The sequence below is a fragment of the Myxocyprinus asiaticus genome, chromosome 32 (assembly GCF_019703515.2).
Source record: "Myxocyprinus asiaticus isolate MX2 ecotype Aquarium Trade chromosome 32, UBuf_Myxa_2, whole genome shotgun sequence".
NCBI classification, from domain to species: Eukaryota; Metazoa; Chordata; class Actinopteri; order Cypriniformes; family Catostomidae; genus Myxocyprinus; species Myxocyprinus asiaticus.
In genome coordinates, this window is record NC_059375.1 from 31242713 (window position 1) to 31303916 (window position 61204).

Sequence of the window (61204 nt, forward strand, 5' to 3'; positions counted from 1 at the left end):
TTTTTTTTTTTTTTTTTTTTTATGCTATAAGATTGATGCATGTTTTCTCATAATCTTTTGCCATGCATTTGCTACTTGAAAGGCTTTTATTCTACACTTGGTTGGTGATTCAAACTCAAGCCCTTCTTAATTAGAAATGAATTTGTATCCAAGTGCTCACTGGCAAGCTGCTAAAGTGTAGTCTCAATCATACCAGGGACCTATGGCATGGCAACCTAGGGGATGTTAATTTGATGCTATGTTATAAGCCAAGGCACTCTGCTGGGGCTGTCACCTTGGAAGGACAAAAAGATGATAAACAATGCAGGATTTATTCAAGCAGTCATACCTTAGCATTTGGACAGTAATACACTGACATTGCATTTGTGTGTCATAATTTGAGAGTTTTTGTATTAACAAATTCTATCCATTTGTGAAATGAAAATTCTGTTCATGTTGTTCCAAATATGTTTGACTTTCTTTCTTCTCTAGAACACAAAAGGAGATTTTAGACTGAAATTTTGCCTCAGTCACCATTCACTTTCAGTGTACAGGAAAAAAAGAGCAGCTTCAGCATTCTTTAAAATTTCTCCACTTGTGTGGTTTAAGGAAAAAAGAAAATCATGGGTTTGAACATTAGGGTGAGTAAATGTCAAAATAATTTTGTTTTTTGGATGAATCATCCCTTTAATTACTAAAATGACTAACTAATGTTACACAATGCTGCAATAATGTGTAAAATGTGCAGTGTTTCAGGAAAATAAGAACGTTTCAGATATTGCTTTTCATACATATGTTGAATGCATTGTCTGGAGGACAGAATACAAGTATATCCATTTCTTACATCCTATATTGGCTTCATTCTCTGTGGCCCATAGAAACAATGATCTATTGCTTATATATGGCCCCTGTATCTAGCCTGGGTGCTCCTGACACAAGGTGAAATTGGTCCTCGGCAACACATTTTGAACTCCATCCAAAGATAGGACCTCTGGCAATTTCAGCATGGTTACAAGCAGAGGAAATGAAAATACAATTGAATCATTTTACACAACTTTCACCGCTATCAATAGTCTCATTTTAAGCCATTCTTTCATATGTGCCTTGTGCAACATGGTTCTGATCTGTATGTACACTTTAGATGTTTCTTTGTGTTGAATTATCATTTCCATAATACTAAAAATTCAATTAGTAAATAGCTTAGCCACATTATCTTCAATCATCCCTCGGTGTCCTTACACTAAAGCTTACCAACCTGGGAAGCAGGCTGTCAGCATCAGCCTGTCTACCCTGTTGAAAAAAAGGTGGTTTGCAGATCTTTTGTGCCGGATTTACCTGATTTAGGTGGTCTTCCAGCCTGGCCAAGCTGGTGTTTTGTTGGTTTAACTGGTCGGCCATGCAAGTCTCCCAGTATGTCCAGCTGAAAGACCATCCAATGTAGACTGGTTTAAGTTTTTTTTTTTCTTTTTTCTTTTTTTTTTTTTTTTTCCAGCATGGTAATTAGTGAGAGAGCTACTGGTTTCCTCACTGTTCACGTGACAAAGATAAGCAGCTTCTGATGACAAGAACATACCCTTATTATCAAAGAGCTGTCATTCAAACACTAGGCCATGAGTGGTTTTAAATAATTAGCCAGTGGAGCCTGCCTTTGATTCCACAGAGCTGTGTCAAAAGCACAGTTATCCAAAGCTAATAACCCCACAACCTCTCTTGTGAGCTTGTTTGAAGGCTTGGCAGGATTCAGGTGAAAGGTGCAGTGAATCAGTCAGTTATAAATGAGTGTTTGGCATGAAGGTAAAAAAGTAGCACAACTCGAGAGCTTGTAATTTTGTAAGAAGAAGGTGAACATAACACTCACAGACCCGATGGGAAAACTTGTAATATAAAAATCTGGGGCCATAAGTATAAAGCCGCTTAGAGTAGAATTTTAGTCTTAAGAGTGTCAAAATTCTAAGAATGATGTAATTTTGCTCTTATTACTAGACTTAAAGGGATAGTTCACTCAAAAATGAAAATTCAGTCATTGTTTACTCACCTCTGTGTTGTTATAACCTCATATGAGTTTTTTCTTTTTATTAATGCAAAGGGAGAAATTGTGAAAAAATGTTGTGCTAAGTGCTGTTATACAATGACAGTTTATGGTGACAACCTCTTCAAGCTTCAAAAGGATGCAAAATAAATTCAGAAGTCTAATAAATGATTGTATGTGCCTCATGCCTTGTACTAAAGGCATACGATAAGGTTTGGTGAGAAACAAACCGAAATCTAATGTATGGTTTAATACAAGCATGGTTAATTGCATTAAAACTTGTTTTCGGCAAAATAAATATGATTACTACAATATAGTAAACCATGGTTAATTTTACATTTCTTTTTAGTCAATTTTTGCTAGAAATTCTTCTCCCTGCCTAGTAGATGGCGATATGCATGAAGAATGTGAACCACCAAAAACAAAAGAAGAAAGTGAAAGTTAAAGTGGAGATTGACTGAGCAGCGAGGAGAATTTATAGTAAAAATTGACTTAAATATTGATCTGTTTCTCACCCAACCTATCATATCTCTTCTGAAGACATGGATTTAATCACTGGAGTCACATGCATTAGGCTACTTTTATGCTGACTTATGTGATTTTTGGAGCGTCACAATTTTGGCACCCATTCACTTGCATTGTATGGACCAAAAGAGCTGAGATATTCTTCTATAAATCTTAATTTGTGTTCTGCTGAAGAAAGAAAGTCATACACATCCGGGATGGTATAAGGGTGACTAAATGATGAGAGAATTTTAATTTTTGTGTGAATTATTCCTTTAAAGCCCAATGTGGCCCATGTACCAAACAACTGCTGTACTGCCTCTATTGTGCGGGACATGACGTGCCAAGTGACCCTTTTTAGTGTTTTTTTTTTTTTTTTTGTTGCATTCCTTGCATTGTTTTGAACATGTTTTATGCGCAACAATAACTCTCTCATTAAGGAAAGTTTAGACCTTACACATAAACTGATTTTAATGTAATTGTTTCATACTTTACGATATTGAAAATTACTTTTTCATCTTTTCATTTCTGTAATCATGCCGCCCTTTTATTTATAATTTTACATCAGATTCATGTAGTTTTTACATTATCATAGATAAGTGATGTATTTTAAAAGTTGTCAGTCACAAACACCTATAAAATACCTATATTTTTTATTCTTTCTGGCAAACAGCCATAGAAGGGAATGTAAATTACGGTATGTGTGCTACATTTTTAAATTGCAGCATTGAGTTTTTATTATAAAGGGGAATAGATTTTGCAGCTCAGTACTCAATACTCACTACTCATGAGTACTTTTAAATGAGCTACTTTTTTACTCTTGAGTAGTTTTTAGGACAACTTTTACTCTAATTTTTTTAAGAAATAACAGTACTTTTAATTGACAGTACTCTTTCCACCCCTGACTGTGACCAAAGTAATGAGAGGCAATAAACTAAAATACGTGATTTTAACATAAGTAAAAGCGAGTGATGGTGACGTAGTGGGCTAAAGCACATAACTGGTAATCAGAAGGTTGCTGGTTCCGTTTCCACAGCCATCACCATTGTGTCCTTGAGCAAGGCACTTAACTCCAGGTTGCTCCAGGGGGATTGTGCCTGTAATAAGTGCACTGTAAGTCGCTTTGGATAAAAACGTCTGCCAAATGCATAAAAGTAAAATGTAAATGTAAAATGTTTCCACCTATTTGATTGCAAATAGCTGCGCTGTATGGCAGGTGCTATTTACACCTAGTGCAAATAGTGACTCAAGGGTACACATATGTATACAGCCATTCTGGGTAGACATCACTGTAGTTCTTAACAAATTTACATTTTGTCAAATAGCAAGACACTTTTATTCAAAGCGACTGCTTCACAACACTTAAATGTCACCTCAGTCAGCACTTAAGAATCAGGCTTAGACTTTGCTGAAAGTTACTTTTAGCTTCTTTATAAAGAGATGACTCTATGAGTATATAACATTAAGAAAACAAAACTTAGAGCTGGATCCAATTAAAATGGACCAGTATACACCTCTACAAGACAGCGCAATAAAATGCAACCATTTCAAACATTAAAGTCAACATGAAATCATAATTGATAAAAAGTATTTTCTTAATGCATGTTCCTAGTCTTATTTTGATCAATTCATTAGTGCATATTATTTCAAAGATAAAAATAGTTTTTACTTTTTTAATCTTTAATCAAAATGTAATTTATTCTGTAATAACTTTCCTTTTCCGCTGCTGTCACTTACTGTACAGTGTTGGATTGGTTACTCAAAAAAGTAATCTGCTACAAACTACTAATTACTAATTAAAAATGTAATCAAATTACTGATTTGACTGATTACTTAATTTGGAAAAGTAATCACATGACTAATTACTTTTACATTACTTTCTAAAACACTTTTCACAGAAGTTTTTTTTCCCGTTTAAAATCTGTTTATGCTTTTCCAAATTTAAAATGATGTCCATATAAATCATATACTCAGAACCACGTGTTTCACCCTTACAATGACAATGGGCTCATCCGCTTCAACTTTCATAGAAAGGCAAACAGGCATACTGTACACATGAATATAATGCATATGTTAAATGTATTCTATAAATAACATTATTTTAGAAATATGTGTAACCCATGTAATGTCCTTAAAAGTAATGTTGTAACTATAATCTGATCACAAGAACTTAAAATGTAATACTTTTGTACTAAAAGTAATTAAATTACAAAAACAAATTACTTCGTTATCAGATTAAACCTAACACCAGTCACTTAGGCAGCACAGATAATGTTAACCAATAACACTGTTTTATCATACTCACACTCGAACTGGGTCCACTCTGGTATGTAACTCCTACTTATTACAATCCAACCAATTCCAGAATTGATAAAATATTTGTCCCATCCTACATTATTTCTCATTTAATATTCTTTGTCACTCTTAAATACTGCATGTCACATTATGGAAGTAAAATGGGTTGAAACAATGCCTGGCTGCCACAGAACAAAACTGTTGATAAATTCCACAGCTTGACTAGTGAATACTACCCAAAACCCATTTCCAAAAGGTGATTAAAATTAAGTAATAACAATAAAATCTTTTGATTAATTTTCTTTAATTTGCACGTAATACTCATAGGTTAATTAATATTGTGTTAGCAACTTGATAAGACCATCTCATTTCAATGCACATCTGTGAAACACTTTTTTTCTTACGTAATGTTACGCCTGCAGATCACAGAGTATAAAAATATGTATGTTATTTTACCTTGGCAGGTAATAATTGTTCTTTCCTTGGATGTTCAGTGAGCTAATGTGTTGCATTTATTAGCCTATTTGTTAATTGATAGAATTTCATACTGCCAACCTCTCTGTGGCGTCTTTCTCTGTTACACTTTCCCCCTCTCTCGGCAGGCTCTGAAGCCCTTGGCTCAAGGTGACCAACAACATCTGGGACAATTAACAGCCGCTGAACTGATGCTTCTGAGAAATGCAGTGATATGAATATGAGGCACAGGGTAAGTATGAGTAATAGTTTTATTGTGTATGTCTATTATATTATAGGATAGTAGATAGACTGCATACTGTGATATATATATAGTTTACACTTTCTTTCATTCTTTCTTTCTTGTATATATAAAGAATATTTATATATGTAAATGTTTGTCTACGAACTTTTGTATAATAAAAAAATAATGTCCAAACAATACAATGAAGAAAATGTTATTACAGAATCCATGTTTTTTGAGGTTTGCACACCGTTTGCGGTGGTTCACATCAAAGTGAATGCATCAAGCATAAACAAGGCATAAGTCGCACACAGTTGAGTGCTAGACACTAAGATCAGAAACATTATGCAAGTATGCTTAATGTGCATTCTCTCCTTATGGTAGTGGTAACAAACCTCAGTATTCAAGGAGGCGATAGAGTTACCTTCTAAAGTCTGTGTAATTATTGGGGTACGTTTCCCAAAAGCATCGTTAGCCAACTATGGTCGCAAGCTCCATTGTTACCAACATAGTTCAACAATTTGGTGTTTCCCGAAACCGTAGCTGTAGTTCCAACCACGCAACTTTGCAATGCTGTTTGCGAATGTTCATTGGAACTACAGCTCTCCACCTGTGTTTAGAAGCATAGTTTCTTGTTAGTTTGCTGTGTGGACAACATTTGACTTAGCTGAGGCTTCTATATCTTTCATTCTGTCAAGACTTTGACAACGTTTGCATGCACTTAAGAAAACAGCTTATTCCGGGGTTTGGCAGAAAGTGGCCTTTAAACGTCATCTAAACGCGGATGCAGCCATTTAAGGGTTTTAAGGCTGTTAAGAGAAAGTGCTTTAACACACATGGTTTTCTGTCTGAGAACACAGCTTATGTGTCCATGTTAATGTATAAGTGCCATTCTTATTGAAGAGTGCGCATGTGCATATGTGCTCAAGTGTGTCGGGGGAACCCCGAAGTCTAAAGTAAAGGGAAACCGTATTGCAGCGTGAAATGTATCTGTCACATTTACACAATGCACACAGCTTTCGTGTCTTCAGCAGCTTTTGCACATTAAACAGCTTTCTGGAGTATGTGTAAATGACCTATTTTAATTTGATATCTACAAAAGTTACTACTCCATCCCATGCGTAATGTAATTAATGACAGCTCTGTTCTGTAGAACCAACGTTGTTTGAACGATGGATGTGCAACATAGTTACTACAGTTTCGGGAAACAGTTGTGACTAGTTAATTAATTTCTCAAATGATGCATCGTACTATGGTTGTTAAGCAGTGAGTTACATAGTTGTACGGGAAACGCATCCCAGGTAAGTTGCTATAAATATATTGACTTCAACTTACTTGCTCAGCAACATTGTGTTATGAATTGTGCTCTGACAATTTTGAGACCCAACAATGCACAAAATTGAGCTTGCGTAGCTATAAGTGTCTGCGTTCACGTACTTTTGTAGAGTAATGTATGCTTTGGCCTTAACTATTAATGCAATTTTTAAAGGGAACCAAAAGCCTTTCATTTCACAAATGAATACATGAAATATATTATACTTATATTATGCTAAAAGTCACTATAAATATTTGTAGGGATTATTCAATACTGTCCTTTCCCAAATCTATGCCCATAGGTTTATCAAAAATCTTTAAAAGACCATCCTTATTACCATGTGAGTGGAAATAAGATGCCTAGACTAATCCAAAGGGCTGCACCCCAAGCAAGTAGGCTACTTAAAATGAACCAACACATTCAAATAAACATGTAAATTATTAATGTTTTGAAAACACATATCTGCCACATCATTCCACTGCATCTTTCTCATTGCTGTTTGAGACAAAGCCCCCTTGACTTTTTAATGCATTTCATTTTTCACCATAGCTACCTGTGGCGTTGATATATTGCTGCTTATTTCTTCCAGAGGACGACCCCCAGCCTCCCTTGATGCTTTTATATGCATGTATTGAATCATTTATCAACTTGCAAGATCATTCAATAATACACTTTTCAGGAACACAGAGAAATAAGACTTTGCTGGAATGATGATGGCTTTAGCCCACCTCTCCTTGTGCCTGTGTTTTTATGAAAATGAAATGTGTATCATTCTGCATCAGCCTTCTACTTTGATGTCACAGAACTGGCAGAAACATTAAGAAAAAAGTACAATTATTCCATGGTACGTAAATCTAGCAGTGAACGCTGGCAGTATTGAAGATTAAATCACTGTAGCTGTGCTATGAACTGTATTACAGCAATAACAAAGAAAACAGCTCAGGATGAAAAAATTTACATTTCTCAATGTTTGGATTCTCAAATGCTCCTCACTCGCTGCTTGAAAAGAGGGCTCCTTATCAGGAGATAACAAAAGCCTTACAGCATAATTACCCCAGCCTAAGTCACCTTGGGTGTCACAAGTACATCGTGCAGTGGAGACAGCCGACATAATGAAATCCTGGAGTAAAGGACACTTTTTGGTTACACATCCTCCTGTATAATTACTCCACAGAGTTGCTTTAATGAGACTCTTATGACAATCTCAAAAGCCACATGAGCTCATAAACATTCAGATATTGTAGTTTAAATCCCAGCTGAAGGAAGTGTGGTTTCTCATTTCCTTGTGGTTTCTTTGCCTTTCTCTCTTTCCCAATACATTGCCCCATCCTTCTCTCTCTCTTTCACACTCTGGAGCATCACAAGTTTATTTTGGGCACAGACAGACACAGATTTCCTTGTGAGTATGTGAGGTTCAGTATGCAGGTCAAACAAGCTTATTGGTTCCAGAAAAACCAGAACCAGAAAACCAGAAACCTAAACCTGATCTTATGGTCATAAATAAAATTGTCATGTTTTTGGATATTATCTTAGCTTTAGTTAAATATCATTAGATTTAGTTAAGGAATAGTTCACCACATAATGAAAATTCTGTCATTTACTCACCCAAAGGCATATGATTTTCTTCCTTCCTTCCATAGAACACAAAGGTGCATCTTTGAAGCATAACCTCTGCAAACTTTTTTATCATATAAAGTTAATGTGGAATCTAGCTGTCAATCTTCTAAATGACAAAAAAAGCACCATGAAAATATAATAGAAGTGGACCATGTGACTTGTATATTCTAAATCTTCTGAAGTCATATAATAACTTTGTGTGAGGAACAGACCAACAGTTAAAGTGATAGTTCACCCAAAAATTATCATTCTCTCATCATTTACTCACCCTGTTATCTCAAACTCGTATGATTTTCTTTCTTCTGTGGAACACAAATGAAGATATTTTGATGGGAGATATTTGTGAATATGTACATTCAATGCAAGTGGGATGGATTACCTTTATGCTGCCTTTATGTCCTTTTTGGAACCCATTGACTTACATTGTATGAATATATTCACATACTGTATCTTCCTAAAAATATCTTTGTTTGTATTCTGTAGAAGAACGAAAGTTTTTGAGAGAGTTTGAGATGGCATAAGGGCGAGTAAATAATAATAAAATAATTATTTTGGGGTGAAATATTCCTTTATATAGTTATTTAAGGATAATTGTCCTTTTTAGTGGGCTGTTATCCAATGCAACTGAATCACTGAGTCAGTGATTTTAACTCCATAACCGGATCAGTCTGATTAGTGAACAAATCATTTAAAAAGGTTTTTCTGAACTGGTTAAATGCTTCAATGAAAAGATCCGGTTAAAAATAATTATTCACAAATCAGACTTTAACTAAATTCTTAGTTCTCTCATGAATGTTCATGAATGCACCTAGGATGTCAAGATTTTCAGAGAATAACAACTTAAATGTCATCTGTTTCTCACATAGAGCTATCATATGGCTTCAGAATACTTGGAATATAGTCCTTTTATGACACTTTCATGGTGTTTTTTTTGTCCATTTGAGCATGACAGCCCCAGTCCTAATTCACGTTCTTTATATATATATATATATATATATATAAAAAAGACTAAGTCTTCAAAAGTCACATTTTGTGTTGCATGGAAGAGAGAATGTCATATAGGTTTGGAACATGAGGTCATAAAGTCATATAGGTTTGGAACATACTGTAAATAGACCTTATTTACAGTAGTGCTACATTTGATTTTTTTATGCAAATTAAAACGAGGCTGTGAGAGAGACTTTTTTGTCTACTGATTTTTTTATATTATTTTATATAATAGGAGTTTTTTGTCTACTGATTTTTTTATTTTATTTTTTGGAAAGATTATTATTATTATAATTTTTTATTTTTTTAAACAATCCAAAACTATTTAATCAACAGTACAACACATTTTAGAGACTGTAACTCTATCCTTCACAGCCTTGTTCTCATCCCAATAAAGAATTAAAGATGGAACTACTGTGAATAAGGTCCAGTGTCAGAATGGCAGAATTCCATTTTTGGGTGAACTATCCCTTAAAAGTAATAGTATTATTCATTCCATTTGTGTCTCAATTGCAAACAGCCAATCCCCTTAAAAATCTGTCTTTACAACATCTGAAATATGCCGTGGCTCTGCATATAAAAAGCAATGTTCAAAGAGTTATATCCATCAGCCATCTAAAGACAGCAGTTACAAAGGACTAACTGATGGTCCTTTGTGGTTTATTAAAGTGTGAAGTTCCTTGATGATGCTAATATTAGAGTACCATTCAATTTGCTCTTCTTCAAAAGTCCACTCACAGCACAGAGAAAGAGAGAGAGCGAGAGAGAGAGAGAGAGAGAGAGAGAGAGAGAGAGAGATTGAACGAGATATAGAGAAAGATCGTTATAGAGTCGGAAAAATCCACTCATGTAGCCCTGCTAATTAAAAAACATACTGAACAATATGTCTTAAGTGTTTACAAAATTCAGTACCATAGAGAATTACTTAGTGTTTAATACCAAATATACGTCAACATTAAAAGAACACTTCATATTGTTTAGTGTTGGACTTATCTACTACAATCTTAAAAAAATTATGTCACCCAGTCCAATACATATATCAATATATCACATTTTGTGAACTGGACAGATAAGAAATATCAATCATTTACAGCTCTACATGTTCATTCATTCATTCAAAGTTTAAGCCGGCATTTTAATATTTCTTCTATAAATTATAACATTATTGCACTTTGAAAAATAAATGAATTCATTATAAAACAAATCAAAACAAAAGAAAACCAGCAAAAACCAATACCTGTTTTTGCTTGTGATAGTTCACCCATAAATTATTCTATCATCATTTACTCACCCTCATGCCTTTACACACCCGTATGACTTACTTTCTTCTGCGGAGCTCAAACGAATGCGTAAAGTGTTTTTTCCATACAATGTTAATGGGTATTACAACTAAGGTTGCATAAAAGTAATCCATCTGATTCGAGTAGTATATTCCACATCTTCTGAATCGATACGATAGCTTTGGGTGAGAAACAGACCAAAATTTTTGTCTTTACAGACTATACAATTTGACATGCTCTATTCCCTTCTAAAGATGCGGTCACATTTACCTTTGCACAGTGAAATTCTAAGGCGTGGGCGGATGTTAAGCGTGTGTGAAACCAGCAAACAACTAATTGCCAAGCAGCTTCTTTTTAATGCTGCACTTTATACTCTGAGAGAGTTAAATTATAAAGAAACTCGCTGCTAAAATGATATCCTTGTCCAATGTGAGTATTCAGTGTAGCTGTATATGAAGCACCGTCCACACAGGAGGTCACTGCCAAACCAAGCAACTTCTTATTGGTCAACGTGGCGAATTTGCCTGTAAAAGTTCACCAAACTTGAACTAAACGAGAAATCCGCAAAGGGGAAATTCTTTGCCACACGAATTCCATCATGCAAATTTAACAATCACACAGATTGCCATTGAGATGACTGTATTTCGGCTGTGGAACTTTGCAGTGCAAAGGTGACCGTGCCTTAAAGGAATAGTTCACCCAAAAACAAAAAACAAAAAAAAAACTCATGCCATCCCAGATGTGTATGACTTTCTTTCTGCTGCAGAACACAAATTAAGATTATTAGAAGAATATTTATGCTCTGTAGGTCCATACAAAGTGAATGGGTACGAAAATGTTGACGCTCCAAAAAGCACATAAAGACAGCATAAAAGTAATCCATAAGACTCCAGTAGTTAAATCCATATCTTTAGAAGCGATATGGTAGGTGTGGTTGAGAAACAGATCAATATTTAAGTCCATTTTTGCTAGAAATTCTTCTCCCTGCCCAGTAGAATGTGAATCACCAAAAACACAAGAAGAAGAATGTGAAAGTGAAAGTTGAAGTGGAGATTGACTGAGCAGGGAGGAGAATTTATAATAAAAATGTACTTAAATATTAATCTGTTTCTCACCCACACCTATTATATCGATTCTGAAGATGTTGATTTAACTACTGGAGTCGTATGGATTACTTTTATGCTGACTTATGTGATTTTTGGAGCTTCAACATTTTGGCACCCATTCACTTGCATTGTATGGACCAAAACAGCTGAGAAATTCTTCAAAAAATCTTTGTTTTTGTTCTGCTGAAGAAAGAAAGTCATACACATCTGGGAAGGCATAAGGGTGACTAAATGATGAGAGAATTTTCATTTTTGAACTATTCCTTTAAGAGTTTACCTTCCACCAGTGGCGAATTCTCAGGGCCAGCAAAGCCTTCTCTGCTGGCCTAACATGCCAAATAAATAAATATCTTTCATCCTTTCATTCTCAATCACCTTTTTGCCTATGTATTTTGAATCGCTTTCCACTCTTAATTAATTTACAAACAAATGGAGAAAAATGAAAAGTTTATCCAGTCAGAATTCATTCCTTGATGCTCACAAGCAAAGTGTGACAGCTGTTTCACAAATAGCATGCCCGAAGCCGAACTTGTTAGCCGAAGCAGCTCTACCCCCTCAGGCCTTCAGAATTTCCACAGAATCCCTCAACAGTGCAAATGAATGAGCAACTAAAGTCAGATTGTCAGATTCATCAGCCAATCAGATTGGTTTATTTGTTCTTGGTGGGTGTGATCTTTAGGATATGTCCCGGTTGAGGCCTTCTAACTGGCCTTGAGTGATGCAATCATGCTTTAAGTGATGTATGTAATTTGAAAGCGAAGAGTGCGAGATCGTCATCATTGCCGCTATCGCCATTGAGAAAGAGATCCTTATGGATTTAAAAACATGAGATGTTCTGCATGACTGTATGACTGCTTAATTTATTAAACAGGAAAGGACTGATTTTCACTTCAAGTAAACTGGTAAGTGCTTTTTGCATTGTTATAGCAACATCGGGAGTTTTCTAAGTGTGAATTAGGCTGCTTGAGCATTCAGTGTCGGATCAAGCTTTGAAAAGTAGTGCTGCATTCCATTCAACTCAGAAAGTCGGATTTTACAACTTCCTACTAGGAATAGTGCAATGGAATGCATCTTGAAGTCAGAATTACAACTTGTAGGCTTGTGCAGAAATTCTCAACTCCGATTTTGCCGAGATGCAGGGGCATGATATCACACAAACATGTCGACTCTCAGGGAAAACAAAGTAAGCTATAAACATTCACTTTATTAAGTAATATCGATAAATGAGTTAGTTTCCACATTGCATGATATTAAAGTTTGTTTAACAAACGCATGCAGAAACAGGTGTATAAAACATTATAATCTCTTTTGATAATCGTACACCTGAAGCACAAATGCTAGCGCTGCAGCATTGTTTATCAGTTAGGTTGCTAGGAGACATCTCTAATGAGAGTCAAACCCCTGCTAAGCTAACGGGAGCATTGCAGTTCCGAATATCGTGGAATGGAATTTATTTATGGTCGGAGATATCAAGTAGGAATATCCCACATCCAACTTGAATGGAACTCAGCATAACCATGCACCCTGACGAAATGAAATTTATTGCAAGCAACATTTAAATCGCAAATATTATTAGATAGATTTTTCCAGGTATTATAGACCTCCTTGGTAGATTCATATGAAAAATTCTGATTCATTTCACAAAACAGTCATGCTGCAGTTAAAATTAGGCTTGCTTGAGCATTAAGTTTCATTTCAAGTTCTGGCTTTTGTGCGTGGACGTGTTTTTAAAATGTCAGTTGTTATTACTAGTTGACTGCCATGTATGTATGATAGGCATACGGCGTCTTATTCATTGTGAAACTGTGTTTTCTTAATGGCATGAATCACACTGAAGGCCAAGACTTAAAATGCACGGCCCGCGGCTGCCTTCCACAGTGAGAGCTTCGGATGGCTGAAAGTTGTGGGGCTCAAAAATAATTTGTCATCATTCATAACTCACTTTTTAAGTCATTTTTATTTGAAATTCTGTTTGGAATGACTCTACAGCATGACTACAGCTTGGGTGTAAAAACCGTGAACCTGCCAGCACTGTGTCTGGTTTGTGAACACCACACATGGTTAAAGTGCAAGGAAGTGTGCTGTGAACGAGCTTCTCTCAAGGAGAGTGCGATGCCAAGATTTTTTTGAATAAGGATTTAAATATTTATCTGTTTTTGATGTTTTGGATTACTTTTATGCCACCTTTACAGTTTTTGTAGCTTGAAAGTTTTGATCCCCATTGACTTGCACTGTATGAAAAATAACAGCTCATACGATCTTCAAAAAATCTTTGTTTGTGCTCCACAGAAGGCAGAAAGTTATCCAGATTTGCAGTATGAGGATGAGTAAATGATGAGAGAATGATAATTTTTGGTTGAACTATTCCTTTAAAGGCCAAGTCATTTTATTGGTCAGTAGAAACTTGTTGGCCATCGAGCTGAAAACACGGTTTGGCACATGGAAGGCTTAGTTCACACCTCTGACTCCAGGCTGGAAATTCTGCCCCATGTCATGGGCACAATGGGGCTGCTGTGAACCATCCTGCTGCCTAGGACAGGCACTAGATGGTCATCCTGTAGGTGTGTGGATGCCCTGTGCCCTTCATATACATTGTTACTGGGATGTCCCATACAGGGGAAGATGTTGCACAATTCAGCTGGTCCATATGGCAGTGGGCTCTGGTAGACTGGCAGCTCAGGGTAGGAGTACGGTCTGTGCACCATGCTGGAGGCCCTCCTAACAGCTGCTGAAGTGTGGTAAATCGCCTCCTTGTAGGAGGGAAGCCTGGTCGACTGTGTGTGTCTCAGCTTCTGACCTTTTCTTGAGGGTCGCCGGAAGGGGTAAAGGTAGTTGTGATCCATTGGTTGGGTGCAACATTGGGCATTTCTCACCCGTCCGTGTACATCCACGCAAGGGAACAGATCAGGTATAGTTCCTCGTGAGGAGGCTGTGGCTGAAGGCCTTTCACCTGGGAACCGGACTCTGTCGGGGCCCCAAGTGGCTTTCAGGAACGATGGTCTACGATGAAGCTTCCTTTTCCCTATCAAAGGTATGTCATCCAGTGTTGGGTCAATGTAAGTTTTGACACAGGAATTGCATACCATGTCAGCTGATATGAAAGGATTGTCCCTGAAGGAGGATGACAGGTGTTTTTCTGCAAAATTATTTGCATCTGCATGACACGTTCTTTGGTCTTTATAATCGTGAAGCCCCCTTAGATCCATGGACTCCATGATGAAACTATGTGGTCTCTTCTTCCGCCTGACACCATTGGAGAAATCATGACAAGACTTGTGGTGCTCAGTGTAGATGTCTGGCACTTGTAGGTCTCTATATGGAATAAAGGAAGAACCAGGATGGTCCAGATCAGAATGAGGATCATGCATGGCTATATGAGGAGTGCTTAGACTGGATACCGGGAGCATACCATCATACAAACCCCTGGTTCTGGTGGGCAGAGTGTACCGGAGAGGAGTGGGGCGTGTTAGGACTCTGTGGTTTCCCATTGGTGGTGCTGGTGAGCTTGTGGTTTTGCTGTGTTGTTGTGTGAAAGGAGCAGTTATGGAATGCTGCATATGAGGTATCTCTGTAACGTTTGTAATGTAAGAGAAGTGACCGGGAAGTTTTTCAGTCGTGATCACCTGTGGAATACGTGCTGGCAGGGTGCCGCTGTGTCGGTTCCAGTTCTCAATGGTCTTTGTGGCATTATCCAAAGTGTTCTCCACCTTGGCAGATGAGACGATATCCTTGGCTGTTTGCAGCATTTTCAGCATGTTGGCCTGTGCATAATTGGCGGTAATGTCTGGATTCTGTATGCTGGCAGCTCTGCCAATATCTTCAACACCATTAAAGCAGCTGTATATGCCCTGAAAGATAAAGCATTATAATGAATTTAATTGGATTCATTTGTGTCACAGCTATAATTCTGTCCATTATAATGATTAATATACCAAATGATGTTTAGTAAGAGAGAAGGATAGGTTCATTGTTTCCTGTCATAGTTTAATGTGCTCCCTTATGGTCAATTATTTGATCATGTTTACCAAAATAATGTGCTAACAAAAGGTTTATATTTATAAAAGCCTTATTTATATAATACATTTTTTTTCTCCTGAACAAACTTGCACCCTTTGTGAAGGAAGCCTGCATTTATACCAGTGTCAGAAATAAACCTTGTTTATTTTTTTTACCTTTGAAGGAATCATTTTGTCTAAACATTTAAAACAAAGTGTGTCTCATCCATTGACTTTGATTGATACATTGATTTTTTTATCAATTCATTAATAAAAATGTTCAAGATTGAGAATTTATTCCCTCTTACCCTAAGAATTAAATCACATTAACTCATATTTATGCCATAATATGTATAACTAGGACTATAATAGAATATTAAGAACTTTATCACATGTAAGAAATGAATAATAGAAAAATTCTTTACAAGGGCATATTTTGCCCCCACATTTTGAATTTCGGGGGCCTTTTTTGTCATTTTTGGTGGCATTTTTGCAGATGGTTGTCAACTTTCAGGTGCACAACACACAAGTAGGTAAACCAGTCATCAATGCTCTCCAACTAGCTGAGTTCTACTAGGTCAAGATAGATAGTAGAATACCTTAGCAGAACAAAAATGTCATTGCATTTTGTCATTATTTTTAGGAGGACTAATAGAATCCTTTTTTGCCCAATGAGTATACACTCACTGAGCACTTTATTTATTAAGAACCTACTTATTCATGCAATTATATAATCAGCCAATTGTGTGGCAGCAGTGCAATGCATAAAATCATTCAGATACAGGTCATAAGCTTCAGTTAATGTTCCCATTAACCATCACATTGGGGAAAAAATTTGATCTCAGTGATTTGATTGTTGGTACCAGTCGGGCTGGTTTGAGTATTTCTGTGACTGCTGATCTCCTGGGATTTTCAGTCTCTACAGTTTACTCAAAATGGTGTTAGAAACAAAAAACATCCAGTGAGCGGCAGTTCTGCAGACGGAAATGCCTTGTTGATGAGAGAGGTCAACGGTGAAAGGCCAGACTGGTTTGAGCTGACAGAAAGGCTACGGTAACTACGAATAGCATCTCAGAATGCACAACATATCGAACCTTGAGGTGGATGGGCTACAACAGCAGAAGACAATGGCGGGCACTTTATTAGGACCATAGTGTTTCTAATAAAGTGCTCAGTGAGTGTAGATTAACCTAAAAGAAATATTCCAGGTTCAATGCAAGTTTAACTCAGTCAACAGCATTTGTGGCACAATGTCGATTTCCACAAAAATGAATTTAGACTCGTTTCTCCTTTTCTTTAGAAAAAGCAAAAATCGAGGTTACAGTAAGGCACTTACAATGGAAGTCAATGGGGAAAAGTTTTGGAGAGTTTAAACAAAGAAATGTGAAGCTTATAATTTTATAAAAGCACTTACGTACATTAATTCTTCTGTTAAAACTCATGTGTTATTTGAGCTGTAAAGTTGTTAAAATTGTCATTTTTGTGGTCATTTTAGGGTTTACAGTGTTAGGTCGTCATGGCAACTGAGTTATTCAGTTGGATATAACTCTTCACAGAAAAGGTTAGCAAGCGATTTTATCACACTAAAATCATGTTAACACACATTGTTTACATTTTGTGGCAATATTTTTTAAACAGTAATTATTTTACGGATTGGTCCCCTCACTTCCATTGTAAGTGCTTCACTGTACCCCAGATTTTTGCTTTTTTTTTTTTTTTTTTTTTTTTTTTAAGAAAATGAGGGATGAGTCAAAATACATTTTTGTGGTAATCAACATTATGCCACACATACTGTCGATTGAAATTAGCTTGTATTGAACCCGGAATATTCCTTTAAGTATTATACAGTGTATTTGTTACGAGGAGGAGGGCGAGGGCGGGGCCGGGTCTTGAGTGCACACGGCCGGCCCCCAATCGGGCTAATCAGCCAAAGAGAGAGATAAAGCCGAGCCGGATGTAGCAGTTCAAGAGAGAGAGCCACACGCAGCTGCCGTGTGTGTTTATATTTATGTCTTTTTAAGTTTTCATTAAACATTATTTTGACTGTTCAGCCGGTTCCTGCCTCCTCCTTGCCCATTTTACCCAGTTACAGTATTATAATAAACACATTGTCTGAACAAAAGGATTTAAAACATAAAGGACTGCTTTGGAATGTAATTTAGCAATGCTGTCTTACCCTGCTAATGGCCAGCAGAAAGTCTAAGTGGTCAGACTTGTGGACAGAGTGCCTGAGTTTCCAGTAGAGTAGATGTTCCCAAGCAAAGACCAGCAGGCTGAGGCCCATGGCCACTAGCAACATGTAGAAAACACCTGCCATGTTGTCTATGTCCAGTTTGGAGCTCATGACCTCATTTTTCTCATTCTGGCATATTCCAGACAGCCATACTGTCTCCAGTCTCTGTGTGTCCCCTGCATGAAAGGAAATGGGGTCAGGAATAGTGCCAGAAACAGCGGCTGCCACAGGCTATTCAATGATGACAGAAACAAGTGGATATTTTAAGAAACACATACATACAGTAACCTAGTCATCTGCCTGCCTAGACAGCATTACAAGCCATCATACTGTAGGTGCACTACCGATGAAAATTTGTATACTTTACATTTTTATAAAGTACACAGATATTACAAAGCCTCCGATTATAAATATACTTAACGGTATTAATAAAAATAGTTTAATCAAATTAAAAATGGGCTATTTGTATTTTCATCCTTAAGAGTACATGTTTTTAAATTAACAAAATGTTAAATTCAAACTCAATTGGATTCGAGTCTCCAATTCAGAATGCTGTGGATTCTTTTCACAGGCTGTGTTCACATATTTCCATCTTAATTTAGTAGGGTAAATCTAACAACTTTTTAATATTTATATTATTATTTTTAATGTTTTATATTTTAATTACCCTAGCATTCACTTAAAAAAAAAAACTAGTCAACACTGCTACGATGGGGTTTCAAATACATTTTCTCTTCTGACTGCCGTAATCCATCTCTCTTTTGCTGTTGGAGCAAATGGAAACGCAAAAATAATAATTGCTATGGTCTCCCATGTACCTCTATATAAGTTTACCCCACTATAGTTTACTTTCACAATCCAAACACGGAAACGTGAAAACCGTCAATTTGGGGAGTTGCTGTCTACGTACAGCGTTCCAAAATCAGTCACCTTTGAGGTCTTGACATCTTAATTAGGATGCTGTCTACGTAGCAAGGAGCCAGTGTCTACTGCAGAGGTTTTCTGATGTCTGTAGATTGCATTGACATAACCTCTCAATTCTCAACACATTAAGTAATAAGGCTTAATGTGATAGCTTCCATGCTGGGGTAGAGGATATTAAGTGTGGACAAGTTCCAGCCCCCTAACAGCGATTTACCGTCTCCCAGGAACTGGAGTAGAGCCAGGTCTATGGGGCGCTTCCAACAGGAGTCCTTCTGCAGAGCAATGCCGTAGCCCGTTGTAGCGAACACCTTCCCACTACCAATGGTGACCAGCTTGCAGCCCTCGTCCTTGCCAGCCATATAATTAAGAACTGCTGCATCATATATGAAGGCGTCCAGCTTCCTACACAGAGAAGAGAAATGAGTCCAAGGCAAATGGTTTAATAATTACACATAATTATGTCAAGTAAATAATTAGCCTTTTGTTAATTACTACTCCTTCTTTTTCCTTTGTTGGATGGTGAAAAATACATTATTTATGCTTGGCTGTTTCTCTGCCAGTTTCACTGACCTTCAGACCAAATGTTTGACAAAATAGTTTCTAAATGATGCCTAATGACCAATCACAAACAATACAGTATCAAGGTACATTTATATTGTTGTTGTTTTTTTCACATTGCATCATGGTAATCCTTACCATGGTACAAATTCTTTAAAGTACCTTGGAGTACCATGTAGAAGCATTCAGTACCATGGCATGTATTGAAGCACAGATGGAACCATTTGATACAATCCCTGTACCATTGGTAGCACCACAGTCCATTTTGGTAAGGGTTCAGAGCTCTTACACACATAAACACGCACTTAGCTATTCAAATGTGGACATACTATAGACTTCCATTGTTGTAATATAAAGTGAATTATAATTATTACAGACTAACCCTAATCCACGCCCTATCCCCACTACTCAAAGAAAACTTTGCATATCTAAAATGTAAAAAACTGTATTTGCTTTATTTATGAATCGATTTTACAATTAAGGATGTCCAAAAGTGTTCCAAAAAGGCAGGGTTTGCCAGTTGTATCAAACTCCTTTTTCAAAATATAGCTAAGAGCGTATACACACACAGACAAAAAGTTGTTGAAGCCCACCCTGTTTTAAGGCTGTTGAGTGCTTCCTCCACTCCCTTCTGGTTGTATTTTATCATGTGGGTGTGCATGTCGGGATAATTGCTTCGAATGTTCCTCTCGGTGCTGCCGTTTGGGACCGTACCGAAGCGAAAAGGAGGATAATGTTCCTGTGGTTTTTGAAACTGAAACAAAAGGAATAAATTGCATTTCATTTGTTTGGCTGAGCCAGGTTGCGGATTAACCTTAATAATACAGCTGTACATCAACACAGATTACATAGTCACCTATTGCCTGGGAGGTAGTGACCTTCAAAAAGAAAATTAAAAAAGCTTTATAAAATTACATGGACCAACTTTATGTTAGGTGTCTTTAACTACTATGTATTTAAGCATTTGCTACAATGTATTTATTATGTACATACATTTAAAGTACCTGCATTTAATGTTGATGTTTTGATTAGTAATTAATTAATAGTTATTTTAAATTAGCCATAGTTATTTGATAGTTCTCAATGAGGAAAATTAAATTCAGTAATTACTGATTAACTAACAGTGAACTACCTCAGTCATCAGTTCGCTATTACTTACTGATTGGTTTAATCATGTTTCCATATTAGTTAATAATAGTGACTAAAGTGTTAATGTAGAGCTACTAATTTGGCCTGCATTAATTCCTGCATAGTTACCTATTAATGACGGACCATTATTATAAAGTGTTACCTATTTCCTTAATCAGTACTGTTGTCTTGTTTTCCACTAAAAATACCTAAATACCCATAAAATAAGATACATTTACTTAAGAAGCAAGATGTTGTGAATTTTATGCTTAAAATAAGAAAAAAAATATATAATTTCCAATGGGGTAAGAAAAATATACTTGTTTTCTCTTTAAATTAAGTTGATTATTCTTAACCCATTGGCAGATAGTGTTTTCTTGTTTTGACCAGATATCTCACTAAAAGTTATTAGATTTCTCTGAAAACAAGACTTTATATCTTATGTAATTTTGCTCAGCATGTAAATGCATCTTGTTGGTATTTTTAATATAAATAAGACAAAAATACTGAGGAAGAATCTTTTTAATATAATAAAGTTTTTTGCAGTGTAATGTGTAGTTATTGTGTATTTACATTACATATTTATTATCTATTATGTTTAATCAAAGCAATAAGGCACTTGAAGGGAATGCTATATTGTGAATGCTGCGCGTCATGCCAAACACTGCCCTTTGGATGTGACTATATTCACAGTATAGCACAGCCTCTCGTACCTTATTGCTGCTATTAAAAAGCAAACCTATTAGTCTGGCTCCAAGCGCTTATTGTTTTGTTTTTTGTATTATCTATGAGTGATTAATCTATTGTTGTTGCTCCCTCAGGTAAAGTTAATTTCAAATTTGCATAATTTGCTAATGGAGTTCTGTTGCTTATGGTTTTCTTAAGAAAAATAATGAACATAAATATCACTCATCGTGAGACATTAGTGACAGTTAACTCTGAAAGGTGCCAGTTCACTAATATTGCTATGAAATTTCTGCTGAATTGACTTTGCCTTCTAAAAAAGTTTAGATACCTGTATGAACTACTTGAAAAATAAATAAAGATTGTATAGCTTCTGAATAAAACGTTTTCAGATCATCATGGTATGATATTTCAGACTTGGTGTGTCTCATAGAAACTGTTTCATTTTAAAATTGTTTTGTGAATGTTTATCAAGCCAAAAATTACTACTTGATGTGGCAAGGACTTTACTGTCATCTGTTACACATCTCATTTACAATTACACACATTTGTCTCACCTTTTTGTCACTAAGTCCAGACACAGTGTCAATGTACTGCTCTTGGATCATGAAGGCAGCTAAATTGGCAGTGTAGCTAGCGAGAAAGATGACAGCAAAGAAAGCCCAGACCAGGACCATAATTTTGCTGGTTGTGCCTTTGGGGTTTTCAATTGGAACAGAGTTGTTGAAAACAATTCCCCACAGGAGCCAGACAGACTTCCCGATGGTGAAGGTGGGACCTCCAGGGGCTATAAAAGTTTGAGTGAGAAAGAATATGAGAGACCATACATTATATTGATAAAATGAAAATGTAAAGTTCATTATGTGTGATGAATATATTAAGCTAAGCAGTTGTGGTTAATGCTGACAATACCAAGCACAACAAATGTGCACCCTATATAACAGATATTCTGTTGGACATTGCAATTTAATTAGTCACAAATAAGGACACGTGCGAAATTATTAAATGCTGCGAACAATTGGTAGGATTTGCTTTTCAAGTTCCACCTTGACCTCAGTTCTGAATGTGGTTCATGTGTGCTACAGAAAAGGCAAGCAATCAATCAAAGTCAAATTAGCAAAGCGACAAACTTTAATTAAACCTCCGAAAAATGACCTTTTACACTCGGAGACAAGTACACACCCTGTCAGCTCAGTTCATGTGGATTGATTAAACTAGTTCCACAACTATTCTTTCTTTCCCAGAGCTTGGTGCCTGATAGAGTAAAGACTGCTTGAAAAACCAAGGCTGACCTTTGGCACTGACAAGGCTCCGGTTGTATCCAACAGGACTGAAGTACTCAAAGATGAAGACAGTGACTGCCACAACAGTCAGGCACATTACGAACATCATAACCCACACGGCTGGACTGTAAGGCTCTGAAAGACAGAGAATATGAAGCAATGCATAAATTCAGATGGAGAAGAAATTCTTATACTCATAACAATACAAAAATCGCTATTGTTAATGCAGTCATGTACATTATGTTTGTGTTTGTCAGATGCTGTGTAATTAGAGTGAATAATGAACAAATTGTTTAGCAGAGAAAAAATGCTTCATTTTCTCTGCTTGTGTGCACCCTGCTAAATATATATATATATATATATATATATATATATATATATATATATATATATATATATATATATATATATAGCTTAAACCAGCCTAAGGTGGTTTGTTGGTCTTAGCTGGTCTAAGATGGCCCAGCTGGACTTAAGCTGGTCTAGCTCTGATTTAAATTCCAGTGTGACAAACTGACAAGTGTCTCAAACACCTCTTAAACCAGCAGAACCAGACCAGCTAAAACCAGCAAACCATTTTATGCTGGTTTAAGATATTTTTGCAGCAGGGCACAGTTAGAGATTCAGTAGAATTTTTTTTTTCCTGTCTAGGTATTATTCTCTTTACTCTAAGTTATAAAATATGAAAATATTCTAGACTGTCTGGAAGTATATCTAACAGTCTGTGTGAGAGTGGCCTTGGAAATGGATAGCTAATGAAGACTTCTCACCTAGAAAGGCAGAGGGTGAGACTGTCCCATTGCTTCTGGCCACCATAACACTGATCCCAGTCTCCACGAACGGCACTGAAAAGTCAACGATCTCTGACCGCTCCTCATTGATGGTAAGAGAGCCAATAGCCATATCCGCTCGCTTGTAGAAGACCTTGAACAAGGAGAAAAATGGGCAGCCATGTCATTACACATTCTAACCGTGCCATATTACCGAACTCTGAGGTGTAAACAGTTTTAACAGTCTAACAGTAAGTATATTTAATGTAAAATGAAAATGTTTTTCTTAAAATTAAAAAAAGGCAGATTATTATTTTTTTTTTAAATAATGTTGATTCACAATTTTTGCATGGAAACCTGTAAACCTGTTTAATCACAATATTCTTATTATGCCTCTAGGACACAACAGATTTTAAAATGAAACCCAAATCCTGAAACCTGTTACCTAAAAACATTTTAAATTTGAGTATTTATGGTTAAATTAGGCATTTCAGTATAGTTTATTTACTGATTGTCGACCGTGTTTACACTCAAGTTAAGCTTGTTCAATTTCAGTAATAGTTGTTATTAAAAAGTATTGCGTTATGGCGGAAATGGTGTTGTTGAAGGGTTAGTGTTAGCTCTTTACAGGTATAAATGACCAAAGTTGTAGCCAATTACATTTTGCACTGAAACAGATTTAACTGGCTGTTTTATGTAAGTTAAAGAATAGTTCACTCAAAAATGAAAATTTGCTGATAATTTACTCACCCTCAGGCCATTCAAGATGTACCTGAGTTTCTTTCTTCATCAAAACAGAATTTAAGACTTTTAGGATTTCATTTCAGGCCTCCTCCTCTAAATAATGCAAGTGAATGTACTCCATTATTTGACGGTCCAAAATGCATATTTAGGGTGCATCAAAATAATCCACACGACTCCATTTGACAAATAAAGTTCATTTATTTATCTTTTGAACACAAACGATTGATTATTTTGAGAAACAAAATAATATTTATATACTTTTTAATGACAAATGTTCGCTTCCGTACATCTCTGTGATGTGCGCTCATGAGAGGGATGACGTAAGCTCGCTGGTAAGGTCACGTGTCACGTGGAGGAGGAATCAGGAAGCGTGTCATTGTTTACAAGAGAAACTTGCACAGAGCACAGACCAAGCGCCGTTCACAAACCAAAACAGTCCAAAATAATTTCAAAACAATATAAAATAAAATAAAAAATCATTTCCAAATAATAATAATTAAAAAAAACAATGTAAACAATGATGCGCTTCCTGACTCCTCCTCCACGTGATGCGTGACCTTACCAACGAGCTTACGTCATCCCTCTCATGAGCGCACGTCACAGAGATGTACGGAAGCGAACATTTTTATATAGTTAAAAAGTATATAAGTATTGTTTTGTTTCTCAAAATAATCAATCATTTGCGTTCAGAAGAACTTTATTTGTCGAATGGAGTCGTGTGGATTATTTTGATGCACCCTAAATATGCATTTTGGACCGTCAAAAAATGGAGGACATTCACTTGCACTGTTTAGAGGAGGAGGCCGGAAATGAAATCCTAAAAGTCTTAAATTCTGTTTTGATGAAGAAAGAAACTCAGATACATCTTGGATGGCCTGAGGGTGAGTAAATTATCAGCAAATTTTCATTTTTGGGTTAACTATTCCTATTCAAGATTTGTAGGAGCATAAATTAATTCGCTTTGTTAGCCTTTTTAATAGTATTTTTTACTCACGATCACCTGCAAAATATGTACTTTGTACTTTGAAGATCTGAAAGAAAATAGCTGGGTTTACATTCACGTATTGTTATGCAAATTTTAGGTTATCGTTTAAAAAATAGTGAATGGAAACACCAAGATAAAAATAAAATCTCCAAAATGCACATAAAAAATGTAAGTGCTTGCTTAAGGTGAATATATTTTTATTCAATAAAATGATGTTGCTCTGCATGGTAATTTTGAAATGCCAAAGCCTGTCATCAAAAAAATTGGCTTCTATTACTTTCCAGAACTGTCTGACACGCTTTCGCTCCAAGACATAAGGCATCTGCCGCTAAACGCTAGCAAATATGAAGTTCATCAGAGCGTTTTGACTGCATGCTTTTTTACATGTAATAAAAGAGCCACGTGGTTTCTATTTTGCACAATTTCCCCAGAAGAGATGGTGACAATTTTTTTTTTTACGATATTCAGATTTTTTGCGTAAATTAAATTCATAACTTGGATGAAAACATGACTAATGTAAGGGGTGGAAATATATATATTTTCCCCTGTTGGAAATGTAATGGAGTAAGTTATTTAGGTTCAATATTACTCAAGTACAGTACACATTTCCCAAAATAATACTTAATTTCCTGAGACCCTGCATCCACATTCGTGGACATTGTGTTTTGGCTTTGCTATAGACTATGCATAATTTGATTGTATTTGAACAGACTGATATCAGTTTAGGAGACTCTAGGCAGACATGAAAGAGTTAAACTTTTGACGAACGGAGTCATGTGACAAAACTTCATGGCGCCGATCTCAGCTGGGTTTGTCTTTTGGAGAAACGGCAACAAAACTACATCTGGGAAGAAACCTCATTAAGTTTTTACATTAAAACCTGTTTAAGTCAACGAGTAGAGTCTCTAGTTTCCTCCGATATGCCATTTTAAAACATTTCATAAATTTTTTCACAATATGGCACGCTGTTAAACACAATGGCCATGTACATGGACTATCGACTCATTTTCCTTAAAATATCCTATATTTACTGTGCATTATCACATTTAGAATCAGTGGATACATCCAAAAACTGGAAAATGTTGCTGTATAAGGAGTTAGGATAAAAATAAGTTGCATTTCAAACTGTTCTAAGACCAGTGCAGACAGACAGCACACTAGAGGTTAAGTCATTCCCTAATTAGGGAGCAAGGGAGCATTCTATATCTTTTCTGTGCAGCAAAGTGCATTCATTCCTAACATCTGGTCAAAAGTACAATTTCAGGCTGCAGATGATGTTTGGACCGCTCAACATGTTTGGCAGACATAGAAAAATAGTAATCAGTACATAGATTCTGAATTTTTCATGCATATTTTTATTTTAACATGGTTTGCAGTGATTGGATGATGCTGGACATTACTTTGAATCAAAATTATTTATGCTAATTTCTGATGCAATGTCTTAAAAACATGAATAACCAACATTCCTGGAAACATAATAGACAATTTGATAAAAACATTTCAATAACTTGGTATTATTTCAAATTTCACAACTTTGTCCCACTGTCTGTATGTGGACATACATTTTAGAAAAACTATTTGGTCTAAAAATTATTTTTTTTTAATTTTTTTTTTGGCATGTTTTTTAGGGGCTACAAGTTACAAATCAAAAAGGGGAATGTAAAATGCACACAGCAGTCATGCTCAGGTCTCAGGAGGTTAAGTATACAGCAATTATGTAGTACAGTTACTGCAGTTCTTTACCCTACTGACTGAACTAAACTGAGTTTTTGAAGATAATTTTGTGGATATTGCAGTTAACACTCTGGCTATTATTAGCTTTGGATTCCAGATTTATGGAATGGAAAAGGACATGAACCACTAGGTCTGTCATCACAAAACGTGTAACATCACAAATCAGGGTTGACATTAGTTTTGCAACCACCCTCAATCAACCTCATAAATAGCAATTCCTGTCTTACTATTAAATAATAATTATTTATCTCATTTAATGAACTACTTCTCAGCTGGTGCGAAAAGCATTTATTCCCTGTACTGTATGGGAGCAAGGGTTTGCTATCTTTAAACTCATCAGCCTGTGATCAGATGCAAGTGTTGAGAACCGATGAAGTGATCAACAGCTGTGGAAGACACTTAACCACTGGATTAAGTGACAATACATGCAGTGGGAGATCATAGGATGGAATGTGTCGAGATTGCATTTTAAAGCCGGTTTTCCTCCATGAATGCCCTTAACAAGTTCAGCTGCATTATTGAGCTGCTCATGCAATAATTCGAGATTTCAGAAGATTTGTGTTAAATAAGGAGTGAAAATGAGGTGTGAGTAATGTTAGGAAAAGCATGCTGATGCGGTCATAAGAAGCCGATTTATTTTTTGTATCATGCTGTAAACTGTTTTATTTTTAAATCCTCAGATGCTAATTTAGCTCATTTCCCATGAGCTCTGAACTGTTGACATGTTTGAAGTGTGAGTGCATTTATGTGAGAAAAAGAGAGAGTGAGAGAATGTGCCATTTCATACCTCTCCAATCATCCCATTCCAGACGCCACGAACCATCTTTCCATGTTTCCCATTGGTGACCAGATAAAGGTCGTATGAAAATTTGATGGTTCGTGAGAGCTTCTTTAGGATGTCTATGCAGAAGCCTTTGCAGCAGAGTTTGGTGTAAGGCTCATTATGACCAGTTATACTGCACAAAGAAAAATGGTCAAACATTTACAACAAATTTCATTAGTAGTCAAGGATAAAGGAATAATTGACCCAAAAATGAAAATTCTACCATTATTTATCCCCATGTTGTTCTAAACCCATATGACTTATTTGAAGAATGTTGCAGCGTTTCTCAAGTTACACATTTTTGGATTAAATATTTCTACAATTTTCAAAAAATTCAAGTAACCAAATCAGGAATCAGTCAAAAGGATTTAGACATTTGTTTCACACACTCTGATTAAACATTTGCTAAGTGGATCAGCACGTATGATTCAAGGGCAAAACATATGGTGTGACACAGATCTGAAAGAGAGATTATTGACAGAAAGTCTAATTAATTGTGGCTGGTAACTGACTAGACTAATACAGACATGAAAATGGAGAGAGGAAATGACTTGTGCTTGCCATAATAGGATTAAGAGCCAATAATGGACAAGAAGAACATTAAAAGACTTCACTTACAGAGGTAAAATGCCATTACACATCTAAGGGCTTTTCTCTTTTACTGACCTGCGTGTCATACATCTTCAAGTCAATAAAATAGAAGTTCCAACCACAGCGCTGGCCAATTCATTCTTAAAGGAATAAGTTCACCAAGAAATTTAAATTCTGTCATCATTTGCTCACCCTTATGTCTTCACAAACCTGTATGATTTTCTCTCTTATGTGGAACACAAAAGGAGATGTTTAGCTGCTGTTTTCCATACTAAGAATACAGTGAATGGTTTTCTGGAAACGTCAAGCTACAAAAATGATAGTGAATCACTGTATACTGTAAGTAGTCCATTCGACATGCAATATTCCAAGTCTTCTGAAGCCATTTAGTTGAGTTGCGTATACTTTATTGTCTCATGTGGGAAATTTGTTTTGGACTACATACACCACAGCCATAACACACACAAAACATAAGACACACTCACAAATATTAAATAGTAACAATGTCCCAATACAATACAAATAAAATATAAAAAACACTAAAAACCATTAAAATATAAGTTTCAAATGGTCTTATTTAAAAGTCTGATTGAGGTGGGCACAAAAGAATTCCTAAAACGATTTGTCTTACTAATAGGGATTCTATATCGTCTCCCAGAGGGCAAAATACTAAATTCCTCATTCAAAAAATGGGACTGGTCATATATAATTCCTTGGGCCTGCCTCAATACCATTTGCTAAAAAAAACTTGAATGGATCAGTTTTCTTCCCATCCCCTTTTCATAGCAGTCTGCACAAGGCAGCAACGTTTTGTTTTTAACTGTGTTGACAAATTCCCGTACCATGCTGCTATTCCGTATGTAATTTAATAGCTTTGATAGCCAAAATTTAAGTTGTTATTCACTGAATTTCTATCTGTTCCTCATACAAAGCTATCGTATGACTTCAAAAGACTTGTAATATAGCGCACAAACCGTATGTACTATTTTTATGTTTTTTTGGTCATTACTGGAGCTTGACACCCCCTGGACACCATTCACTTTCATTGTACAGTAAAGAGCCTTGTGAACATCCTGCTTAACATCTCTTTTTATTGTCAACAGGAGAAAGGAAACCATACAGGTTTGGAAAATATGTAAATTACTACAGAATTTAAATTTTGGGTTGAACTAACAGAAGTCCCAATTTTAAATTTAAATCGCAAAATGTAACAGCATTGATAAAAAAGACTACATAATAATGTTTACTCATATCAATATGCAATTGCTAGTAGATAAATAGTAGGAAAAGAAAACAAACAGTTGCACTTCTCTCCAAACTGCTTCAATTTAAAAACTTTGTAGCCCAAAACCAAGACCACAAAATAAATAAATAAATAAATAAATCTTGGTTGTATGCTTTCATAACAAAACACACATCCAAAACAAAGTGATGGCCTCCATTAACCGTTAGATGCTGGGGGCACTCAGCAGAGAAACCCGGAGAGCAATAATGATACATCACCTCTAACCTCCCCCAGACCTCCAGCGTAATGAGCTGTATTCGGAGTGAACTTGGACAGAGGAATGGCAAGGCAGCGTGCGCCACACTGGCAGCAACCATAACAAAGAAAGACAAATGAAGTGTTTGCAAAGATGAGAGTCTCCAAACAGTCTGCACGTAACATAAACAAGCTGGTTTCTCTGCTACCCTGTCTCAACACCTGCACACGGCCCTGGCACTTTGGGTTAAGTGGGCTGTGAATTGAGGATGAGAAGTTTAATCAGTCAAACAAACACACACACGCAAAGCACAAGGGATAGTGATGAAGAGGAAGTTGGTGTCAAAGTGCACCAGTCTGTTTTCTGGGATAATGGACATTGGGACACAAACCTCCCTGTCTAGGGAGTGCCAGTCAATTATTTCTCCTTTAAACCAAGTTAATTGAAATAAAGTGAGTAATATGGATCTCTGTTATCACTGGTGTACAGTCATAAAGGAAACCATTACAGATGGATAAGAGATGTACAATGGCTCAGCCCATGTATTGCGTTGTCATGAAGCACATTTTGAAGTAGGACTACTTTCATTTAGAGGTGGCAAATGTTGATTACCACAACAATTAAATTCAACTCGTCCCTTTTCTTTAAAATAAGCAAAAATAAAGGTTAAAGTGAGGCACTCACAAATGGGCAAGATTTTGAAGGCTTTAAAGGCAGAAATCTGAGTTTATAATTTTATAAAAGCACTTACATTCATTCTTCTGTTAAAATATGTGTATAATTTGAGCTGTAAAGTTGTTTAAATCGTCGTTTTTGCGGGATTACAGGGTTTATGCCATTCTGTCGTCATGGCAACAAAGGATATAACTTCACACAGAAAAGGTTAGTAAGCGATTTTATCACACTAAAATCATGTTAACATGCATATTGTTTATGTCTTGTGGCTATACTTTTGAAACTTTTTAGTATTTTAACGTTTATGGATTGGCCTCATTCACTTCCATTGTAAGTGCCTCACAGTAATCCAGATTTTCAAATTAGTGTTACAATTAATTTTTGTGGTAATCAACATTATTCCACAAGTGCTGTCAATTGAGCTTAATTCTCTCATATAAAATGCCCATTGTTATTACAGGTCCAATTAAAAACAGTTGTCACACTTTTACAGAACTTTATGAGCACCGGTGCCAATTAGCATGAAGGTGTGTGAAGGGCCCAGAGCAGGACGTCACCATTACAGTTATTGATCATTGTTTCCCCCTCAGCCATCACACGCTTCCCGAGGGGTGATTACTCTGCTTTATGATTTATTTACACTCTCTCCCCTCAGCATGGAGCCATAATGAGTCTGTCATCTCTCTCTCTCTCTCTGGGTGCACCATGCTCCTCACTCACCATGTATTACCTCTAGAGCTGCTGAATTCACTGAAGCTGCTTTCAGTTATCTTTCAGGAACAAAAGACTAAACTTTTGGAATGCCACTATTTTCTTGTTCACGTTGAGGAATTTCACTCATAGGCAAAAGTAAATTACTTGAGGTCGGATAAGGGGGTTGCAGATTTTGTGAGTTTATGCCTTATGGGGTTTAATTGCTGGAATGAGCAAAAATCACTAATAATAGGTTTAGGATAGACTAAGGTCTTCAATCCAGTGAGCTGCTGTTAAGGCCCTCTGGTAAATGAAGATGAGAGTTGGCGGCATTCACGAGATGAATACATTTTGGAGTCGGATTTGGAAATCTATAAGGTGCTTGAGTTGTATTTCATTTCCATTTTTTTAGCCCTTTAAAATTCCAAGTGAGAATGTTTTTTTTTGGATTTTTAACACTCTTTTCCTTTAAGGTTTTTTTTATTTTTATTATTTATTTATTTATTTATTTATTTAAAGGTTTAAGTGTTGAAAAAACAAAACAAAATAACTATAAAAAATGTTTTTGGGGGTGATCTGTGTGCATCTTTGTTTCTTTATAGAGTAGATTACTAAATTATTTACATAATACTCAAATGAGGTAATTGTTTACTTCTTAGAGACCTCGCAAATGCAACATTTTAATAAAGTGTAAGCAAGCTTGCTGGACTGTAAGACGTTGCATATGTTAAGTGACTTCCAAGGCATATTGCTAAATAGGGGTGTTTGTCAGTCTTGTCTAAAATTTATTAGGCTTTTTCTTTATTTTTTTTAGCAGGCTTGGCTTTTCTTTTTTCTTTTTATTTTTTTTTTGTGCTATCAGTCCATTACAATTTTTAATCATGATTAGTCGCATAATTTTTCATGGTTATTAAATTATTAAATTACGATTAATCGTAGGTTTTGAAAGTAGTGAAACTTTTTTCCCTGTCAAAATGCATTATTTGCTTTTTAGGAGAGAAAAAAAAAAAAAAAAAAAAACAATATGTAACAACATACTCCTTTATTAAAGGAATAGTTCACCCAAAAATGAAAATTCTCTCATTATTCACTTACCCTGATGCCATCCCAGATGTGTATGACTGTCTTTCTTCAGCAGAACACAAATGAAGATTTTTAGAAGACGATAGAGCTCTGTCAGGTCCTTATAATGCAAGAACACGGGTGCCAGCATGGTCTAAAAGTCACATTTAGGCAGCATAATAGTTATCCATGTTACTCCAGTCGATCAAAGAATGTCTTCTGAAGCGAATCGATAGGTAAGAAACAAGTAGATAATTAAAATGTTTTTAACTTTAAATCGGCACTTCCATCCAGGGTTCTGATGCTGTTTGAATGGCCAAACTCTCTCGTGATGTTCGTTCTTTTGTTGTAAATGAGGGCTGCTTCTGTATTTTCACATGAATTCTCGCAGACGCACATACGTCACGTGACAGCTACGTGATATGTCAGCTGCTGGCAGGAAGCGCTTTTTAAAAGTGAATTACGTTTTAATGATTGATTTATTTTTTACACAAATGTATCGATTTGCTTCAGAAGACATTCACTGATTGACTGGAGTTGTGTGGATTCATTTTATACTGCCTAAATCGAACTTTCGGACCTTCAAAGTGCTGGCACTTACATTACAAGGACCTGACAGAGCTCTATCTTCTTCTAAAAGTCTTCATTTGTGTTCTGCTAAAGAAAGACATCTGGGATGGCATTAAGGTAAGTGAATAATGAGAATATTTAAATTTTTGGGTGAACTATTCCTTTAACATTTTTCAAAACTTCCACAGTATAAAGATAGAAATGCACTAAAATAGCACCGTTTCAAGTAACATTAAATGTAGGTCTAAGTGGGAGGATGACTAATTTAAAAAAACTAGCCCTTTCATAGGTTGCATATTTATTGCAATGGGCAGTAAATCTCTTAAACTCCTCCACAATATTAATCAGCTGTGGCTATCCACTTTGCTACAGCAATTGTAAATCCGTGTTCAGGATTTGTGTCAGGGCATCAATGTCAGCATCAAGCACCTCTTTGAACTCCCAATGAAAAGTGCTACAAACAACGTTTTTGTGATAGTTAAAACTTGACGTGCTTCTGTGGTAATTAAATGACACATAACAGGGGCTGTAAAGTACTTATTTCTGTCACAAGCCCCATCTAGGGATTGTTTTGTACAACAAATAGCATTAAGAGGTCCTTTCTACATCACTTGATAATTGTTACGGAATCTCTGTTGTGTGTGGGTTCTGGTGTGTGCGTCAGTGTAATGACTCCGGGTGGACACATAAGCAAAGGTTCCGCCCTGGTCTGACCAGTGTTTATGCTGGTTTATGCTTTATTAATGGTAAATGCGTTAATCGCGGTTAAGAAAAATTAACACGTTAATTTTTTTTAATTAATCACATGAGTTAACGTGTTCATTTTTACAGCTCCACATTTTTTTCTTCAGCTCTGCTATCTTACATCTGCAAAAGCTGCCAAATATTATATGTAACACAGAGATACATCAGTTGAATGCAGTGGAGATTGTTTACTAAAAGAGGAAAATTCTGTTTAAATCATATGGCTTTAGGAGACTTGATATATAGTGCACAAGTTGTTTGGACAACTTTTATGTGCTTTTTTTTTATTTTCGAGCTTGACAGCTACGTCTCATTCACATTAATTCTGAAAAAAGCTAATCTTCAAAATTCACCCTCTGTGTCCCACAGTAAAGAAAAAAACTAAACAAATGGGTTTGTTGAGTATATCATAGCAAAATTAAACATTTGGGGCAACACATTGCTTTAGGATGAAATTAATAACAATGTTTAAATGTTTTCACCCAAAGTTTAAATAAAATAACAGAGGTCAAACCCTTTTTCGGTTAAAAATATCTTGTTTGGGTTTGTACATTGACTCATTCTATAATGTGAAAAGGTTGCTGCTGCCTATGTTATAATAATTAATGGATGGCTATTATCCTTTTTGTGGGTATAATCTATTCACTGGACACTCTTTTTTGCTCCCTTAATAAGACACCATTCATTTTTAGGATCAATGTAATTAAATTAGTAGGTTTGCATGTGCAGCAGAGAGAAGATGAGCTAATGTAGGCTGTGCTCTTCATGGAATTTTTCAGATATTAGTCTCATAAACAACCCCATTTGAGAAATAACTTGGTAAACAGCAGCCAAAGATGTTGACCTTCATGTGCTCAAGAGTCACATTCACAGGTGTACATGAGAAAAGATAGTGAGAACTCACCTCTCAGTTCTGTTGGACTGGCGACGGCAGGGCACAGTGTTACGCACACAAGTGCCCGTGGCAGGATCCACATGCTCCACAATGACGAAGGGCCTCTCCTCCAACGTGGCCACAGTCAGGTGCCGGTTGTCAGACACAGGCTCCAGGAAGCTGCCGTAACGGGGCCATACAGGGTAACGCATCTGCAGGATTCCTCCCTCGTAACTGCCTACCTATGGAGGTTTTGAACAAGATTCAAGGGAGGTTTAAGGGTGAAGATTAAAGTTTAGGATTACAACTTGCAAACAGTGACTTTCTTATGACCACACAGCTGTTTAGTCCCAATCCTGTAAGTTCTCATCACATTGTGCATGTGGAAATGCTCTTACTTTCATTATTAAACATAGCTGTGAGTTCTACTGTTGATTTCTTTACGATGTGACTTCACCAAGAATTTTAGTGATCTCCGATCACGATCATTCAAGATTTTTTTCCGATCACATTTCTTCCACGAAGCTGATGGTTCACCACTATCCCTCCAGGTTTTAATAATGTGTTGGACAGTTCTTAACCCAATTCCAGTGATTTCAGCAATCTCCTTAGATGTTATCGTTGCTCGATGCAGGCCAATAAGTTGCCCCTTCTGAAACACAGTAACATCTTTTCCACGACCACGGGATACGTCTTCCGACATGGTTGTTTAAGAAATGAGAAGCTACACACTGCATCAGTTAGGGTTAAAAGAATTGTTGCCAGCTGAACATATTAATCACTGCAATAATGATTAAATCATTTTAAGTATCTGCTTATTTAAATCCAAACGGCAACTTTTTTCTATGGCCAGGCTGTATTTGATCCATTGACTTCTATTGTTTATATACTGAGCTAATGGTGTTTTTTGCCCCCTAACCCACAAACCTTTCTGTATTTTTACATTTTCATTAAGACATTATTTAGTATGTTTATTAGGCCACTTTAAAGTCTGAACCCCATAATGTAAGCAAATCCTGACCCACAAAAATATACCCCTAAAAGAATTTTTTTTACAACTTTTATAATTAAAAGAATATTAATAATACATTTTTACTTTAGATGCAGATGTCTCCAAAAGGAAGTTTTGTCTGATTTAGCATACTTTTGAGGAAAAATCTGCCCCTTAGCTATAGATATGTACACATACCCACACACGCACATAAACATGGATGCAAATGACAGAAATGATAAAGGAAAATGTTCCAAAATGCAATTCATGGTGTCTTCCCCAAGGGTATGTTGTATTTATCATGTGCTATTCAATATAATGCATTATTCGTATGCCCTATAATCAGTGTGATGTATAATCAAATATCCCAAAGCTTTATCATGTTATTCTCCTTTATTGCTCTTATTTTGTGTTAAGGTTTTTCCCTGAACTTGGAATGAATTTGTAATTATGGTTAGAATTTATATTACTTCAGTAATGAAGGTGTTGCACAAAGCTGTAAATCTCCCAGGGCTCAGAGGCCCATGGGAAATCTTTACAGAGCTGTTTGTAGACTGTGGAAAAGCCCTATTATCCAGAGACAGCTCAACCCACTGGTCCAGCTCAGCTTAAGAGACTATGGAGAGCTGGCTTCAGCTCTGTCTCCACTAAACTTTCCCAAGAATCCATGCGTCACACCAAGATACCTTGGGAATGGGAGTACGAACATTTGGGTGTGACACTGTTTTAAAGGTACAAGAGAGAAAAAACATACACTCTTCCCTCTACTAATAGCTAAGTGGTCTGTGCAGTCCATTAGCTAGGGTTGTTATTACCTGGCTGCTTCTTGAATTCATGACCCTTGCTGCTGGTTATGTAACAGAGCACACTGCAAACAATCATTTTCTGAATCAGTGTTTTGTCTTGTTTTCCAATAAAAATATCTAGATCCAAAATAAATTACCTTGAGAAGCAAAATTTCAAAAGATATAAAGATTTTCAGAGAATATACTTTGAATTAAGTATATTTTTCTTACCCCATTGGCAAATAGTTTTGTGTCTGAAAACAAGCCTTTTTAATAAAAATGTTCCTCAGGTAATCTCATTTTAAAGATATATATATATATATATATATATATATATATATACATTTTAATAATAATTTTTGTCTTGTTTTCCTGTAAAAATACACAAACATCCTTATAGTTCCCACCAAAATGAAAATTCTTTCATCATTTACTTACCCTCATGCCATCCCAGATGTGTATGAATTTCTTTCTTCTGCTGAACACAAAATATTTTTAGAAGAATATCTCAGCTCTGTAGGTCCATACAATGCAAGTGAATGGTTGCCAGAACTTTGAAGGTCCAAAAAACGCATAAAGGCAGCATAAAAGTAGTCCAGACAAATCCAGAGGTAAAATCCATATCTTCAGAAGCTATATAATAGGTGTGGGTGAGAACAAATCCATACAGTATTTAAGTCCTTTTTTTACTATAAATCTCCACTTTAACATTATTTCACATTCTGAAAGTGAAAGTGAAATTGAAGATGTATAGTAAAAAATGATTGAAATATTGTTCTTTTTCTCACCCAAAAGTGATTGCATCACTTCAGAAGACATAAATGGAGTCGTATGGATTACTTTTATGCTGCCTTTGTGTGATTTTCGGAGCTTATAAGGTCTGGTCACCATTCACTTGCATTCTATGGACCTATAGAGCTGAAATATTCTACTAAAAATCTTTGTTTGTGTTCAGCAGAAGAAAGAAAGTCATAAACATCTGGGAGGCATGAGGGTGAGTAAATGATGAGAGTGTTTTCAATTTTTGGTGAACTATCCCTTTAAAATACGATTTACTTAAGAAGCAAGATATTAAGTCTTAATTTCAGAGAAATCTAACAAAATGTAGTGAAGTGTATGCTTAAAACAAGATTAAAACTATTTGCCAATGAGGTAAGAAAAATACACTTGTTTTCCCATAGAATTACATTTATTTTTCTTACTCCATTGGCAACTTTTTTTTCTTGTTTTAAGCATAAACCTCACTAAGATTTGTTAGATTTCTATGAAAACAAGACTTAATATCTTATGTCTCATTTTGCTTAGCAAGTAAATGCATCTTGTTTTAAGGATGTTTAGATATTTTTACTGGAAAACAAGGCAAAAATATTGATTGAGAAAATAATTTTTTGCAGTGCATGTGTATTTCTGACCAATGACCAATATGTTTCATCAACATTATTTCTTGAGAAGTTTAAAAGAGCTAAATAGAGTGCATGTTTCCATATATTTTTAAGACAAAAGACAGAAAAGCTCAGGACAAGTGCTACCACTAATTGTGCAGCAGCTGTTATACAGCCTTGCGCAAATGCAGAGGAGGCTTTTCGGATTGGGAATTGTAATCCATGTTTGCTTATGGTATTAGCTGTGAAGGGAAAGGAGCGTGATAAGCCTCTGCAATAAGGATTTATTGAAGGATCATTCATAAACTTCAGCAGAACAAATATATTCAATCTCCAGGCTCCAGGTGTGGGTAACATGACAGTCTTGTGGCATCACATTTGATGTGTCTCATCTGATCATTAACAATGTTGACTAGAAGACTAAAGACATTCAGTGCCCAAAATGTAATTTGTGATTCTGTATAGTGGCAACCATATAAAATGTAACAGCTGTGATTAAAACAGGACTATGTTGTGGAAATTGTTCATTACGTGTAAGGAATGATTCCAGACAAATGCAAGCAGTTCTTTTTGTCTATACTAGTTTTAGTGAGCACTTGCAGACCAGAGACTGAAATAAGCTGTATATCGAAAGTGAGGTGTAGAGTAATTCAGCAGAATATAATGACTGTTATAGCAGGGTATTTTATTCTTGTTCTGAAGCGCAAACCAAATTTCTCTCTGTTATCTGGATTAGCCTATTCATTTTCCAGCTGTAGTACTATTCCTAAAATACCTAGAATACTTGCAGAGATTTTCAAAATCCAATATCTGTCCATAAACTAAATCTAAAGCAAACAAATCTTCATGTACTTCTACAACTGCAATAGCATATTTTTCTATTGAGCTTTAAAGCTGATGAAATAGTTAATTAGTGGTGCTTGCTAAGGCCCATACTTGGGATAAGAGACTTTAACAAACCCCTAACATTCACTATTAAAGGGTTCGTTCAACTAAAAATGAAAATTATGTTGTAATTTATGTATCCTTTTCAAACCTGTATGACTTGAAATACTGTACGTAAAACAGACTAAGGCTGTTGTTCTGCCAAACATCTTCATTTGTGTTTCAAAGAAGAATGAATATGGGTTTGGAATAACATGACATGAAGAAATGAAGAAAAAAATGAAATTTGGGGGTGAACTATCCCTTTGAAAGTTGCTGTGTAACCCTGCACCATTTGTGAATGATACCTCAAATAATTCAGCTTGTTGAGGAGAGGTGCGATATTACTTTTATAAATGATTACGGTACACCTGGCAGACAATATACAGGTGAAAAATTCCCATAGACCAGAGACCCATTTTAGGGACCAGCATGCCAAAGTGACTTGGGAGTAGGCTTTTTTGACTTGAGCCAGTAAGCAACCACCCAGAACCGCATAGCAATGCACATAGAGCACCTTAGCAACCGCATAGCAATGCCCTGGCAACCACACACAACACCATAGGATTGTGGTGGCAAATTTTGCATCTGCAAGAAACCTTCACATTTTCTTCAGAAAATGCTCAAATCTTTTTTTTAAAAAACATCCATCATCTACTAATTCCACAAACACACGAGGACACTTTTCAAAAGCAGTATTTTTTCTACATTGATCTGAGTCATTTTTGCTTTGCCTGTCTTTGAGATACAACCACGGTGCAAAAGGCCTGTGCTTTAAAATAGGGAAGCAATGATTCATCTTGCTAATGACTTCAGCACACAACATCAGCAGCCCATGCACAGCATGAGAAAGTGAGGCTGCAGAGAGTGTCAATGGAAGCGTAAGAGGGGCTACAGAGCAAGGTGACCAGATATAGATAAACTGTTGTGTCACACAGTGGGTGGTCAGGTGAGTTGTTAAAGGGATAGTTCACCCCAAAATGAAAATTCTTTCATCATTTACTCACTCTCATGCCATGCCAGGTGTGTATGACTTTTTTCTTCTGCTGAACACAAACAAAGATTTTTAGAAGAATATTTCAGCTCTGTAGGTCCTCACAATGCAAGTGAATGGGTACAAAATTTTGAAGCTCCAAAAATCATATAAAGGCAGCCTAAAAGTAATCCATAAGACTCCAGTGTTTAAATCCATATCTTCAGAAATGACATGATATCTGTGGGTGAGAAACATCAATATCGAAGTCCTTTTTTTATGATTAATCCCCACTTTTACTTTCACATTTTTCTTTTGTTTTTGGAGATTCGCATTCTTTGTGTATATCACCACTAGGCAGGTAGGAAAATTTATAGTAAAAAAAGACTTAAAAATTGATCTGTTTCTCACCCACACCTATCTTATCGCATCTGAAGATATGGATTACTTTTACGCTGTCTTTAAATGCTATTTGGAGCTTCAAAAATTTGGTACACATTCATTGTGGGGTGATATTCTTCTAAAAATCTTCGTTTGTGTTCAGCAGAAGAAAAAAGTCATACACATCTGGGATGGCATGAGGGTGAGTAAAAGATGAGAGAATTTTTATTTTGGGGTGAACTTTAGAGTGCAACAGTCTGGATCCAGTAGTAAAAAATCCCATTCATTTATCCAATAGACTAATTGATTTTAAATGATAACTTATAAACCTTTAAAGACAGACCTATCATGAGCTACGAGGTTGTTCATCGCTGGTATATGCTTCAGTTGAAGCCATCCATCTGCGTTATTTCAACTTCACTGTTTAAAAATCGTGTTTGATAGCGGAATTTATGGTAAACAACTAGATTACCCATGGTACAGCAGGGAAAGATCCACCAATCAGAGAACAGCGGCCAACGAAACCAGCGAAACGTGCCTCTGAGCGACTGCCCACATCAAGTTGGTCTCTCTTCCCCTAAACTACTTATATATATGTACATATCGGAATATTTTGCAATAAACGTAAAATATATTGCTTCTATACTTATAATCAACAACCTAAAATCAATAGTTTTATATATTCCCTTTGTTATTTATTCAATGACATCCTTCCCAATGCTTCATGGGATTGTAGTCCATGTCCTCATGAAAGACGATAAGTACACAGCCTTGTACCTTTGTCTTTATGTCCGATTTTCAAATACTTTTTGCCTCAAAACAAAGTTTGTGATGTTGTGATTCTCCTCGGAGCTGGTTGGTTTGGTTTATGGCTTACAACTCTTTTATGAAGGATTTTATAAAAAGTCTATGGAAGAAATGAATGAGGGAAAATACTTCCAGAACCCAGATGGCTGAAAAAGTGGGCGGGCACTGTTATGCTCTATTCCTTTAGGCCAAAGGCAGGAGTTAAAACTAAAGGCTGATTTTAAAAGAAAAGTAAAAGCTTCATCTACTAAAACTATCAAAACATTTTTTTGGATTGGATGGCAGCTTGTTCACATTTAAAGTAGAAATGACCAATCTAAATGCATATTCCTGTGCATAGTGTGAACTTTTCATCAGTTCATGTTACTCTAAAGAAAAAAATATTCCTCTTCATAATCTTTAATCAAAATAGCTTATAATTACTTATAATGACTGATAAAATTACTCATACAAAATAGCTTGCTCTTTCTCTGAAATGACTTTCATTTTCCACTGACATCACTTAGGATGTGGACTACTGGATAATGGTAACCAATAGGCAAATAGCTACAATATTTATGCATTGTTTTAGCAAATTCCTATTCAGTTCTGGCTTCACTGTGTTATGTAACACCCACTTTTCACAACCCAATTAACTCTTGATGGATAACATCAAGCCCTGTCCTAAGTTTTCTTATTGAATATCTTATATCACTCAGAAATATGTCAAATTACGGAAGTAAAATGGGTTGCCAATGGCAATACATGTCGAAAGGCGAAGTGTGTAATATCTGTGCCACTAGCGTCACCACACTGGAATGCAAAAATAATGACTGCTTTTAAACAGGTTCCATTGGTTGGGATAACATATAGTCCCATCCCAAATTCACACCATTAGTTGAGCCAATGTTCCTGGGTCAAGCTGGTGGGGATGCTAAAACAGAGAAATTAAAGTGTCACGGAGCAATGGTGTTCACAGTATTAGGGGAATCAACCTAAATGGCTTACTTATAGTGCGTATAAAGCTGTATTGCGAGAAAATAGTTTGACATCAAAAAAATACACACTACACCTTTAAAACTGAGAATCTGATTGCCTTTACTCAGTGTTGAAGATCATACCACAAACGATTAGACAAAAAAGTTTTTTATTGTGGCCTGAGATGACAACACACATTCTCTAATATCCTTATCCTCTTATCCACCTGAGGAGGGTGTGAGAACCGGATGTGAATTTGGATGTTAGTTTTATCTTTCTATTTTCCTCTAATCTCATTTTGTAGTCAGGTGGTGTTTACACATTGCCAGGGTACCTACACATGTCCCTATCACAAAGGCCAAAGAGCTGCAGGGCTAGCCATGTGAGGAGGAAAGGATGATGCCAAGTGTAATTGCATCAGGGCCTGGTGTGGACAGTAACCTACTGCATTGGAAGAGTCTGTAAAGCAGGTTTTTTTAATCCCTGCTGTATTTGTGTGAAAATCTGTGATCAATAAAAGCTAAAAAGCCAAAGTTTTTAAAATGTTGCAACTTTTCGATAATGCAGAAACAGCTATATTAGCTAACAATTATACATACCATGTATAAACTAGTACATACATATAGTTTATGTATCTACACACTGTATATACACATGTATGCATATATAAACATATAAAACATATATACATGTTTAAAATGTAATTGCATGAAAACAATTATGGCTGTAGCAAGCAGTTTGTTGTTTTTAAGTTGTGAATTTGTCAAAAAATGTATCTTGTTGATATGTTTATTATGATAAAATAGAAATATAATTTCTATCATCAAAGCATATAGTAATTTTCTTCAAAGTAAGGCAATTGATATAGTTTAACAGTTTAATAAAGTATTCTTGTATCTTATTTGAAAGTACTAAAGTACAATGTAACAGCTTGTGCTTGCTGAGTAGTTAAATTATCTGTAGCATTATTTAAATAGGTGTTCCAAAAAGAGATGTGAATACCAACCATTTACTTCAATTAGGAATATATTAAAATCATAGAGGCTGCCACTTGGGAGACTGTGTCCATGTTTTGTGCAGTGACCTCTGAAATGTATTGACATTATTATTGTTCTTATCACTTCCAATAACAAGATTTACCTTGTCCCAGTGTCTCTCTTGATCTAATGCAATGATCACCATGGAAGGATTGGTGAGATAGCCATCAGAGTTGAAGGAGAGGTCCTTGTGTTCCCATGAAACATTTAGCATATGCCTGTTGAACAAACCAATCAGATAACACAAGCTATGTTATGATCTGTGTCCATAACCTGATTGCAAAGACAACATAAGTTCTGTTAAAGAACTCATGCAAAGATGCAAATAATACATTATCAATAGTGGTTCACTTCCACAATTTATCACAGATTGCTTTTATACCAACTATGAACTGTTCCGAAGTCCACATAAAACATATACCAGTCCACCTTTTCAAGCAACTCAAGTGCAGTTAGCTGGTGCACACCTAAGTTTAAAAAAATTCTCTCACACTAACCAGACAAATCAAGCTCTGTCTTCAAACGGACTCGGGTCTGTACCAAAAGCTGTACTGGGAAAGCATCCTAAAAAGTTGTTCTGAATTCCAAATGATTGTGCAATTGCCATGGATTTGATTCATCTCTGAAATGAGTCAGAAGACTATAAGGTAGAGAAAGGAGGACATTCCAAATAGAATCATATACGTTTTTTCCTTAAATAAATATAAATCAGAGGCTACAGACACTAATACATCTACAGTATTCATTCAGTCTCATTTTAATCCTCTTTCTCATAAACCTGAACATTTTTGCTAAATGAATTGTTCACTTATAGAAACAGGCAAGGGAGCTGAACATGAGCTAGGATTTAACGATGACTACCTACAACCAAAAATAAGGACGATAGAACAACATGAATTGCAGGCAACTTGACCATGTAATTTCAGAATGTCCTATAGGCCTATTGATGTAACATGTTTATGGGAGGATTATTTTTATTTTATTTTTTTACTTGCTACCTTATAAATCCTTTAATACAGTGCAAATCGGCATAAGTGTGAATGGAGGGTCTATGTCCTGTCTACGCTAAAAAGACAGCTCTTTAAAGGGGTGATATCATATATTTTTTAATTTTTTAAATTTTTTTAATTTATGTATTTCTACCAAAAACAGTCAAATTTTAGTTTTTTATGACCATTTTCCGTCCTTAAATTGAGATTTAAAATTAAACACCAAGTTTGTAAACACCCAATAAACGTGTAAACATGGACGGTGCAACTATGGAACTGTTCACAAGCGATATTAATATCTGTTTCAGGTCACAAGTTTGAAACGGGACGATATTAAATATACAGGTATTAAACACGTCCAAAACATTTTGAGATTGATCCACATCAACCACATTCAGAGGTGGTCAAAAACACTTTTGAAGTGTAAACGCTCATGCGCTCGAACAATAGCGAAGACTACTCACCTGTCAATCGCCATTGCAATAAAACAAGTGTTTTAAACTTTGCAGGTTATGTGTTAAAGGAAAAGGAAATAACCATCTAACCAATGATTTTGTGTAATGGCGACCAGGTATAGCTAAACTACAATGTGTCTTGCCTGACCACTTGTGATCGGATCAACCGAAACATCTTAATACCCGGTGTTAACAGAGCCTTCCGTTTAGAACGAGCCGTTTTTCTGTTCATTTTCAATAGATGCTCTTTTCGGACTGGAGAGGAAGTTTTGAGTTCTGAAAGTTCCACAATATCATTGAAAGTCAAGCTCTTTTATCTCAAAAGAACAAAGACAATTTGATTCCTCGTGAAATTACCCCTTTAAAGATTTTTGAACTGTATTCTGATAGACAGACAGAAGTCTGGGAACATGTCAAATTGAGGAACCAGTCATTCATGTGTCTCTGATACGCTTGATCACAGTAAGCTCGGAGAAGCAATTGGAACACTCTTTAATGAGGACGGTGACTCCCAGGTGAACAACCAATTTAACAAGGATATCTGAAGAATTTCCCATTCTCATTACAAGGGAGGGAGACCACAAGAACATGCTGTTTTTGTCTGGAAAAGCCAAGAAAAAAGCTATTTATTTTAAGATCTCCAGTGACCAACTAAACTGCAAGAATTTAAAAAGCCAGGATTTTGAGGATTTGTAAATTTGCCACCCACATTTTCCTGTTTAACTGAATTTGTGATCAAGTTGGACAAAAAAATAGGGCAATGTTAGCCAAGGGAGGACTAAATATATGACAGCTTCATCAAAAATTACTAGCAGCCAGAATACTCCAGATATTCCAAAGTGTATACTATGACCAGGGCTGCAACTTAAATTCACATGGCCTGGGATAAATTTAAACTGAGCAGTGTTAAGTGGGCCCCCGTATCACAGGGCCTGGGACGAGCTCAGTAAAAAAAAAAAAAAAACATAGCGAGACAAATGACAATTATGAACATATTATATTTGCTTATACTTTTTTTTCATTCAGGACTGGAAACTATCAATAACAATATATAAACATTGTAATTTTTCTGTTTTGCAGTTTTTAATAACAAAATAAAGCAAAGCACAAATTTCAATGATTCCAGAAAGGTGCCCTGCTTTTGACGGACAGGCTGATTGTTAGTTTAGCAATATGCTAACTTCAAACTCTTTTGGAGTCAATGTCTCAAAAAGCATATTTTGTCTTGTGTATACTATATATACTTTATTTTGTATTCAATATTACATTTTTATTTATTCTTTAATTATATTTTATTATTATCTCTGTCTTGTTGCTGTATTGTACTGTTGTGCACTGGAAGCTCCTGTCACCAAGACAAATTCCATGTATGTGTAATCATACCTGGCAATAAAGCTGATTCTGATTCTGATTCTTAAAAAGGTGCCCCGCTTTTTGACTGACAGGCTGATTGTTAGCTTAGCAATTTGCTAACATCAAGCTCTGTTGGAGTCAATGACTCAAAGTCAAGTCTCCCAAATGAAGTGCTTTTTGTATTGCTCGTAGAGTTACTGCCTTTTGAGTGTGCTCCAAATCAGTGAGTTTTGAGGTTCCATCTATGTTAGGATTCTGCCTTAGAAAGCATTTTCCTGCAGTAGAAAGCGAGGCAGCTCACTGCATTTTGGACCCATAATATTATTTTTAAGGTATGATCTTGATGTGGATCAATAAACCAGATTAAGGAGAGAGGTCAGACAATTTTTTTTATTCTTTCACTTCAAAAAGTTTTGCCTTACCTGAAGAGAGAATTGTTGGCATTTGGTTTGGCAGGACTAATGCAGTCACTGTGACCTTCAGGAATAAATCCTCTGTGCTTGTGGAAACTGTATACCCCTTTTACAATGACTGCCACACCTTCCCGAACCCGCTGACGTAACGTTTTCCTCCAGCTATCTGTGATAATACTGATGACCCCCACTGGAAAACTGTCAGGAGGAGGCACTTCAAGGTTTCCCACAGCCAGGCTGGGAATGACCCAGATGTATCCAGGCCCCAGCAACCCAACATCAGATGCCATCCTGAACAAGTACTGAGCCTCCTCGTGTGAGCAGTACACCAGGTATACCTGTGCATCCACCTGCTGTAGCATTCTGCGTGTGCGGATGTCGTTGGCCCCAACTGACATCTCGAAGCTCAGCACATCCTGCAGCTCCCACAGGAAGTAGCTAGTGTCAGTGAAGGACCGGATGTAGTCCACAAAGTTCTCGTAGCCGGGATACAAACTGGTGATCACCACAAAGTTACCCCAGTTGTACTCCTCCATCACTTTGAACATTGCATTTATCTGCTGCTCTACAGAAGCGCCCATCTGTAGAAAGTTAGAGCCTTCAGCCTGCAGAATCAAGGCATATAATTATCATAAATATCTATTGTTTTATAACTTTTTAAAGTACCATAGTAATTCATGTGGGTACAATAAAGTTATCACATCAGAATAGCAAGACATTTTATGTGATATATGCAATCAGCAGAGATCTAAGCACCCTTCATCATGACAAATAAATGGACTATCTGAGCACCACTCATTATAGTGACTGGACTTACCAACATGAGTTCATGCCACCTCATCAAGATCATTAGATAAAGGAAATGAGCCTAAATACATGTGAGCTAATGTACCAGCAATAAATACAAATTGAGGTAAAATGTAAAACGTCTAGGTTAATGGTGTAACCTCTGTTCCCTGATGAAGGGAACGAGACGTTGTGTCGATGTAGTGACACTAGGGGTTCGATCTTGATCTTGCAATGAGGCTCACTGGAGGAAACACATACTTGCATAGCCCCCGAGGCCAGCTGTGTACCAAGGCATCAGTACCGAAGGGAGCCTCGGACAGGGAGTACCAAAGGGGGCAGCGAGAGGAATCTCGGGAGGCGAACAGGTCAACCTGCGCCTCCCCGAATCTCTCCAAAATCAGCTGGAACATGTGGGGGTGGAGTCTCCACTCCTTGCGGAGCGTTACCAGCCATGAGAGCGCTGCACGGTTGAGGACGCCCGGAAGGTGAGTGGCTCGCAGAGACTTCAACGTCTGCTGACTCCAAAGGAGGAGGTGGCGGGCGAGTTGCGACATACGATGTGAGCGTACGCCGCCTTGGTGGTTTATGTATGCTACGGTCGCTGTGTTGTCAGTCCGGACCAACACATACTTGCCCTGAATCAATCAGGGCCAGCAATACTGCCAGCAACTCTAAGCAGTTGATGTGCCATTGGAGTCTGCTCCATACTGCTTGCCTGTTGCACATGGCTCCCCAGCCGAGTTCGAGGCGTCTGTCGTGACCACCGCATCACGCCTTGAGACCTGCTCTAAGGGAACACCCGCCCGTAGAAATGCCAGGTCCGACCAAGCACTGAAAGTCTGATGGCACTGTGGTGTGATAGTCACACGCTGGGTGCTGTGGCGCCATGCCCACCTTGGGACTCGAGTTTGTAGCCAGTGCTGAGGCGGTCTCATATGCATCAACCCGAGGGGGAGAACCGCCGCCGAGGATGCCTTATGCCACAGAAGCCTCTGAAATTGTTTCACTGGCACTCAGCACTGACTGTGCACATTCGGTCATAAGACGTGCCATGACAGTGAAAGAGATGTTCAGCGCAGGGGAGAGCTTGCTCTTCTCCCAGTTGACCTGAAGCCCGAGTCGGTCGAGGTGATGAAGCACAAAGTCCCTGTGCGCACACAATAGATCCCGTGAGTGAGCTAGGATTAGCCAGTCGTCGCGATAATTGAGAATGCATATGATCCCCAGGAGGATCTTCTTCTCACAGACCAGCGTACGGGCTCCGATGGTGCGGGAGCCGGGGACGGGGCGCGGGACTTTGGAGGCCTGAAGGCAGCCGAGTCGCGATGTGGCAAAATGTGTTTGATCGCCTCCGTCTGCTTCCTCACCGTCGAGAACTGATGGGCGAAGTCCTTGACAGTGTCGCCAAAAAGCCCCCCTTGGGAGATGGGCGCATCGAGAAAGCGAACCTTCTCGGCATCACGCATCTCCGCAAGGTTGAGCCACAGGTGCCGCTCTTGGACCGCCAGAGTGGACATTTTCTGGCCCAGGGCATGCGCTGTGACCTTCGTCGCCCGTAGGGTGAGGTTTGTCGCGGTACGCAGTTCCTGCATAAGCCCTGGGTCGGTTCTACCCTCATGCAGATCTTTCAATGCCTTGGCCTGGTGGACCTGCAGGATGGCCATGGCGTGCAGAGTGGAGGCGGCCTGACCCGCGGCCTTGTAAGCCTTCGTCATTAAAGCGGAAGAGAATTTACAGGCCTTGGAAGGGAGCCTTGGTCAGTCCCTCCAGGTGGCTGCGCCCTACGGGCATAAATGCACTGCTACGGCGCCCTCTACCTGGGGAAGCTCGACATGTCCCTTAGCCGCTCTGCCATTGAGGGTAGTTAGGATGGACGAGCCCGCGAAGCGTGTACAGGCAGAAAAAGGTGCCTTCCGCGAATTCGTTAGCTCCTCGTGCCCTTCCGTGAAAAAACGCACCGGGGCGGGGTGCAGCCGTGAGTCACGCTCTGATCCCAGAAACTAATCATCCAGCTGCAAACGCTCAGGGCATGGTGGAGGGTTCCACTTTAGCCCAATGTTCGCAGCCGCCCGGGCAAGCACGGCCTGCCATCTCAACGTCCGCCTCATCCTGAGGCGGACGCTGCTACTGCCCGTGAGCAGGAGCTCAGAAGATTCGTCCGCTTCCGACAGCAGAAGCCCACCCTCCGATGCTGCGACCGATAACTCATCCTTGTCACAAGCCGCGAATGAGACATTAAATCCACCCTGAGGCGGACTGCCTGCTTGACAGCTCTTCCGGGTAGAACAAGCGTGCTGGGGGATGGGAAGTCCGCGGGGGCTGAGCCGGCGGAAACGCTCCCATGTTCACATCCAGATCGCCCATGGCGCTCGCCAACCCCGGCCGCCTGAGTTTCAGCCCAGGATGGACCAGGTTGGGAAGCAGCCGCGGTGGGTCCTTGCTTCACGTAGAAGGAAGTGAGCCACGACTGCAACGTTCTCATGGGCATGTTCTCGCAATGAGAACATGACCCCTCCATGAAAGCTGCCTCGGCGTGCTGGCACCCCAAGCACTCGAGACAGATTTCATGGCTATCCGGAGGGGAGAGATAACGGCCACATCCAGTAGCACAAAGGCGAAAGGCCATCTTTAAAAATACGCCAATCGTTTGTGCGAGCTCTTTTAGTAGAAAACATACTCTTTAGAATATACTCTTTTAGCACCTGTAGACTCGGCCACCGAAGCGCCAAGGGGAAGCACAACACTCAACTGTGCGAGGGTGACCACTGTTATGCGCCGTAAATCCAGCAGCGTAAGCGTAGGTGATGGGACGAACACAATAGATGCATTCGGCTCTGAAGAAAAAATCTGAATGAGTGGTGCACGCCATCTCCTTTATACCCGTATGTCCGGGGCGGAGAGTGGCATGTAAATTCCACTCGCCAATTCTCATTGGCCTTTTCTATTTTAAGCAAAGGTGATTGGGGCTCTCAAGATCGAACCCCTAGTGTCACTACATCGACACAACATCGAGTGAGTGACAGACAGGGAACTTTGAATTCATACTGTGAAAGAGAGCAATTTAAGAGCTATTTAAACCTGTTTGCTTTCTTTTGTCTGTGGAACACAAAAGAAGAAATTTGGAAGAATGTACTAGCAGCTCTTTTCCAAGAAATTACAATAAATGGGTACTGGAGCTTTCATTCTTGAATGAATTATTCAGACAGGTTATGTGAACTGGGTCAATTGGATCAATTGATTCATTGAAAAGATTCAACTCAAAAGAATGATTCATTCACAAATAAGTAATTTACATGCAAGTTGTTAAACCAATGGACTCTTTTGGAATGCGAAAGTAAACGATAGCAGGGTAAACTTATATAGCGTTGAATGGGAGACCACAGCAAATATAATTTTTGCTTACCCATTTGCTCCAACATTAAAAGAAAGAAAAAAAAAACACTATTATTCTTTCACAGCTTTCCAAAAGAAGAAAATAATAGAGGTGGATTACAGCAGTCAGAAGAGAGAAAGAGACCAAATTTACCTTCACTCCCTCAGCAGCTTTATTAGAAACCTCATCACAGCTGTGGAAACTTGTTTTTTAAAAACATATTACAGGGTTATATAATACAAAGTTTAATGTTATAAATTTACACTTAATAATAAAAAATTTGAAAATAAAAAAAGTTTGCTAGATTTATGCTGCTAAATAAGGCAGAAATGTGTCATCAGACTGTGAAAAGGGTCCATTATGCTTAAGGCGAGAACATGTAAGACGATTCTTTATTTGGGGAAGGTCATAAAAGGTTTAAGCAAAAAAAAAAAAAACTTTTCAGTGAATAACGACTTAAATTTTGTTGTGTCTGTTCCTTGCACAAATTATGGCAGAATTTACATTTTGGGTGGACTATTTTTTAAATAAATTTTCACTTATGATATGTTTTTTAAATTGGCCAATAAATGAGCCTCTGATAGGAACCATAACTCAGAAAGCACAATAATATTTCTGTATTTTAGTTTTACGGGTTTCTGAACGTATACAGGAGATCCATGATAACTCAATCATTGCACACGGGACTTTCTCATACCATTGAATGAGATAATAACAATAACATACAGTATGATACAATAACATGTATCGATGAGTAACATTAACCTTCAACACGTTCCAAAGTGTGAGATACGAAAACTGAATTTACAACGCAAAGGCAATTCACTAGACTATTGATCCTATCTGTGCCGGAGACACACATAGTAGGCTTGATTTATTGCTTGACTTTCAACCATTATTCCTCTTTCTGTAATCCTATTGAATAGATGTACACTTGACACCTAATACACATTTGTCCGTGCAGCTGTTTAATATCATACCCGTGTGATGGGCTCACTGGAAAAATGTGCACAAATTATACGCACATAGAGAAATGTGCAAAACTGCACTTAAAGGGGATAGAGGTGCTTAAGAAACAATATCTCATTGTTTTGAGTTCTGTGGAACACAAAAGAGAAGGATATAGCTGCAGACAGAGCTCCAAAAAGGGACGGGAGCTCCAAACCACCAGCAAAGTTATAGGGAGCCCCTAACCTAACCATTTCCCTAAACCTAACCATGAGTGGCAGTGACACCCCCTTTTGGAGTTGGCGCAACCCCCTTTGGAGTAACCCCACCTCTTCTTGAGTAACCCAGCCCTCTTTTGGAGATCCTGCCCCTATTTGGAGAACTTCGGCCTGCAGCTACACCTACTTAACACAAAAGGAGATATCAGTAAAAATGTTAGGGACTCACATCCTCAGTCATCATTTACTTTCATTGTATGGAGAAAAAAAGCACCATCAACATTTATTAAAATTTGTCCTCTTGAGTTCCATGGAAGAAAGCAGGTTTGGAACAAAATTAAGGTGATTAAATGATGATAGAATCTCATTTTTGGTGAAATAACACCAACTCACTATTCAGATGATGTTTTTATTTGGACAATATGTGCTTGTATCATGCATATTATGCTTACATAAAAAATATTAAACTAAAAGGGTTAAAAAAAAATGTGCATTACACTTGTCGTTATTCTCATTTCAAGCATAAACTGTCACGGAAGTAAATGTTTAGTTAGAATTGTTTTAATCTCACATCAGTTAAATTCACACTGCGCTCAGTTGTGAATCAATGTAAAGCATCCTAATGCCCTACACTGCCAACTACATTTACTTCCACTAAACAGCATGAAATGGCTCAAAGTTACAGGAGGAGGTGGTGTCCAATTAAGTTCCAAAGTGAGAAAAATGGGTGTGGAGGTCTGGGAGTGTCAAGAGCCGAGAGACATCCTCCAAAGATTCCTTTCTGACTAGAGCTTTCCCCTTCTCTGACAAACTGATCCAGTGTCCTTCAAATAACTTCTGCGGTTAAAGTAGGCTAACTTACGGAAAGAGAAAGGGCCTTTGAATGTAAGGCGCTTTGGGATTCACTAACTCTCCTCTTCTGCCAGATTTCTTTTTTTTTTAAGAAGTTGTACAACTCATCCAGACATGGCTTAGCTCTCCTGCGACTCAGTAAGAGCATTTCAGAGTCATGCCTAAGCAGTCAAATATGTTTTTGTTAGCAAATGACTTGCTCCTCCAAGGGCCACCATGGTATTGTTACGGTAATAGACACTGTGTGCATTCTGAGTCTCCAGCACTGAAAGACGATTTGTAAACTGGTTTTCTCATCACTTTTAATATAACTAATTTGCAATAATTCACCCTAAAATGAGAATTCTTTCATTATTTACTCACCCTCCAGTCGTTCCAAACCCATGTGCTGTTATTTATGTGCTGTTAGTTTAAAAAGCTAGAGTTTAAAAAACTTCAGGAAATGATGATATAAGGACACTTTTTAGTGTCATTTTTTAAAGGATCTTTTAGTGCTCTTTCATAATAATAACACCATGGTCATTGGGCTGTTAAAGTTAATTGGCAAATTCAGGTTGGACATTTAGTTCCATATTTTTTTATGCTCTGCTGTCTGTTAGACTCCTTCGGTGAAAAATCCTTCGGTGCCAAAATACATAATTTTAATCAAATTCTTACACAATAACCTGACATTGAAGACACTCATATTTTTTTGCCTTTCTGTTCCACTTTTACATCTTATCACCCTTCATCAATTCGCACACCATGGGAGTCTGAAAGGCATTTGAAAAATGACAGCTGGGCAGAAATGAGTCCTCCTCTCTATCTGGTATTGAAGATACTCATCTGTCCCATTAAATCCAGGGCTATTGTATTTCTCATTTAAAGATATACATCTTCTACCACTCCATTTGCATAATGATTGTTGTCTTGTCTTAAAAATGTTTTACTAAACTTCTCTGGTGAAATTAATTTCAGCATCAGAAATAAAAACACAGATTATAGGTCCATACTCCATATTGTAAAATCCACTGAGTGTGCGCTAAGAGTACCAAAACAATAGGACCACACATTTTTGCTTGCTAAAATTAAAGGGGATAGTACACCCAAAAATGAAAATTCTGTCATTACTGTATTTACTTACACTTGTGCTGTTCCAAACCTGTATGCTGTTTTTTATTTTATTTTTTTTAAAATTTTTTTGTGAACTTAAAATACATTTTTGAAGAATCTTTACATAGCTCTTGACATAAAATAACAATTCAGTGACAACAATAGTGTTTTTTAGGTGGTTTATGGTGTTTTTCTTTGATAAATGTGGTCATTTATCAAAGAAAAAAACAAACAAACACCTAAAAGTAGTCCATAAGACTTGGCACTATATTCCAGTCAATACAATAGCTTCTTGTGAGTTTAAGACTATACAATTTAAGGGGTGGGGGGGGACTTCATTTGTGGAACTTCATAACGGTGAGTAATAAAGACAGAATTTTAATGTTTGGGTAAACTATTCCTTTAATGTCAATGTTCCTTTTATGTTCTTTTTAATTTGTTCACTAAAGTACACTGTCAGTTATGCATTGCGTAGCATTTTGGTGGCATTTCTGAGCTGGTGTTATAAAGTTTCTAAGGCATAATGCTAACATCACTCTTTTGCTTCCAAGTATGCCCCTGTTATTTACGAGGACTACAGACACATTGTGCAAATGTCAGTGTAAAACATAAAACATTTATATATTAATATTAATGTTAATATCCTATTTTAATGGGAGTGGTGTGGTGCCATGCGAGGTTCGGACGTGTGAACGGCGAGCTCTGTGCACTTTGCTAGTTTGAATACTTTTTGTGTCATAAACCGGTGAGATTCGATACACCCTCTTCCATAACTGTTCTATGAAGACAATATGTTAAAAAATTCAAAATCTTCGGGCTCTGGAGACATTAAAAGACACTTATGTGCTCAAGCTGAAGCCCCTGGGCAGCAGGCTGAAAGCCCGGGACTCAATTTGGCCAGTGAGGTGAAAGAGATTCAGCGTCAACTGTTGAACATGTCAGCAATGCTGACGAAGGTCGTTGCTGACTTGGAGGTTCTTGCGGTAATACGTCGATCAATCACTGCCATGGAGACAAAATTCACTGAGTTGGTTACAAGAGTGGCAGTTGTTGAGAAACGGATCGATTATCTGGAGTCATCGGAGAGAGAATTAGCTGCTAACCTGCTAGTGACCAAGGCAGACTTGGAGCGGGTCTGGGAAAAGTTGGAAGACCTTGAGAATCTTAACCGGCGAAATAACGTCCGAATTGTTTGAATTCCTGAGGACGAAGAAGGCCGAGATATATTGAAATTCCTAGACAAGCTCTTCCCATGTCTGCTCGACATAACAGACCATAAGCTGGAAATCGAGCGAGCTCACAGAGTTCCGGCTCGAACATCCGTGGAGGGAGACAGGCCCTGATCAATTCTGGACAAATTTCTGAGATCATCCATAAAGATCTCGTTTTACGCAAGGCGAGGACTAAAGGAAGGCTTTCTTGGAAGAACCACAGCATTTTCTTGTTCCCAGACTTTGTGAATTCGACAAGAAAGAAACGTGATTCAAGGAATGCAAGAAACTCTTACATCAACGGAAGGTCGCTTTTGCACTGATGTTCCCGGCAAAATTGAGAATAGATACTAAGGATGGCCGCAAAAATATTTACATGCCCACAGCAAGCAATGTCCTTCATAAAGTCAATGACTGAGTAAGTTATTTGTGGTTCTCATACTGCAGCCGAGTGGGCCTGACTCACTGAACATTCACTTGACTGGAACTGAGCATCTTTTTTGTTTCTTTTTGTGCTGGTTCAGCCTAGCGGCTGGAGTTTGTTTTGTGGAATAACACACCTTCGGGACAGTTTGTGGATGAATCTGCACGTTCTTTGTGCTTATGCCTCCTATTGGCTGGAGTTTGTTTTATAGATTATTTTCTGTTGTGTAATTCTGTCTCACAAAATGTGTATAGAAACACCGGATTTGAGCAATCCGACGGCAAAGTACATGGACTGTTTGAGTTTAGAGGGATGGACGCTGGTTGACGCTGTCGTGTGCGGGGTTAATGCACACATTTTTCTTTTATCTGTTTTTTTTGTTCGGGAAGATGTTTGGGGTTTGATTGTTGCACTAATGTTGGAATGTGGTCGTTATAATTTTATTTTTGACACACAATCTATTTTTTCTAATATGTCAAAATGTAAAATGTTAATATGAGTGACTTGTCTCTCTCGGCGTGGAATGTGAATGGGTTGGGGCATCCCATAAAAAGAAGGAAGGTTATTTCTTTTCTTAAACGAAAGAAATATGATATAGTGTTTCTTCAAGAAACGCATCTTTCCCCGCAGGAAGCTGAAAAATTTGGGAAGATATGTGGTGGACATGTTTTCTTTAGTGCTGGCTCAAGTAAGAGCAGGGGAGTCATTACATTGATAAGTAAACATCTACAATTCAAATGTCTCAGATTAAAGATAAATTAGGAAGAGTCATTATTGTTTTAGCAGAAATTCAGGGGCTAAGGTTGATTTTGGCTAATATTTACGCACCTAACGCTGATAATCAGGGCTTTTTTTATAGATTTTGAAGGGATGTTGCAAGCCGCTGGCACCCCTCATGATACAATATTGGGAGGTGACTTTAATCTTTTGATGGACTCAGTCCTTGATCATAGTGAAGCAAAAGTGTGTAAGCCCCCTAGGGCAACAGTGATGCTTCACATGATGTTTAAATATCTTGGTCTTACAAATATTTGGAGACTTTTAAACCAATCTGGTAGGGACTATACATTTTCATCAGTCCATAAGATTTATTCTAGAATAGTTTTATTTTTTTTATATCTAAGTCCCTCATTTCATCTGTTGTTGATTGTTCAATTGGAAACATTTTAGTCTCAGATCATGCCCTGGTGAATTTAGAGGTGTTGCCACATACGGAGAAAAATAAATCATATAGTTGGCACTTTAATGTATCCCTTTTGCAAAATCCTGAATTCCAACAAATGCTAAAGGCTGAAATCAATGTCTATATGGAGACTAACTGGTCCTCAGTATCCTCTGTGGGCATGACTTAGGTGGCACTTAAGGTGGTTCTTAGGGGTCGGATCATACAGTATACCTCATTCATCAAAAAATTCAAAGCACGAGAACTCGTGGAGTTGGAAGGGAATATTAAAAGTGCAGAGGCAAAGCTGAAGCGCCGTATGTCGTCTGATGGCCTCAGAGAATTGACCCGATTGAAATACAGATATAATACTATTTTGCCACAGAAGGTGGAGTTTTGGCTATTCAGGGCAAGACAGTCATATTTTGAGTCGAGGGACAAAGCAGGGAAGCTTTTGACTAGATAGTAGAGAGAATCTTTTTCTACCATTCCCTCAGTGAAATCTGCTGGTGGTAAATATTTACCTCAGCCATTGATATTAATAATGCTTTTAAAGAATTCTTTCTTGATCTCTATAGATCCACGTCTTCGCCTACTTATGAATACATTAGAAATTTTGTGGAACCATTAGAACTCCCTAAACTGATGATTGAGCAAAACAATTATCTTGATTCTGAGATAACCTTGGAGGAGCTAGGCAAGGTAATTAAGGCCTTGCATACAGACAAGCCTCTGGGGCCAGATGGCTTTGCCGCTGAATTTATTAGATCTTATGCTACAGAACTGGCTCCACTTTTGTACCGAGGCAGGCGAGGGTAAAGGATCTAAATGTAGCTTTAATGAAACAAAGATAAACTAAGTAACTCAGAATATAAAGAAACAAAACACAGGGAACCAAGCACAGAGCGAAACACATGCGAAGACTGACAAAGAAACCATGGGAAACAAGGGTTTAAATACATAAGGGAAAACAAGGGAACGAGGAACACCTGTGGAAACAATCAGGGTAAACCAATCATAAAATGAAACTACAAAGGACTACAAAACTAGCACAGGAAACAGGAACGTGGAACTAAACAAGAATTTCAACATAAAAGTCTAGTCACAAACAGGGAATATGTGACAACTTTTGTTAGAAGTTTATACGGAATCATAAAAGCATGGAAAGCTTCCGCCAACCATGACACAAGCCCGGATCAGTCTGATTCTTAAAAAGGACAAAGATCCAAGCGAGCGTAAGGGTTATCGTCCAATTTCCCTGATCCAGCTAGACGTAAAAATATTGTCAAAAATTCTGGCTAACTGATTAAGTAAAGTTTTGACATCTTTGACATCTACAGGTGGACTCCAATCAAAGTGTAGAAATATCTCAAAGATGATCCAGGGAAATTAGATGCACCTGAGCTCAATTTTAAGTGTCACAGCAAAGGTTCTGAATACTTATGTCAATGTAATACTTCAGTTTTTTCTTTTTAATAAATTGGCAAAGTTATCAAAAATCTGTTTTTTCTTTGTCACTATGGGGTATGGAGTGTAGATTGATGTGAAAAAATAAAACAATTTAAAGCATAAGGCTGCAACATAACAAAATGTAACAAAAAATACTTTCAGAATGCACTGTATATATACAGTATAACCAATATAAATTTTTGTCAGGGCCTCTATGTATGCTATATGAATTTGTGTTTGGTTATTTCAATTTTATTGTGAATTCTATTCAGAATGAAGTAGGCATGTATCATAACTCTCTGTTCCTAAAATCACTTATTGATAGACCACATGCAGTTAGGTGATAACAAGAATCGAGTGATAGTAATGGAGCTTTCTCAAAAGAGAAAAACTGTGTGTTCAAATTGCTTTGCATTCATTCCCTAAATTTTGCCATTGCCAATGATAGACAAGACTCTGTCATTTTTGTTTCATTTACAGTATATGCAGTGTGGGCTGCCAGCAGACACTCAATACTGTACACAAAACTCACTACAATTGCTGTAATGTAAAGAATGTAAGATTACTATAAAATCTATATGCTGTGGCTTTTATGTGCATTGAACAACTGCAATTTTACAATATTTTTTATGTTATTCAGAAGATTGCACAACTCAATAATCAGTGGAAAATAGAACACAACTGTTGGGTGCTGGTTGTACATCATAAAACCTATTGATTTTCACACCTCACAAAATCACTTCCATGCAGCTGTTCAATAGCATGTCAGTGCAGTGTGCTTACAAGAAAAATACAGGCACAAATCACATACACATGCTAACATTTCTCGACCTCACAGTAGTTATTTCAGTCTCACTGTGTTTCTAATAGGAGTGGTGAGAGGAGCGTTGCTGATTATTTCACAGATACCCCTGCTTAAATTTGGATTTTATATTTGAAATGTAAATTTGAAGTTTTTTTTTTTTTTTTTTTTTTCATGCTTTAATGTATGTCTGCTTTGTCTGTGAAGTTTACCTGTAATCTGAGTAAACGGCAAGGACCTTTGGAAAACTCTAGGTTATTTTCATTATTTGCTAATTGTGTTGCGCTGACATACATTTTTAATATATATATTTTGCTAAAGGCACAGACAATTGGCTAATGTTAATGAACCATAAGTGGTATGATTGGCACACACAATGAATGCAGTTTTCTTTATTTGGCAAAATAAAATTAAAAATTAAAAAAATAAACTAGAATTAAATGAATTTTAAGTGATTCAGAGTTTTTTTTATTTATTTATTTATTTATTTTTTATCTAGGACAATCATTTGAAACTTCAAGTAATAGTTTCACCAAAAATGAAAATTCAGTCATCATTTACCAACCCTCTTTTGCAATCTATATAACTTCTGTTCTTCTGTGGACCACAAAAGGAGTTATTTATAGCAGATTGTCCAAGCTGCTCTTTTCCATACAATGAAAGTGGATAGTGACCACGGCTGTCAAGAACGATTTTCAACATGAGAATTTCAGTGAATAACTACTTAAATTTCAGTCTATTACTTAAAATTTTAACTCCTTACATTATTACAAAAAGCTATTATATGGCTTCAGAAGACTTTGAATATGGTGCATAAGTCATATGGACTATTTTACGATTCTTTAATGGTGCTTTTTTTGTCCTTTTTTGAGCTTGACAGCCTCTAGTCCCCATCCACTTTCACTGTATAGAAGAGAGCAGCTTGGACATTTTGCTCAATTTCTCCTTTGGAGCTCCAGAACAAACAAAATCATACATGTTTCAAAAGACATGAGGGTCAGTAAACTATTACAAAATTTTAATTTTGGGTGAACTATCCCTTTAAGGGTAGAGTATTGAACTTTTCTAGGTACATTGACACTATATCAGGTTTCTGATCTCAGGAAATCTCCTATTCTGACAGATCCTTGAGAACTACCACCTTTTCAAAAACTCACTTTATGAAGGATGACTACAGCAGAGCCTCCACTGATGCCAACAATGGGGATAGACGTCTGGGAGGAGGTAAAGTCTAAGATTTGAGCCACAGCTTCTGAGTCCACGTCATCTTCAAACACCACACCGTGAAGGCTCTCTGCAGCCATTGTCTGACAGAGACGTGTGAGTAAAGCCCTTGGGTTAGTGTCATTCACCAGCACGGTGATCGGGTTCACTTCTAGCGGCATGTCAAGAAAGTTCTCTGGACTCAGACGGCCCTTGATCTCACCATGGTGGGCCGTGCCACTGAAAACCACAGCCACATTGACTGAGGGAGGGCCGAAGAATGGACGTCCCCAGCAGTGAGTCATTACATTGAGTAGGAGATGGAGAAAGAGCAGGAGTTCAAAAGAGGGACCCCAACACCCTCGAGGAGTGGCCATTTCAGCCTCCTACAGCCTAAAAAGGAGAAAGAGAGCACTCATTTAATAATTTCAGAATTGTTGTTACATGTTTGGCATATACAGTGGTCCTAAAAAGTATTTGGACACTTTGGGTACTCAAGTCAAACTTAAAAATGCCGGAAAGTCACTGCATTACACAGCAAAATATCAAACCAAGTCACATCAGTAAATAAATAATGCTGGAACTTTTCTCAGAACTAACTTCACTTTTCTAAGACAATTTGCAATTACTTTTAAGCAACTGGTGACAAGTTGATTTTTAGTGGTTGTATGAAGTTATGCATGAAGTCAATATGTCATACACTGTATGTGTATCTTCAAATTTGGGCACTTTTAGCACTACGGACCTCTTTTTCGAGAGGTAAGGTCTTGATAAATTATAAGTCAATATGTCATATACTGTATGTGTATCTTCAAATTTGGGCACTTTTAGCACTATGGACCTCTTTTTCGAGAGGTAAGGTCTTGATAAATCATTTTTTGATTTTCATTTTTTATTATTTGTCTACTAACAATGTCCAACAGTGTATGTACACGCACAAGCATTTTTTATGAAAGTCATGAACATTCCCACCCCAGTGTCATTTCCACCACTTCTCATATTCTGTATTGTGTTAAATAGAATTCTGTGGTGGAAATTACAGTGATAGAAATAAAATTATTGGAATAAAATTGCCAACTCTTTTGTCCTGCTAAAGCTAATTTAATAGATAAAATTGTATGTACTGTATCTTACATGCATACTATCAAATATCATACTTTTTGCATAATTTGGCCAAATTACTGCTTTATTGGAAATTATGCAAAATAAAAATATTCTGCTCACACGTGATATTTATCTTGATTTTATCTTTGTTTTCTTCAAACTTCACATATCATATTTGATCTCAAACATGCTCTTCACTGAAACTTTTGTTGACCTGGTTAACAAGTACACTAACTTTGGAAAAAAGTTTATGAGGGTCAAAATTGTTTGGTGTGGTGGAAATGATGCCACAACTAAACTGATAAAATAATATTCACACAATAAATATTGACATGTTTATGTTTATTCCACTTTTTGTTAAGTTTTTCAGATTAAAACATGTAATAATTAGTATTTTTTTAAATGGATTATCATAGTTTAATTTTGAAATAGATTTTCAATATATATATATATATATTGAAAATCTATTTCAAATATATATAATTTAAATATATTTAAATATAAATATAAATATATAATAGTATTTAAAAAAATACTAATTATATATATATATATATATATATATATATATATATATATATATATATATATATATATATATAATAACAAAAAGAAAAAAAGTTGACATTTTTTATTTTTAACAAAAATTAACCTCTGAGACATGAAAGTGCCTTACGTTGAAGAAACACCCATAAATATATTGTTTTATTAAAAAAAAAAATCATATTTTGCTTGAAAAGTGTGTTTGTGCTATACATCTTTAAAATAAA

At 37.0% G+C, this 61204-nt stretch overlaps 1 protein-coding gene across 1 annotated transcript; it reads right to left on the reverse strand.

Moving 5' to 3' along the window:
* Positions 1 to 14262: 14262 nt before the first annotated feature.
* LOC127423158 (glutamate receptor ionotropic, NMDA 2C-like) lies at positions 14263 to 59707 on the reverse strand. Its single transcript, XM_051667273.1, has 12 exons — positions 59285 to 59707; positions 45817 to 46412; positions 42701 to 42815; positions 34391 to 34602; positions 27635 to 27803; positions 23385 to 23538; positions 22624 to 22749; positions 21889 to 22118; positions 20113 to 20273; positions 19176 to 19363; positions 17981 to 18213; positions 14263 to 15657 (listed from the first exon to the last, which is right to left on the reverse strand). Exons 1-12 carry the CDS (start codon positions 59705 to 59707, stop codon positions 14263 to 14265), a joined length of 4002 nt encoding a protein of 1333 aa, XP_051523233.1.
* Between the last annotated feature and the right edge of the window lie 1497 nt (positions 59708 to 61204).

Coding starts and splice junctions, on each gene's coding strand:
- LOC127423158 (XM_051667273.1), bottom strand. CDS start 59,707: ATGGCCACTCCTCGAGGGTGTTGGGGTCCCTCTTTTGAACTCCTGCTC. Junction 42,816..45,816: donor GCCAACAATTCTCTCTTCAG/GTAAGGCAAAAC, acceptor TTTGTTCAACAG/GCATATGCTAAATGTTTCAT. Junction 18,214..19,175: donor ACTCCAGTTCCTGGGAGACG/GTAAATCGCTGT, acceptor CCTTTCATGCAG/GGGACACACAGAGACTGGAG.